Source organism: Phaseolus vulgaris, chromosome 3 (genome assembly GCF_051622355.1).
Source record: "Phaseolus vulgaris cultivar YP4 chromosome 3, ASM5162235v1, whole genome shotgun sequence".
Lineage (NCBI taxonomy): Eukaryota > Viridiplantae > Streptophyta > Magnoliopsida > Fabales > Fabaceae > Phaseolus > Phaseolus vulgaris.
In genome coordinates this window covers 53,971,750-54,043,838 of record NC_143500.1, presented here as the reverse complement: position 1 = coordinate 54,043,838, position 72,089 = coordinate 53,971,750, and the positions used below count along the sequence as shown (strand labels likewise).

The 72,089-nt window shown below is 28.3% G+C and overlaps 7 protein-coding genes across 14 annotated transcripts; all 7 read right to left on the bottom strand.

The window, feature by feature from the left end:
* Positions 1-13,104: 13,104 nt before the first annotated feature.
* Positions 13,105-17,713, bottom strand: LOC137808701 (tRNA/rRNA methyltransferase (SpoU) family protein). 4 transcript variants are annotated; one of them, XM_090299906.1, is made up of 4 exons: positions 17,318-17,713; positions 16,317-16,608; positions 15,616-15,734; positions 13,105-13,620 (listed from the first exon to the last, which is right to left on the bottom strand). In XM_090299906.1, exons 1-4 carry the CDS (start codon positions 17,557-17,559, stop codon positions 13,581-13,583), a joined length of 693 nt encoding a protein of 230 aa, XP_090156032.1. In that variant the 5' UTR covers positions 17,560-17,713; the 3' UTR covers positions 13,105-13,580. The 4 variants fall into 4 exon arrangements, with proteins under 4 accessions (XP_090156032.1, XP_068466060.1, XP_090156033.1 ...); XM_068609959.2 differs by having other exon boundaries at positions 15,684-15,734; XM_090299907.1 differs by having other exon boundaries at positions 16,317-16,596; positions 17,318-17,692.
* A 5,619-nt stretch (positions 17,714-23,332) lies between these two features.
* LOC137808700 (dof zinc finger protein DOF5.7) lies at positions 23,333-24,987 on the bottom strand. Its single transcript, XM_068609958.2, has one exon. The coding sequence runs from the start codon at positions 24,641-24,643 to the stop codon at positions 23,591-23,593; it is 1,053 nt and encodes a 350-aa protein (XP_068466059.2). The 5' UTR covers positions 24,644-24,987; the 3' UTR covers positions 23,333-23,590.
* Positions 24,988-36,063: 11,076 nt separating this feature from the next.
* Positions 36,064-38,409, bottom strand: LOC137808699 (putative mannitol dehydrogenase). The gene is made up of 5 exons (XM_068609957.2): positions 38,077-38,409; positions 37,885-37,998; positions 37,195-37,708; positions 36,552-36,705; positions 36,064-36,449 (listed from the first exon to the last, which is right to left on the bottom strand). Exons 1-5 carry the CDS (start codon positions 38,172-38,174, stop codon positions 36,256-36,258), a joined length of 1,074 nt encoding a protein of 357 aa, XP_068466058.1. The 5' UTR covers positions 38,175-38,409; the 3' UTR covers positions 36,064-36,255.
* A 5,414-nt stretch (positions 38,410-43,823) lies between these two features.
* Positions 43,824-45,883, bottom strand: LOC137808698 (putative mannitol dehydrogenase). Its single transcript, XM_068609956.2, has 5 exons — positions 45,734-45,883; positions 45,542-45,655; positions 44,701-45,214; positions 44,366-44,516; positions 43,824-44,268 (listed from the first exon to the last, which is right to left on the bottom strand). The coding sequence occupies exons 1-5, from the start codon at positions 45,829-45,831 to the stop codon at positions 44,063-44,065; spliced, it is 1,083 nt and encodes a 360-aa protein (XP_068466057.1). The 5' UTR covers positions 45,832-45,883; the 3' UTR covers positions 43,824-44,062.
* Positions 45,884-48,390: 2,507 nt separating this feature from the next.
* On the bottom strand, positions 48,391-53,530 carry LOC137805715 (uncharacterized). The gene is made up of 16 exons (XM_090300171.1): positions 53,445-53,530; positions 52,296-52,371; positions 52,095-52,191; positions 51,542-51,608; positions 51,313-51,426; positions 51,107-51,226; positions 50,892-51,027; positions 50,592-50,774; positions 50,283-50,441; positions 50,086-50,192; positions 49,913-50,006; positions 49,560-49,701; positions 49,318-49,477; positions 49,106-49,222; positions 48,894-49,017; positions 48,391-48,805 (listed from the first exon to the last, which is right to left on the bottom strand). Exons 1-16 carry the CDS (start codon positions 53,528-53,530, stop codon positions 48,569-48,571), a joined length of 2,019 nt encoding a protein of 672 aa, XP_090156297.1. The 3' UTR covers positions 48,391-48,568.
* Positions 53,531-55,725: 2,195 nt separating this feature from the next.
* Positions 55,726-60,904, bottom strand: LOC137808697 (uncharacterized). 4 transcript variants are annotated; one of them, XM_068609953.1, is made up of 17 exons: positions 60,744-60,904; positions 60,459-60,591; positions 59,589-59,703; positions 59,349-59,470; positions 59,215-59,265; positions 59,011-59,130; positions 58,763-58,882; positions 58,421-58,556; positions 57,783-57,959; positions 57,477-57,632; positions 57,267-57,373; positions 57,080-57,173; positions 56,844-56,985; positions 56,593-56,752; positions 56,388-56,504; positions 56,111-56,237; positions 55,726-56,027 (listed from the first exon to the last, which is right to left on the bottom strand). In XM_068609953.1, exons 2-17 carry the CDS (start codon positions 60,572-60,574, stop codon positions 55,782-55,784), a joined length of 2,106 nt encoding a protein of 701 aa, XP_068466054.1. In that variant the 5' UTR covers positions 60,575-60,591; positions 60,744-60,904; the 3' UTR covers positions 55,726-55,781. The 4 variants fall into 4 exon arrangements, with proteins under 4 accessions (XP_068466054.1, XP_068466056.1, XP_068466055.1 ...); XM_068609955.1 differs by having other exon boundaries at positions 59,589-59,667; positions 60,744-60,903; XM_068609954.1 differs by having other exon boundaries at positions 59,589-59,670; positions 60,744-60,900.
* An 8,166-nt stretch (positions 60,905-69,070) lies between these two features.
* LOC137808696 (L-type lectin-domain containing receptor kinase IX.1) lies at positions 69,071-71,602 on the bottom strand. 2 transcript variants are annotated; one of them, XM_090299904.1, is made up of 2 exons: positions 70,884-71,030; positions 69,071-70,779 (listed from the first exon to the last, which is right to left on the bottom strand). In XM_090299904.1, the coding sequence occupies exons 1-2, from the start codon at positions 70,904-70,906 to the stop codon at positions 69,453-69,455; spliced, it is 1,350 nt and encodes a 449-aa protein (XP_090156030.1). In that variant the 5' UTR covers positions 70,907-71,030; the 3' UTR covers positions 69,071-69,452. The 2 variants fall into 2 exon arrangements, with proteins under 2 accessions (XP_090156030.1, XP_068466053.1); XM_068609952.2 differs by having other exon boundaries at positions 69,071-71,602.
* Positions 71,603-72,089: the final 487 nt, after the last annotated feature.

Genomic DNA, 72,089 nt, shown 5'->3' with positions numbered 1-72,089 from the left:
CCGATTTTATGAGATTGAGTTAAGCTTAAAGTCCACTTTGTAATATAATTTTTAAAGAAAACAAAAATCCAAAAAAATTGAAAATTTTGTGATAAAAAATTTGGAAAAGTTGAGATAGAAAAAATTGAGAATGATATCACACAATGTTTAGTTAGTCCACGTGAATTCCAACTCATGATGAACGATTATTGAATCGTTTTAAAAATAGTTGGATTAATATATAATAGATGGAAGAGAAATAGCAGATAAAAGAAATGAAAATGCAGGTTTGTCTCCTTCAAGGAGCATCAAGAAATCGGCACATATCGCTGAGATTCTATATAAACTTTAGCAATGCTCTTTCTTTTGTCTTTTACTTTCTCAGAAATTATAATTAAATCTTGTTTCCACCATAATTGATTCTGAATCCGAAACATCCATTGCAGTCACTACAATGATATATACTTGTTCAGTTTTACTCACATCTTTTCCTTTCAATTTACTATTTTTTTTTTTTTACACTATAAATAATAAATAACTTACATCTGACACTGTTTATAATAATATAATAATATTTTTAAATTAAAAAATAAAATATTAATTTATTAAAGTGTGAAGTGTGAGGTGTTAATATATGAGATTTTTTTATTGTCTATCTTGTTGTTATGTACAAAACCATAAGATGTGAGGTGTTTTGTTAAGAAAAAACTATTCTAGTAGGTCGTGTATAGCTGTAAAAAGTCTGCTAGACAAAAATATATACCAACCTTAACCCACGGAATAATAATGGGAGAAGACATTCATGAAATCTACACATATATATATATAAAAACTACTAATTCATGTGTATCTTTCTTTCTTCAACTAAATTACTATTTTAATTTCAGACCAGGTAAAGTATCGGGGTTAATCTAAACAAAAATCTAAAAAATCTTAGCTTCTAAATCCTAAACCCTAAACTCTAAACCCTAAATCTAACTCAATCTTTTTAAAATAGTTTATAAGATAAGGTTTATATTCATTAATATATTATGAAATATTTTAATTATATGATTTCAATATATCAATAGAGTCGGAATGTCTCATTTTAGATAAATTTCTAATGAACGCACATCTTAACCATCTCCACATCATAATTTCTTTCTTGAAAATACTATGTTTCGATTACATCCCACATGATTCATAGTTCATCTTACTTATTAATGTTGAAGATGGATAAACCCATAAACCCAACGATTAAGATACCATTCAATCATCATAAATTTATACTTTTAAAATAGTTAAAAAATATCTCATTTAAAATCACAATTTGATAGGTAAAAACCAATATTTAACTTTAAAACACATATCACAATCAATTTAAATAGTCAACCACTTATCTGATTTTTTTAAACATCAAACCATTTTTTAATAATTGATTAGATTTTACTATAATTGAATATTGGTTTAATAGTTTAACATTATTTATACTTGTTTGAGCTGATAATAATTAGGTCCTAGCATAATTGATTAGTCCTCATTACTCATTGCGTAACTAATCAATTATATTGTATCATATTTTTCTAGTTATGTTTCTATAAATAAATTAGAACAAAATAATCGATTAATACTTAATATAATCTATTAGGTCATTTAAAAAAAAAAATCTACAAAATTGTTTTAGAGGTTGTCTTGAAAAGATATTAATTGTTTGCATAACTACTACTTACAAACTAACATGAAACTCTCCGATAAGTGTTATAAACATTATAAAACCATATTGCTTGCTAAAAGCTCAAGATTATAAGGTGATTATAAGGTTTCTGGTAGTGTTTTCTCTTTGTTCAAAATCTCTTATAAATTCAATTAGACATACACTACCAGAAAATTATTAAATAGAAACAAATTTTAGTTAAAAAAAAAATTAATTAGTATAGTGACTAAATTAGAGACCATTTTAAAGATTAAAACAATTATTAGTTTCTATTATTGATAAATAGTTTCTAAATGATATCTAATTAGCTACCAAAGTTTTTGCTATCAAATTTAGAATCTAAATAAATGGTAGCTAATTAGATACCAATTTAGAAAATATTTGTCAACAATATAAACTAATTTAGAAATTAATAATTTTTTTAATCTCTAAAACAATATTTAATTTAGTCACTATAGTAACTAATTATTTTTTGTCTCTAAAATTGATTTCTATTTAATGATTTTTTTTAGTGATAATGATAACTTTCCAATTATTTTATGTTGTGTATAATGCATCTTGTTCATATATTTAATTTAATTGTACTATGTTTTTTTTATAATTTTTTTAGGATGCTCAAGAGAGTTTAGATTCATAATTAAATATGATTGCATGTTTCACACGTGCTTTACGGTTATAATGTAAACATTATAAAATAGTATACACAATCACTCTAAGATCTAGTTGATTGATATTGGATCTAATAATTTGATTTGAAGGAATCTTATACAATTTTTCTATCTTCTTATTTCATTTTTAAATATTCTTGATCATCGTTTGATAAGAATCTTGTCTCGAAATTTAATTGCTGTAAGAAATATTTTTCAAAATGTGTAAATAGAAAACAAAATTTTAAAAATATCAATTCACCCCTCTTAACAGTGGAGAGTCCTTTTTGCTAAAAAATCTATCTTACTTCCATTTCTATGTTTTTTTAAATATTTTTCTCTAGTTTATGTATGCTAAATAAAATCAATTGCTGTAAAAAAATTATATATAAAACTAGTTCATTTGAAAACAAAAAAAATTATATATGATCTGATACCGTATTACAAAGTGGACTCAACCCCATAAAATCAGTTCAAGAAGGTGAGGTTTGCACCCAATTATATATCATGAAAGGCTCTAATCTCTAGTCGATGTGAGATCTCCGTCCGTGTGTGTTAATTCTTAAAGAAAACAAAAATCCATTTGAAAAAATTGAGATGGAAAAATTGAAAATTTTGAGATAAAAATTTTGGAAAACTTGAGATAGAAAAATTTGAGAAAGATATCACAGATATGTTTAGTTAGTCCACGTGAATTCCAACTCATGATCAACTATTATTGAATCCTTTTAAAATTAGTTGGATTAATATATAATAGATGGAAGAGAAATAGCAGATAAAAGAAATGAAAAATGCAGCATGCACGAAGTGGAAGTTTGTCGTTTTGTATAAATAATTTATTTATTTATTTATTTTTCTTGCTTTCTAATAAAAAAAATTGTATAAAACCATAAGATGGGAGGTGTTTTGTTAAGAAAACTAATCTAATAGATCGTGTATAGCTGTAAACATAGATTTAGTCATCATCAACCAAACCTAAAAACACATGACCTAAAAAATTTACAATAAATTACAAGTCTATGATGTGATTTCTTTATTATGATTTAGACTAAGTGTGATTAAATATGAATTTATTAACATTTATATGCATTATCTCTGTATATATGCATGTTATGATGATATGTTTTGTGTAATTAATTCAATTTTATATATTTATTGTGTGACAGTGCATGGATCATGTGGTAAGTGACTATATTTTATTCCAAGTGTCAAAATATCAATCTTTACTTTAAAACTTTTATCATATATTATGTTTTGAGAACCTTCTAAGTACAAGGATATACGTTTTTTTAACAGTCACAATAAATTTATTGAATAAAAATCAATAAAAAAATAATTAACTATTATATTAATTAAATTATATATTATTTAAAGATTAAAAAATTATTAATATATAAAATAGTATCTAATTTGTGACTAATTATTTTTTTTCTTTAGAATTGATTTATATTTAGTGATTTTTTTGTGTGTATAGAGATTTTGTATTTGTTAATAGTATTGTATTTGATTTTATAGGTAGTGTGATAGTTTTAAGCACAACGTTTCAATTATTAGTTAAAATTATGCTAATTTACTGAAATATAGGAACTTAGTAAAACTATTTGTTTAGGTATCTATATAAAAGTACATATATATATATATATTTATATATATTATTTTTATTTTATTGATAACATAGTTTTAGGGTATTTATAGTTTTAGTTTTTAATTTTTTTATTCATAAATAAAATGTTTCAAATATATATTTTAGTTTCAACTACTGTTAATCTTTTACTATACTTTTAATCAATTTTAAAATAAAGTGAAAATCAGTTTGTATAATTCTAAAAAAGATACACCTTGTATAAATAGATGGACTGAAGTAGTGATAATAGTTGGTACAATCCTACGTTATCGGAAATTAATAGAGATCTCAATTTTTTTATTTGAAAAATTATTGCACCAATTAAATATTATAAATGACTACTAAAAAATTATTAAATAAAAATTAATTTAAAAATAAAATAATAATAATAATTAATTAAATTAAATATTATTTTAGAAACTAACAAATTATTTTCTAAATTAGTTTTTATCATTGATAATTAATTTTTAAATTAATATTTAATTAATTATCAAGATTTTAGTTATTAATTATTTAAATTTTAAATTGATAGTTAAAATATTTGTAACTAAATAGATATAAATTTAAAAACTATTTATTAATAATAAAAACTAATTTAGATATTAATAATTTTTTAATCTCTAAAATAATATTTAATTTAATTAATAAAATAAATAAATAATTTTTATTTTTAAAATTAACTTTTATTTAATAATTTTTTTAGTTTTGGTATTATAAGACTTTGTAACGGGTCTTCAAGTACTTGTAAGATGCGTTAAGGACCGTCGTCTAACACATGTACTGACTTTTCTTCTTTACATTTCTTTGATAACAATAATACATGTAAAAACGCATACTATAAACAAAACTCATTTCAATGAAATTTTAATGTCACAGATAAAAACAATATGGAAATGTGATTATATAAAAATTAGTAAAATTAAATTATTACTAAAAAATAACTATAGAAATAAATATTTTTCATTAATTTTTACAATAGTATAATAACAAAGTACATACAAATAGCTATTATTATATTTTTATAAATAATAAAATTAATTATATTCATTTCTAATATCTATTGCTGATTAAAAAAATCTAATATCTATTATATTTTTGACATTTCATTTTAACCCTCACATCGTCATCTACAATAAAAAAATATATATACACATTAAAATGACATAAATGATTAGAATACTTTTAAAAACAATATTTAAATAAATCTTAAAATGAAATACATATTAACACTTGTTTTGTACTTTTATTTCTCACACGAAGTCTTGAACTCAGAAAGAAAGAAAAAAACGTAAAATTGTGCGTTTGACTATCACGCATAGACTAATATATCAGGTTATAATAGTCAAAGGTGCAATGTTAATGTTAAGAAGTGTTGGTACAGAAAAATAATTGGACTTCCTTTAATATTTTTTTTTGAGAATTCTAATTGTTATATTATAGTGAGTAATTATAATTCTTAGATATATTATAGAAGTTTCAAATCTTGGTTTATTTTTCTTTCAAACATAGTATTAAATTCATTTAAAGTCTATTTTAATGAAAGTTTGTTAGACTTATCGTGTCACTTATTATCGAATCATCTATAACATATATTTTCACATACGAGTTGGCAATCTCAGTGTAAGTGGATGTGTTGGAAATCCTACGTCGATTAAAAATTATTTTTATAAGTGAGTACAAATCTTATTTTATAAGTCGATTTTTTGAAGTAATGAAAAGTTTAAACTGCAATTCTTAATAGTGAATACGTTACTTCTATTCTCATCTTCAGAAGGTCAGAATAAATAAAAAAATTACAAATTTATTATCTTAAAATTTTGTTGGAAGACATTTGAGGAGTCTTCTTATTTGACTTAGCAGCATGCATTCAATGGTTTTGTTTGATGCTTTATATTATAAAACGTTTATATTCAAACTAGAATAACGAACACGTAAAAAGAAGTGAAGCGAGTCTAAAATTCCATTAGTTTATTAAATGGTGTTTCCAATATTGTGTCTGAATAACTGTAGTGGTCAATTGCTGAATAGAACCGCTCTCTACTTCAAAAGAGTCTGCTACACAAAAATATATCAGACATTCATGAAATCTACATATAAATAAAACTACTAATTCATCTCTATCTTTCTTTCTTCAACTAAATTACTATTTTAATTTCAGACCATGTAAAGTATTCAACTTAATCTATAAAAAAAAAATCTTTATATCATTATTTTAGCTCCTAAACTTAATCAGATATCGAAATATATTAATAATTTAAATTAATTATAACTAAACTTTATAAAATTAGTTTCTAAGATAAAATTTATATTCATTAATATATTATGAAATTTTTTAATTTCTAGTTGACGTTGAATTTTCTTCTGACACCGAAACCTCTGTCAACTCGTACGTGAGATTATATATTATAAGTGGTTTGATAGCCACTGGTTTAGTAAGTCTAATAAACTTTTGTTATAATAGACTCTGATACCATCTTAAGAAGTGAATTTTAAATCTAACTTAATCTTATAAAATTGACTTATAAGATGAGATTTACAGCTACTCATATATTATGAAATGTCATAATTTTCGGTCGACGTGAAATCTCCAATCAACTATTATCATGTTGGATAAAAACACGTGACATGTTATATTTTTATGAGAACTTTTTAAATTTTATTAATTTTTAGGGCTAAACGCATTTTTAGGATCAAAATCAGCTTATAAAATAAAGTTTATACTCATTAATATATTACAAAATGTTTTTATTTCTAGTTGGCATCCCTGTCGTGTAGAAACCTGTGAACTCATGCGTGAGATCACATATCATAAGTGATCCCATAGCGATTGGTATAATAAGTTCAACAAACTTTTGTTAAGATAGACTCTAAATGATTCTGCTATATTAAGACATAGACTTTAAATCTAAATCAACCTTATAAAACTAACTTATAAAGATAAAGTTTGCACCCACTTATATATTATGAAATGTGTCATAATCTCTAGTCGACGTGAAATCTTCAATCAACTATTATGATGTTTGATTAAAACAAGTGACATCTTATATTTTTATATGAGAACTTTTATAATTTTATTAATTTTTAGGGCTAAACGCATTCTTAAGACCAATTTGTTCATGTTTTAGATACTATATAACTTTTGTTTTCTTGCGCTTTTAGCCTCCTACGTGATAACAACACAGACATTGCTGACTGCATCAGCTTATTACAGAACAGCAAGATTTTGTCTTGAATCTGCAAAAGTTCTTGTCTGGTTTGGCTTCATCCATTACGGACTTATATTCGTTTAATCCGATTTAAGAAGAGTTTGATAATTAATAACATGTCTAATCTAACCTAAAAGTAAACTATACATTGGTCCAATTTATTCATCATTAGACCAAAAGAATTTAAGCGTCTGTTCCTTCTTTGACCAGACTTATTGCATGCATATATCTACACTTAGTCCACAACTGTTTTATAATTTTTCATCAAACATTTTCTTCCTTCATCTTCAACCTTCAGCAATATCTTACATTTTTCCACAACAATATTCTTTCAATATTATATATATGTATATGTTCTTCCTTCTTCTTCAACCTTTAGCAATATCTTATATATATGTTCTTCCTTGACCTTCAACCTTTAGCAATTGACAGATATATAATCTAATATATTTTGGTTTTGACAATTAGTCCAATTCAATTATGTACTGAAAACATAGACATTGTTATCACTTCAAACTTCAGCAGCCACTTGGATCAAACATGTCTCATGCGTGGCCTCTAGAATATGTACCAGGAAGGTGAATTTCTACGGAGAGAAGCTTTTTTCATATCAAAAAAATATTTTAATATTGCTGAAATTGTTTTATATCAGTTGAAATTTATGCAATCAGAGACTTAATTTAATATTTTGCTGATTGAAAAAGAATAGCCTGTGAACTGATGTGATCCTCATTAATGTCAAAACTTAAAAGAAAAGTATTACGAAGTTGACTTTAAGCTTAATTCAATCTCATAAAACCAGTTCATGAAGTGAGGTTTGCATCCATTTATATACTATGAAAGACTCTAATCTCCTTCACACCGAGACTGTCAACTCGTGCGTGAGACTATATATTATGGGTGGTCCGATAGCGGCCCGATAGGCCCAACACAAACACTCATTAAGATAGGCTCGAAAGGACTCTGATACTATATTATGAAATTGACTTTAAGTTTAACTCAACCCTATAATACAGGCTCATGGAATGAGGTTTGCACTCACTTATATACTATGAAAGACTCTAATCTCTAGTCGATGTAGGATCTCCAACAAAAAAGAGTCAATTTTCAGACCACTTAATTGAGTTTCTTAGCTTTCATGGAGATAAGTTTTGTGTTTTGAATTAGCAAAAATTGTGTTAAAAATAAAACCATCAATGTAGACCCAAGATCGAGAGATTAATTTAATAATATAAATTTTCATGTAGATAAAATTTAATAGTAATCATGATTGAGTTATTTAATTTTCATTTGGATAAATTTAATTAGATAAGTTTCAGCGTCGAATTACACAAGATAAGTGTCTAATGGCCAACCATGTAGATAAATTTAATAATAGTGATTGACTAAGTTATTTAATATTGAATAGCACAACAATGGACTTTAGTAAAAAGATAAAGACTAAAATGTATTTTAATTTAATTTAACATACGATTGTGAAAGAATAACATATGGTATTCATTTTAAAATTTATATACACAGAAATTAGTCGTCAAAATACACAACATATAAAAACTACACATTTCATTAGCTAATAACATACACTGAAAATTCACATTTTATTTAGGAATTTAATAATTGTACATTTTTATCGGTGTAAAATAAAAAATTACAATTGATATGGTTTTTAGGATAATTAAAGTCAATAAAGATTTTAAAGCTTTACATTATCAATACATCTGTTATTTTTTTTTATCTAATAATCAATCCTCATATAATGACATTTTTTAAATAGAATAACATTTTCTTCGATGAGGCCTTTTAGTAGCATTAGAAATTTTCAATATAATACTATCTTTGAATTTATATATAGGCAAAAATATATATTGTTATCGAGATAAATAATTTTATTTAAATTTATTGAATTTATATTTTTCATATTTGAACATGGTTAAATTGATCCATATAGAACTGAGTATAATAATAGTTCAAAATGTGATTGTCATGATTGTTGATGTTGTTTAAAATCTGGCTTATGATATGATGCATAGGGTGACTCATACTACTGTTTATAGTATAATAATTAATATTTTTCTATCTCTAAAATTATTTTTTATTTAATGATGATTAAATCTTCTTAGAAGAAACATTAACCACGAGAAAACCGTCAAATTACAATACCATATTTTAATTCTTCATAGATTGTTAAAATTCAAGAATCATGAGAACGACATAATCTTTTTCATCTTTTACCAAACACACCTTAAGAAGCTATTTTATAATATTAATTATAATTTTCATTTCTACTATTGTTCTGATAATTTAGAATTTAAAAAAATTGATAGAAATATGAAAATTTAACTAAACACCTTTCAATGTAAAAAAAAAAAATCATTTTTAGTTATAATATTTCTAAAAATGTAATTCTTGAAACCATAATACTATATCTTGAAGTAAATGATAAAAAAAACCAATCATTTGGATTTCGAAACCTCTGTTATTAAAACTTAGAACTGGCCTAATATGAATACAACTTGAACACAAAGTAACTCATGGGCAAAGAAAACTCACCAAATATATGAATATTTGTCACTTTCAAATTATCATGGAAAATGTTTTGTTCATACTATATTGAGATTATTTAAATTAAAATTTTATACGAGTTCTTTGAATTTAAGGGCCAATATCAGAATATGATGGATTCCAAAAGAAACTTGTATTCTCAGTTGTTAAACTATATATTCTGTTATTAACATTGAGAAGTGACCTTATATGAATATAACTAAGCCAAAAAAGTAACTCAAGGCAAAGAAAACTGCCCAAATAATTAATATAAATATTTTGTCTTATTCTGAGATTATTATAAGAAGAATTGTTGGTCATAGTATACCAATCAATTTAAATTTTATACAACTTTCAACTCAAGGGGCAAAGTCAGAATATGATGGATACTAGTGATGTTTACGTAAACTTCAGATGGTGCAGTTCAAAATCCAATGGCTGCTTATTAGTTTATAATTACACGTTAAAAAAAATAATAATTCAAAAATAAAACTAGAAGAATTTGTTTGAACCTGTAGACTGGGGTGAGGTTAGAACAAATTAACAATTGATTTCTAAAATTTAATGTTGTAGATCCACTACAAGAAAATCATGAAATAGAAACCAATTGTTTAGACTAAAATAATTAGTTGCAATAGTAACTAAATTAGAGACCATTTTGAAAACTAAAATAAAAATTGGTTTCTAAATTAGTTTATATTATTTTCTATTATTGTTAAATAGTTTCTAAATTGGTCTCTAATTAGCAACCAAGATTTTAGAGACTAAATTTAGAAACTAAATAATTGGTAGATAAAACCTTGGTTGCTAATTAGATACCAATTTAAAAACTATTTAACAATAATAGAAAATAATATAAACTAATTTAGAAACCAATTTTTGTTTTAGTTTCTAAAATGATCTCTAATTTAGTTACTATTGCAACTAATTATTTTGGTTTCTAAAAATTGGTTTCTATTTGATAATTTTCTTGTAGTGATCTTTCATATATTAAGGATAAAATTAGTTTGTACTATATAAATAAAAGACAATTTTTATCTCATAAAATTGGTTTTATGAAAATAAATTTAATTTAAAATATATTTTTAAATATGATATTATTAAGAATATATTGTATTTGAGTGAGTCACTCGATATCGAGTAATCCTCACTTTAGTATACCAATTTTATGAAAAAAAATAGATTTAAAAATACCTTCATTCTTAATACTTGATTACGTCATGTATAATAATATATCAAAAGAGAAAGGAAAAGTGATCATATGAATCATATCGAAAGCATCTTTCACAAGATCTATGACCAAATCTAATGTTTTACTATGCAAAGGAAAGAATTTCAACCAAGCAACAATAAGGGCTTAAGTATTTAGGCCCAAGATACTAAAATGATATTTTTTGTTGGCAGTTTCTTCCTGCACCTCTACATTTTTCTTCCTGCACCCCCACAAGGTTGTGCAAAGACAAAAGTGTTCCTATATAAATTGTACATTTTCTTTTGTATTCCAGATTATGAAATCTGGTAAATTTTCGGATTGGCACTTCCAGTAAATTTTCGGATTGGCGCATCCGGTAATCTCCTGGATTTATGCTTCCGGTAGTACATGAATGATAGTGTTAATCCAAAATTAAAAAAATGCAAAACATCCAAAAATGAAAAAACCATTCCGGATCCACCAATCCGTAATTCAAAATATGCATTCTGGATTCAGAAATCTATAATTGAAAAAAAATCATTCTGGATCCACCAATCCATAATAGAAATTAGGCTTCCAGATTCAGCAATCCGAAAATCAATAATTTATGCAAACTTTATTTTTGGAACACCCCCTCATCCAAAATGCAACATGATTCACTTCCGGATTGATGAATCCGTAGCACAATACCAGATCCCAAAATTGTGGGGGTCAGTTTCGGAATTTACAAAATTGTGGGGGTGCAGGAAGAAAAATGTGGCGGTGCAGGAAGAAACTGCCTTTTTTGTTTATACAACGCTTTTCAGCAAGCGAAATTCTTTCTACACCCAATTTTTTAAACGTACACCCTATATATTTTTAAAAAATCCTTCATTCCAGAGATGACAATCTGAATTAAGAAAAAAATACATTTCAAATAAGTAAATCTGAAAACATATTCCAAAAAAAAGGTTTGTATCCATTTTTAACTTTATTTGAAAACATTTTTGTGGCGCAAGTTCAAATTTGGTTTAAATTTAATTGGGTGTTGTAAGTAATTGCCTTCCAAAAAAATAAACGACAGAGAAATATTTGAAGATTTTATTCCCTCCCAATCTCTACCTCATCAAAAGGATTGATTCAGAAGGAATTTCAGAAAATTAAAAACTTTTATTGTTATGCGTTGTGACATCATCAAATGTTAAAAAAAATAAAAATTATGAAATGTTAGATATTGTCTAGGGGGAAATAAAACGAACTATTTTTTTTTTTCTTTTTGGTCCTAAAATTTGGTTTTAATTTTTTTTTATGTAGATAATATGAATTCAGTGATTCTGATTTGATGATTATGACACCATTAACTAATATGTTTAATAAACAGTAAAGAGCCCATATTACATATCACTCACTAGAATTGTAATACCAGGTAACAATTTTTAAAAATACATATTATTTATTTACTGTAAATATAATACTAAAAATAATTTTAAAATGAAATAAAACCAAAAAAATGAAATTAATAAAGACCAACATAAAAATTCACCTCTTTTATATAGACTGCATACATATATTTCAAATCTTAAGAAAATGAAAACTAATTTTATTTTAAAATTAAAAATTAAAAATATATTTATGAGAATTAAAACACATAATCAAAACGAAATTACTAATATTAGACTCAAATATATATATATATATATATTTAATTTCTTTAAAATAAACAAGTTTCAATTTTATTTTTCTTTCATGAAAAATACATTTATAAAATGAATCATATTTATCAAGGGTTCATGGGCAACACCACCAATTTTAGCATTGTTTCTTCCTGCACATCCATATGTTCTTCTCGCACCTCCATAAAGTTTTGTATTTCCAAAAATATTCTTATGTAATATTTCAAATTACATAATTCAGAAGTCATTTTTCAAATTCATAATTAACTTATGGATTACATAATCCAGAAGTCTTTAGCTTCCAAATTATCCAAAAACTATTTTTCAAATGCGTATCTGGATTACATAATCCGGAAGCTACTCTCAAATTTAGATTTCCAGATTATATAATCCGGAATACCATTATGGAGTATATAATCCGAAATATATAATCTGAAATATGGGGTGACACAAAAAGAATAAAAAAATATTTTTCATGTTTTGTATGGGATGTCAGAAGAACATATGGAGGTGCAGGAAGAAACAGTCAAATTTTAGATGTTAGAATAAAAGTCATAAAAAGCAGAAAAATTGAAGAACTTACATGATATTTAAGTTCTAATTTTAAAAAGAGATGGGAAAAAGGAGAAATTTGTAATAAGCGTGAGAGATGAAGCTTATGATGAACTTGAATGAGAGCGTAGAAATAGAGAATCATGGATTCTTCGGTTGTAGCATGTACAAGAAAATTCCACCGGCAACTGAAACATTGAGTGACTCATATTCTCCAGCCATTGCAATGCTGACAAGTTCACAAAGCTGCAGGGATTTTTGTGAAAGGCCACTTCCTTCACTTCCTAAAACCAAACACAATGGTGTATCTGATAAGGAATCACAGAAGGTTGGAGAGAGTGAGCACACTGGCTTCACCAACTCTTCAAGCTCTGGATGTCCACCCAGCAACTTCATTTGAAATTCTTCTTTCAGAGACTCCAGATCATTCCAACTGCCACATACAACAGGGATCTGAAAGGAGGCACCTCGGCTAGCCCGAAGAGCTTTCTCATTCAATGGATCACAGCACCCGGGAAGAAGGAAAACTCCATCCTGTCACATTAAACTTTGAATATCAATTAAAATAAAAATTCTAGTTCTAATACTCCAACACACTCCCCTCACGTCGATAGTAACAGCTCGTGCGTAGGATAACATATTATGGATGGTCCAATAACGGTACCTGATAAGTCCAACAAACACTCACTAGGATAGATTCGAAATGGCTCAGATACCATATTAATAAGTGGACTTTAAGCCTAACTTAACCTCATAAAACCGGCTTATGAGGTGAGGTTTACATCCACTTATAAAAAATTAAATATCTTAATCTTTAGTCGATGTACGATCTCTAACAATTACAATTTCTAAAAAAATGAAATATTAACACTTTTTAATACTCTTTTTCAAACATTCTCTTTTAATTTGTTGAATGAAACAAAATATCATGTAACATGCTTAAACTTAAACAAGACAGGAAAGGAAACCTTAAGCAAAATAGAGAGATCAAACATTTGACATACTCGTAGTTGATGGACCTGGGCTATGTTTTAGATGTGCAGGCTTTCGATTTTGGGGGACAACACAACTCTTGTAGTCGAAGGAACCAAGGAGGAGGAGATGATTTAATGAAAAGCCATGGGTCTGTCAAAATATCTAGTGAGGTTGAAGGAGGCAAGAATTATGAGATTGGAAGGGAATCTCACTAGTAGTGTTAGTTGATAGTTGTGCATCACATAACATCATTTCACCACAAGCTGAAGCCTGCTCTCGATTTGTTGATCCTACCTGTTAATTTTGGGAATTCGATTAGGTGATAGATAAATCAATTTTCCTACTAATATTTGACATTGGGTCTTTTCTACAAGAAAACTTTCTTTACATCCAAATGCTTTCTGCCTTATGTTTTACTATGAGCATCCATCTGCATCCTACTACCCTTTTATCTTTTGGTTTGTTAACAATCTCCTAAGTTGAGTTTCTTTTTTAATGCATTCATTTCCTTTCTCTTGGTGTTAGTTCTACTATACATCATATGTGACTTCATCACATAGATCATGGGTGTCCCACAAAGACAAAAACGGTATTGACAAGAAGGGAGACTCCTCTGCTTCAAGTGCTCTCTTCCCCCAAAGTGTAGGGCATGCAAGAAAAAGATTTTATTTCATGAAATGTGACATTCATGGAGATAAAGGCTTGACAACTCTAAGGATGATAACATTCGTATCCATTTTTGTTGGATGGATAACTAAACACATTTTTAGGAACTCTAGGATATGGTTAAGATTATGAAAATGAACTAAAATAGCCCACCTTAAGACCTGACAAGGTAGACTTGACACTAGGGTAGAAGAGAAGAGAGAACAAACGACAGAGACTTAATAAGATTAACATCATTAAGACACGAGAGGGTAACCTATTAATGAAATATGTAGCAATTAATACAACTTTTCCCTACAGATATTTTTATCCTAATGACAACTATTTACAATAAGGCCTATTATCCTTTTCTTCTTTATCCCATGTTTTTGGGTTTGCTGTTTGTTGTATGTTGTGTGTTTGAGTGTATTACTTTCTGTTGACTTATTAAGAGTTATTAGTTATTTTTCTTCTTTATGCTATTATTTATGTATATGGATGCATATGAATATAAATTATGCATTCCAAAAAGGATTTTACGATCCATGTCAATCTTTTTACAGTCCTCGAGTTATAATCTTGAACCCACCCTTCTGGTCCTCAAGTTTGACAACAATGGGAGGATTTCCTATTGAAGAGAAAATTAAGTTGTAAATTTATTCCATGTTTGTTAATGCAAACAAAAGAATATGCCAATTAAAAGAATTATGAATGAGCATAACACTCTACAGGTTTGTTTGAAAAACATCAATTAAAACAAGTAAAACCTCAACACATGATACAGATTGGAAGGTAAGTATATATCAGGAACTTAGATGAGAAGATGTGTTGCCATTCCATGAAACTAGTGAAAGTTTAACATAGGAAACATATACCATAGATATAAAACAGGGTTAGAAAAGCACGCACAGAGGATCGGTAGAATGATATGAAAACATTGTTCCATGACCATATGCCCAGGGGAGATAATTCCTTACCCATCTGAAGGCCACAGCTGATCTGAGCAATGTACCGAGGTTGCCAGGATCCTGCAGAGAACAATTCTAAAATATCACTTACAGCACATGAAGTTTTTCAAACCAACAAGATTCTCACAATGTTTACACTTTGAAGAAACATTGACATACAAGAACGCATGACAAACAGATTATTCAAGCCCTTTCGGTAATTGAAGTCCATGGATATTCTACTTTCCTATGTCCTATATGCAGGATGAGGGGAGCAATGATTATGGAGAACTGGAGATGACTCTGAGCTTCTTTTGAGGAACATAAACTTGAAATTAATTTTATTATTTAGAATATAGACTATAGAGCTGTGGTTAATATTCTACCCAGAGCATGATATTTGATAAATTGTACAACCTAGTGTAATGAAGTAATTGAATTTTTTATGAAAACTTGGTAATTCAATTTAAGTATGTGGGGTTTCCTATAAGTATATAGGGCCTACATTAATCAGAAGTGCAAAAACTGAATGCGTAGAATAAGTGGCAATATTGAAAAAATAGATCAAACCAGGACATTGGTGTCACCTTCCACAAGAAAAATGATCAGGCGATAATTCAGAGACCCAAAATGGTAAAGTCAAGAAGTGACATTATGTATCACCTGAATCCCATCAAGGACTAAAATCCGATGAACAGATGGAAACCATTTCTGGTAGTTCTTTTGATCATTATCAACATTGAAAAAACTGGCAGGAATTTTCATAAGGGCAATTGCATCTAGAGAGTCAGTAGTTTGCAGCCCTGAAAGCTTTCTCATCACTACGGAGCTCACACGCACAATAGAAGCAGTGGATTTATCCAACCCATCAGGAATCTCAGCTTTGTCAGGAAGAATTAAACAATCCATTGAAACACTTTCATCTTGTAATGACTCTTGAAACCTGCGGATTTCTCTGCAAACAATACATATCATCACCCATGTAGTTTTATTCCATAATTTTAGTAAAACATGTCATCCATACTTTAATTGTGGAGAAAAAAATCATATAAAATAAGTTAAGTCCACCCTAACCATCTATAAAGCTAAAAGGGGTGAATCAAGTCATATGCTGTCTGAAATTGTAATTTTGCTCATATTGATGTGATATCCTAAAATGTAGACAAGAACACAAACAAGAAGATTCAGGCAAAAATTTAATTTCAGTACATTGTCTAATCAATGTTACTTTCAGGATTTGAACTCAACCGCATAGGTTTCCACTAATCATATTAATTTACAACTGTTTAAGATTAGTTAGGACAATGTAACTTGAAGCTTAGTAACTGTTACCAGCTGAATAACTAGTGAAAGCACAAGCATAAAATTTTATGTAAAGCTTTTCACAACAAGCTCTCTTTAGCTTATCTTTATTAATGAACAAACTAACACTATCTGAGATAAAATATTCAGCAAGTTGCAGAATGTTTCAACCAAACTCACTAATTTGATTTTTTCAAAGATTGGAATTTGGAAGGCCATGTAGCTTAAAAACCATATGCAACCAATAAAGATTTCTTTTTTTCAGGAAAATCATAAAAGGGTCACTGCCAAAGTACCTCAACCCACCAAAAGGAAACCCAGAAAAAGAGAATTCAGAGAAACGCAGAAGAAAATGATGAAACCTGATAGGGGTAGCGCCGACAACGAGAGCAGAAGCGTGAGCGCGGCGATAGGAAGAGGAGTTGCGGAGCTTGAGGCAGTGCTTCACAAATGGGTTAGAAGGACTAGTTATGAGCTTGGGTTTGTCGTCGTGAGAGGTTCCTTGTTGTTGTGGTGGTTGTTGCGGCGGTGGAGCTGCCGAAAGAGTTGGCTTAAAGCACCATATTTGATGTGTGTGAGGATATAAAATAGAAGCACATTGCATTTCGGTTTGTGACTTCTTCCACTGCTGCAGAAGGCTATGCTTGTGATATTATTATGCTCCTGGCTAAAGCTTCCAACATTTTGGGGAGAAAGTAAAACGATTTTATTGGCTAATGCTCTCTATTGAGTTTAGTTCTAGAGCATGGTTTTAGACCAAATTGGGGGCAATTTTTGTTCCTTTTAAAGTTGTGAAAATCGTATACGATATAATTATTTTAAATTAAAATTGTGAAATGAAATAATTATTTTTAATTAAATCAAAATTTATTTTTAATAAAATCTTGTTACTTTGTTACGATTTTTTTAATTTTAAAAAATAATATTACTTTAGAATCAATGGAGGATGGATTTTTATCGGAAATGAGCACTTTGAGAGTTTTTTTTTTTCTTCTTAACTTTGTAAAGATGGTACATGGTAGTGTAAGTTTTATTTACGTTTGTTTTAGACTAATTTTTATGGGTTATGTATTAGACGCAATAAAGTAAGGTGTAAATAGAAAAAGAGAGTTCAGTTAGAGTTACAATTGAGTATCCTTAAGCCCAATGCAACCCTAGGTTGTCTAGGGTTTCCAAAAAAACAAGCATGGAGTGACTAGGTGGAAGCATAGAACGTCCAAGCATGTCATGGGAATCATGAGGAGTCCACCTAAGCATGAAAGTCCACATGTCATCTTCTCAATGGAGAAAATTTTCTTCCAATGAAGAAATGTCATTTGTCAACTTTTAATTTGAGAAGATTTGTTCCAATAAGAGAAAGTCATTTGTGATCATGAGAGTTATGGAAAGAAGGTAAGTTGAGACAAAAATAAATTTGGTATTTTTATATTAAGCTATGTGAATGAAAAAAATTGTGTTGTTTTTAAGAAAATAACACTGAACAATTATAATATAAATAATGAGTGAACAACACGCTCATAATTATATTAAGCCACGTGTCATTCATTTAATAATATATTTAAAAAAAAGTTAGGTAATTTTATTTTCTAAATTTCTTAGGAAGAAGACATATTTGATGTTTGTATGTAATAAAATTTCATTACTTTGAAGTAACAAAACACTTTAATATATTATAACTAAACAACTAGGTAACACTTAAAGGATGACGTATATCATTCCCTCAATCATATTTTTACAAATAAAAAGTATGTCAGGTAACATTTAGTTCTTAAAGTTTATAATAGAAACATATATAGATAAACAAGAATAAATTTGATTTTCATATATTAATAAATGCATATTGTGCTACTTTGAGAGAGAATAACACAAAACAACTATTGTACATTTTAAAAGTAACACATGTAATTGTTTTATGATACCTTTAAAGCAAACAACAAACTGTGTAACATCAATTTTTTGAAGTTAAGAAAGGAAGGTCAATAGATACAGAAATAAATTTAGTTTAGTACAAAGCATGTATTGGACATTTCAAAAGTAACGTATGTAATTTGCTTTATAATACTTTTCAAGCAAAACAATAATTTGTAAAACAACAACTTTCTAAAGTGAAAGAAGGCAGGTAGAGACAAAAAAATAAATTTGATATTCATACATAAAAAAATTGTGTTGCTTCAAGAGGATAATGTAGAATAATTATAGTACAAATCATGAGTGACGTATGTCATTCATTTAACTATATGTTTTCAAAATGAAAAAATAAGTTAGGTGACATTTACTTTCTAAAATTTATGGGAAGAAGACATATTTAATGTTTATGTAATAAAATTTCATTATTTTGAAGTAACAATACACTTGAGTATATAGTTCATACATTCGAACTAAACAACTACATGTTAGGAGTGACCTATGTGATTCAAACAAAAAAGTACTTATATTCGAACTAAACAACTAAATGTTATAAGTGACGTATGTGATTCAAACAAAAAAACAAGTCATGCAACAATTACTTCCTAAAGTTTATGACAAAAACATATATAAATGAGAATAAATCGATTGTACGTATATTCGATCACATAAATGCATAATTGTCTCAATTTGAAAGAATAATGCAAAGTATTTATTGGACATTTCAAAAATAACATATGTCATTTGTTCCATTTCATGTTACCTTTCAAGCAAACAATAATTTTTTATAACATTTTTTTTTAAGTTATGAAAATAAAATAGATAGAGACAAAAATAAATTTGGTATTCATGTTGGTTACATAAATGCAAAATATTGTGTGTTTTTTTTAGAATAATACATAACTATTATATTAAATTTGACATATATTATTTGTTTCTTAATATGTTTTCAAAAAAAAAAAAAATCATACAACATTTATTTTTCGAAAGTTTATGAAAATAAAATACATATTCGAGTTAGTTCGTATGTTACATCATATAATTGGATTACTATGAAAGGACAACACAATAATAATTGGATATTATTCAACGAATTTTTTTCAAACAAATAGTAAGTCATGTAATATCATTTCCTTCCAAAAGTTTATTAGAAAAAAATAGATAAAATAATATTAAATTTAGTGTTAAATGTAATACTTCACATAAATGTATAAAATTGTGTTGGTGTTGAGAGAATAATCATTGGACATTTTTAAAAAATTATATATTTCATTCAATCCATAATATATATTTCAAATAAATGGCTAGTCATGTTATTAACTTTATGAAGCTGAGAAGTAAAGGTGATAATAAATTTAAATAATTGCATGTTAGGTCACTACATTTATTTACTAATTTCCTTAATTAGATTACTAATTTTAAGAGAATAAAATAATTAGTTGTTATAGTAACTAAATCAGAGACCATTTTAGAGACTAAAATTTTGTTTGATTTCTAAATTAGTCTTTATTATTGTTAAATGGTTTTTAAATTGCTATCTAATTAGCAACCAAGGTTTTTGCTACAAAATTTAGAATCTAAATAAGTGGTAGTTAAAATCTTGGTAGCTAATTAGATACCAATTTAAAAATTATTTATCAATAATAGAAATTAATTTAAAAACCAATAATTTTTTTAGTCTCTAAAATAGTATTTAATTTGGTCATTATGTAATTAATTATTTTTTATCTTTAAAATTGATTTCTATTCAATAATTTTCTTGTAGTGTAATAATAAAAACTAATTTAAATATCAATATTTTTTTAGCCTCTAAAATAATATCTAATTTAATCACTATAGAAAACTAATAATTTTTTATCAATAAAAATTGTTCTTATTTAATGATTTTTTAGTGTATTTTGTAAAAAAACTATTTTATGTTAATGTACTGTAGCTGTAAATTAAAGTCAAGGTTCATGTGAGCGTAAATCAAACCCAAGTTTCATGGTTCATGGACTATATAATTAGAAGGGGTTATATATTACAGGAGAAGGAGAAGAGAGAGAGAAGGAGAGAGAAGTGAACGGAAAATGGAAAGAAGCAGGTGGTGAATTGGTCACAAAGTGAAATGATGAATTTGGCGAGATCGTGGAGATTGTCTTGTCGGGTTTGAATATGCCTTGCTCCAAAACCCAGATCCAGTGGAAGAAGACAAATCTGTGACAGAGACGAAAGAAAGCGATGTTCTCCTTCTTCTTATGTTGTGGAAGGTGAAGGAAAGATAGAGAGATAGATGGGGTTCTTATCCAAGAAAAGAATAAGGGTGCGTTATTTTAGCTTGTTGTGCCCTGATGCATCATGATGATGATGTTTGCATGTCTGAAGCATGTTTCATACGTCTGCAGATGCTTGTCCTTCACGTTCAACACTCATAGTACATACACACACATAGCTTCTACGATGCTTGTGTAGAATCTTGATAAAAACCAAAACAACATAAAATAGAAGAATATATGTAAAATGATTAAGGAAAGAAGAATATGTGTTGTGGTCATACATATGATTGCTTGCAGTTGGGTAGTGGGGGGAAGAATCAAGTGATGAAAGATGGTGGGCCAGAAGTTATGAGAAGTTGAGAACACTGAGTTTATCTGGGACGTAGATAAATGCGTATGTCATGAGTTTCTTGCAGTTTTCTAAGTTGTAAAATGACACCACCAGAGTTCAACAACAAAAAGAAGAGTTTCTATCTGCAACTGTCACGTTAATCACGCACCTTCGTCTCAATGTTTTTAATTTATCTTTCTTGCCGTGACCCATCAGATTCAATCCTCATATGGAAACAAACAATTACACAAAACTTGTATACTTCTCAAGCCACTCATTCTAAAAGTACTTCGTACGTTCATGCACAAATATTTATTTATAAGACATGTTATTACTTTTATATATATATATATATATATATATATATATATATATATATTAGAGTATATTTAACAAATAATGATATATTATAAAAGCAATAAAATAAAATTTATTAATAGGGGAAAAGGGGATTTTATAATCAGAAAGGAAGTGTACGGAGAATTAAGAAATTATAAAAAGTAGGAAAAAGAAAAAGTCACCTATATATGCAGATTCAATTCAGAGAGGGAATATATTTGTTTTGATGGAAACCAAAGTGACCTTTCCTACTGAATCATGAGCAAAGGGAATGTTGCTAGATATAAGATTTATTAAGGCTTCTCGTGTTTTAGTTGTTTTTTTTATTATTTTAATATTGGTAAAATGAGGACACAAATCTCAATAATAGTATGACGTTAAGAACATAGCAAGACTTGCCCAGAAATTATTCAGAGATATGTAAGAGAATCTTAGACTTGTGTTTAGAACCGAAAGGAAAGACTCGTTTTCTTTATATGTGGAAACAATTTTGACTAAACAAGGTTACGCAACAGTTTTGAAAGTGTTGTATTTGCATGCTCACATAATATATAAACTAGATTAATATGATTTATGAAGGGATAAAAAAACAATGTGAATGTAGTGTTTTAAGCATTTGTGGGGTCTGTTTTTTCCGCTCAAATAGTGAAAGTGAGAAATAAAGATGACAGACCGGAAGCAAGGAAAAGCAATTCTTCAATTTGCTTTCTCTTTCCCATTCTATGACATGATGCAGAATTGCAATGAGCGTTGATGCTCAGTGGCATTTAGCACGGATTTGAGGGCTCACTCTCCAAAAATCATAAAGCTACTAAACAAAAAAAAACGAACCTAAGCTTTAGATGACACAGTTTTCTCTCTCTAGCTCGTTCAAACGTTGACAGTGTTTCATTAAACATACTTTCAAACCACCCTTTTTCAGACACCAAATCACACCACAGTGTAACTAATTATTGCAAAAGAGCCAAGTAACATAGAAATATTGAGGAAAATTAATGTGTGTATGTATTTAGAAAGAGAGTGCAGGCTACAAACAGGGCCTTGATATTGCAGAGAAATTAACTATAGCAAAGGCCATGCCAGTCACTGCCACTATGTTGTGTTTTTTGTGTATTTTGCATTGATCAGTAACTGAAGGAACCTGAGACTCAGCTCTCTGATAATGGACACACAGTGACACACTAAGACACTGGTATGAGTTGCTTCTTTTTTATTAACGGAAAAAAAAATAAAAATCATAGCATTAACGTTCCCAGATATTAATCAACAACCGTCCAAAAACCCTTCACGTATCCCACAAAAAATATCGAGGGAAACGGTAATCTTATCACCGACCTCTTGAGAAAATGCCATGTAAAGACAAAACTACAGTTCATCAAATTACTTCAGTTTAGAAACAATTAATTTCATTGTGAGCACATTTCTCGATTCTCTACAGCCCAATTTGTATCTCTTCTGTTGGAGTGCATATATATGTAATAAGCAATTAATGAACGAGATATCTCTAATATTCAATATATGTATGGATTGAAAACTGAGACAATTATATTGAACAAGAACTATTTCAATTGATATGTATATATATGAACACATAGTTATGTTCTTATAGTTCTTAAATTTAACTATTCTTTCTGTTACATATATGATATGAAGGAAACATGAAGAAGAAAACTAACTAAATAAGCAATTAAAAGATGCAACTAAGAGATTTTAGAGAATTATAGATTTGTCCTATGGCCTAATTATAACTTGTTCCTTTTCCTTGCAAGATTAAGAAAAGGTTTCTAAGTCCTCCTTGGTTAAATCTAGGGCAAAGCGGTGTATGGTTGGTGCTGCAAATCTCCCCAGGCAAGGGCACTAGACCAGTTGTTGTTTGGATCGTTGCTAATGTGGTTAACATTGGCAGCACCATTGCTTGTTGAAGGAGACACTGAGGGAAAGGAATTCCCGAAGAACCATTCGGTGGATGCTGCAGTAACTGTCTCCCCACTTGGGCCTCCATTTATGGAACTGACAGCTGGCAAGTTCTCTGGCTTCGAAATCGCAAGGCTCTGAGACGAAACCTTCTGATTCCCAAAACCATTCATCGCAACGCTTCTCTCGCCTTTCTGGCTGTCCCCACCGAACATCATTGTCGCCATGCGCTGCTGCTGCAGCTTCAGGTGCAAATCCTGGTTGATGTTGCTCAGCGACTCGATTGAAGAGGCCAGGCTGCTGTGAACGTTCATGGCTTCCATGGTCTGCAGGGTTTGCATTGCACTGTTCAGTGGATCAGACAGCGAGGCCCTTTCGGACCTACGTGGTGCCCAGAGGTCAGGGCTGGGCGGAACAAGACCCAAGAGAGGGTTCGAAACAGCAGCAGGGGGGTCTTGGAAGGCAGAGAAAGCAGAAAGAGAAGTGGTTGAAGATGACGCAACGTCCCCAAAGGAAGAGAACTGGTTGAAGGGGGGTGCTGGGAGGTGTTGTTGAGTGTTGAAAGTAGTGAGCCTGGAGGGAAAGGGCAACCCTCCGAGGTTAAAGTCAACGGAAGGTGGAACTGTGAGACCATGAAAATTGAAGTCTTTGGAGGAGGATGAAGAAGAGGAGGAAGAAGGTTTCACCTTTTTGTTCTTCCGGCAACCACCTCCAATTGGGACGTTCCGCAAGGCGCCACCGTTGGTCCAGTACCTCCTGCACGTCTTGCAGAAGTGCCTGGGCTGAGTTAGGCTGTAGTTGTTGTAGTAGCAGAACTTGGTGTTGGGTGAGTCACATCTGGGGCACTTGACACCTTGTTCGGGCGCTGGCCTGGTCGTTTTGCGGCCCTCAGTGACCTCATGGTCTTTGGGTGTTGGTGGCGGCATGCCTTCTGGTGGCACCATTGAAGGAAGAGAGAGAAAAAAGAAAGATAGGTATGTATGTAGCTATATAGAGAGGAAGAGGGAGAGGGAAAGGTTGAGCTTCAATTGAATGATTTCATGCAGGGTGGAAGAAGAAGAAGAAGAAGAAGAAGGGGTTGAATGTTGATGGGTGCTTGTGATCCTCATCAAAGAGGGTGATTGAGAATTGGTAGATGATGTGTGTGTGAATGAGGTGGGTGAAGTGGGCTTTTTAAAGGTATCAGGCAATAGAGAAAGGCATAGGTTTAGACAAATGTATATGCAACGGAGGAGACAGATCTCACTAGAAACCGGATATCGTGTATATTGAGGAGAGAGAGAAAGTAGTAAACGAGAGAAACGTAGCAAGATGATGCAAACTGTTATGGCACTATAATGAGATCCACCATTTCTACTATAAACAAAAATTAGGCACAAGTTAAGGTTCATTTTAATGATGTGTATTGGGATTTGTTGAATAATATCAACACCCATAATACTATTACTACTATTACTTCCTCCCACAGTTTTTATATTACCACTCACTACTCTTCTCTTATCTTGTCTTTATTGGGAATATTTGCTGTAAAACTACCACTTAACAAACACTAATTATTGTAGTCAACCAGAACAATCCTCATGAGCTTAATCAAAATATGATAGCAGCTGTTTTATGAACAAGAACATCATTAATTAGGAGATAAGAAAAAATAATTTTACTAATTTAGATCACAATACGACAATACACTTTCATCATCGTCATTTCGACATCATCGTCATTTCCAATTTTGAATATATACTTTAAAGAGAAATGATACTCTTGACAATCATGAAATTTCGAATGTATATTTTAATATAGAGAAATGATACTTTGACAACCATAAAAGTCGTATACAACTTTTGATGTGATAGATTTAGATATAAATATATATAATAAAGAGTAAATTTGTAATTAAATTATATGGAAAAAATTAAAATAATAATATTGAGAGTTGTAATTAGGTTGTATAAAAAATATGGGTTGTTAATATATCATTATCCTTTAATAAAATATTCCATCTATTGATTTTTTTTAATTAACACAGATACCATTTAATAAATACTTGCAAAAAAATATTATTTTTAACCATTTTTATGCATGAAAAGAAATTAAGTTCTATTTCTCAAGGCAAGACATGTTTTATGGCTAAATGGGATATTCATTTATAATTAAAAATACAACAAAATGAAATTAAAAACGCGTGTTTGGATGGTAGGTAAAAAAAAGCTGTCTACGTTTTAATAATCATAACTAAATCTAATACAGCATGTTTTTACGTTTTTTTTTTATGAATTATAACGTAAAAATCAATCAAAACATGCGTTTCTAAATTGAAAACAAATACATATTATAAATCATTCCAAGTTCCAAATTAATAATCATATTTTATTGTATAATTAGTAACGCAGCTTTCTTTCTGAGGACCCAACTAAAGAAAAAAAAAACTTTTTGATCTCACTCCAAAATCTATGTCTAACAAACTTTCTGGTCGTCTTACATGCCCTTACTTTTTCATTTAAGTTACTTATACCTTGATTTTGACCCTTTTTGTTTCAATATATATAATTGGCAATTTTTGAGCCTCATATGTTTTCTGAGGGCCAAAAATATCACTCTTAACCATTTTATATATTGTTCAAAATTAATGTCTATAATTAAATTGAAGTGTACAACTCAACTTGTAGCAACACATAGGAATAGATTTTAGGCACTGTCAAATTTAAGGAATCAGTTTCAGTCTTTCATAAATAGTCTCAAACTCAACATTTGTTCTGTCTGAACCAATTTAGTGACAGATTGAAATAGTTGGTGATGTTTTTATATAAGTCACAAATTTTCTATTTATTATTTTTGTATTTTTTTTTCTTTACAGAGAAAGCTTATACATTCCTTGTAGTAAAATAATTTTCTTTTATTTCCCACCATGTACTGCTTTTTTATATTTAAAGCATTTATTTATCTAACTCATATATTTGTTCTTTTCTAAATTTGTTACTACATGATTCATCTTATTTATTACTTTCTTTTTTCTTCTTTAACCATGTCACTATGAAAAAATTATTAAATAAAAAATAATTTTAGAAATTAAAAATAATTAATTATTATATTGACTAAATTAGAAACTGTTTTAGAAATTAAAAAAAATTGGTTTTAAAATTAATTTTTATTATTGTTAAATAATTTCTAAATTAATATCTAATTAACAATCAAAGTTTTTGCTACCAAATTTAAGATCTAAATAATTGGTAGTTAAAATCTTGGTAGTTAATTAGATACTAATTTATAAACTATTTAACAAGAAATCAAACAAATTTTTAGTTTTTAAAATATTTCTAATTTAGTTAATATAACAACTAATTATTTTAGTTTATAAAATTAATTTATTTAATATTTTTTTTTTAAGTGTGTTATTAATATTTGTTAAACATATGAAATTAATATGAAAATATTTTTTTATGTGAATAAGAAGTGAGCAACAGTGGGTGCTCTGCACACTGCCAGCACCTTGTCTATTTCTTTCCTTGAAACGTCCCTTTTAGAATTGAAGATTACTTTTTAACTTACTTTGAAGAACCCCAAAAAAGCTTACACGTGTTATATATATTACCTCACCCCATTAATCTATATTATTAACTCTTCAGTTAATTGTTGCAATGTGATCTTATTATGCTTCTTTATCAATCAATCATACAAAGTAATACAAGTTTTGTTATGCTAAAAGAAAGTGATTGATTGAACTAAAAGATACACTTAATCATATTTAAAAACTGAATTTATATATCTTTTAATTAATCCAATATCATAAATTAGTTTAGTAAAGTGAATTCCATCTTGTTAATATATTCTTTCATTGATTATTTTAAATATAGGATTAGAGAAAACCTGCATCACATGAAATCTAATAAATGATAGATTTTGAATCACTTATTATATTATCTTAATAACTACAGTTATATCTAATTCGGTATTATAAAACCAACTTATAATTTATATAGTATAATTTCATTTAATTTTTAATTGAGATACAATTTACAGCATCCATAATAATAATACATATAAAAAAAATTATTAAATAACAACTTATTATATTCATAATTAAATAAAAATTAATTTAGATATTAAAAACAATTATTTATTATATTGATTAAACTATATATTATTTTATAAATTAAAAAGTATTGATACATGTTTGATCATCTAAAGTTGGTTTTTATTTTTATTTTTTTATTTCTGATTAAAAAAATGAGAATCTTTGATTTTGGATCTTATAGTTGTTGTTTTGATTCTTTTGTTTCTTTCCTAGTTTCTCTATGTGATACTTTCTTAAAAGATATTAAAAATTTATGTTTTAACTAATATAAATTTGTAATTTTTTTTATATATGGATATTGACTTAGTCTCCATACTTGTTTTTTTTCTTTTTTAATAATATTTTTTCATGTAACAAAAAGATATCTTAATATAAAATTTTATTAAAAAATAAATTAATTTAATTAAATACTAATTTAGAATTTAAAATAATTTATATCTAAAATCTTGATATTATATACCAAATTTAAATATTATTTTATATAAATAATAATAATAAAAACTATTTCAAATATTAATATTTAAGTTTATAAAATAATATATAATTTAATTATTATAATAACTAAAAAAATTTCTTAAAATTAATTATTATTTAATATCTTTTTAATACAATAATACTACTAGTAGTAAAATAAAATAAAAACAACTAAGAAAATACAGTCCATCATCAATGGTAAGTGTTTCATTTTCTTAACGTCTTGAGTGATATTTATCAATATTTTTATAAAACAAATCCTTAATTACTTTTTAATCATACCCTGTTCATGATATTTAAACTTAAAAATATTAATTACATCTAAAGTCTTATCATAATTAATCAGGAAAACTAGTATTTTGTTATCAATAGAAATTTAGTTGTCAAATATTACTACATGAAAATTATTAAATAAAATCATTAAATAGAAAATAATGTAAAGATAAAAAATATTAGTCACTATATTGACTAAATTATAGATTATTTTAGAAAAAAAAATGTTTTCTAAATTAATTTCTATTATTGCTAAATAGTTTCTAAATTATATCTAATTAAGCACAAAGTTTTTCTACCAAATTTATAATCTAAATAATTGATAGTTAAAACTTTGGTAGCTAAATTATTTATCAATAATAGAAACTAATTTTGAAATCATAAATTTTTTTAATCTCTAGAATGGTCAGTAATTTATAGCTACTAATTATTTTTTATCTTTAAAATTGATTTTATTTAATGATTTTCTTGTAGCATATTTTTGGTTCCTGAAATTTAAAATGAATATTTTTATTTTAAATTTTGATTTTTAAAATTTTTAAAATTGGAAAAACACTTTTAATTACTAAATATTAAACTGGAGAAAGTAAAGTAATTAAAAATTGTTTTAAATGACTAGAAAACACATTAAAGAAACTAAAACGTGATTTATTTTGAAATTGAAGAGAAAAAAGGTAAATTGATAATTGAGTGGAAATATTAATATAGAGAAAAAGAAAAAGGTTGAATTGATTTGGAAATCCAGTGTGGTTGATGTTTGTTTCTATATCTGTGTCTGACATAATAGAAGAAAGTACAGATGTGAAGGGTGGTGTAAGTGGAAAGATGCCAAATCTATAACAAGTGTTTAACGGTTGTGATGAAGCATTAATCTGTGTGTCTAAGTTGATAGAACACAGTACCTTTCTGTGAAGCAGAAGCAGGTTGAGATGCATGCATGCATGCATTCTGATGCCACGTTACATACTTTCACTAGCACACAACACATCAACCACCTATATCTTATCTCTACATAACATTAAATATTTCATTAATTAATTTATTGTTTATGCGTTACCAAATTAAATATTTATGTTTCGCTGAATACAAATAAGTAAAATATATCAGGCTATGCTGGGACATTTTCTTTAAATAACAAATTTTTTAAGATAGAAATGACATAATTTTTTTAAAATTTAAAATTATTTTATACATAAATTTATTACTTAAAAAAATATTAAATAGAAACTAATTTTAGAAAGAAAAAATAATAATTATATATTAAATAAATTAGATATTATTTTATAGACTAAAAAAATTATTGATATCTAAATTAGTTTTTATTATTAATAAAATTTATAAATTAATTTTTAAATAGTTATTAAGATTTTATGTACCAACTATTTTATATAGTTTTTAAATAGTTACAAAGATTTTATAGTGATTAACTCTTTTATATTATAAAGCTAATAGCTAAAACATGTATATGTATAGCTAATTAGATACTAATTTAAAAATTATTTATTAATAATATAAATTATTTTAGATATTAATAAATTTTTTAGTTTATGAAATAATATTTAATTTAGTCAATATAGTAATTAATTATATTTAGTCTCTAAAATTGATTTTATTTAATTATTTTTTATAGTCTATCTTTTTTTTAAAATATCTATATAAGTTTTTTTTAATTTATAAAGCAATTTAAAAAGAAATCTAAAAATTTTACAAAAAAAAAAATTATCCCAAAAAATTATTAAATATCAACTAATTAAGAGACAAAATAATTAATCATTATATTGATTAAGTTATATATAGGGTTTTATAGACTAAAAAATTATTAGCTACAAATTATTTTAGATTTTAAATTAGTTTTTAATTAAATTAGTGATTAATTTAGAATGTAAAGTAATTAGTAGTTAAAATCTTAATAGCTAATGTTAGACATCAATTTATAAACTATATTAAATATATTTATTAATAATAAAAACTATTTTAGATACCAATAATTTTTTAATTTATAAAATAGTATTTAACTTAGTGAAATGACTAATTATTATTTTTTAAAATAAATTGATATTTAATAATATTTTTTTGTAATATTCTAACATATTTGTAAAAAAATTGGCATAAAGTAGCAAGAGTTTCATGCCTTTCACTTTAAAGCTAGGTTTTAACATCGAAATCTTTTTTCTAAACTTCAATAGTCATGTTGATATTATATAAAAGGGTTTTAAAATTAGGTTATTATATCTTAAATAAAGTTAAGTCATAAAATAAAATATATATTTTTTATCTCGTGAAAGTCTTAAAAATAACATAACTACAAAATAAAATAAGTTTTTTTTTTATTTGCATGATGAAGTAAGAATGTGTATAAGTTTAAAAAATAATGTCACATAGTGTGATTCATAAAAATAATTTGCATTGGAGATGAAGTAAGAAAAGAGAAGAAACGGAAAAAAAAAATTAACTTAGGATAAATTGTGAGACATATCTATTAACAACTATACTCCTAGAATTGTTTTTCACGAAAAATATTCATGACCCAAACCAAAAATCTAGCGACAACGTGACAAAATTATTTTAGTTGCACGATCAATTATAAATAGTTATAACCATTAGAGTATAAGTATTCTTGTAGCCATATATTTAATTATATATATAATATTTTTTAGAGAGTTTTAATTGTATAATTAAGTTTTGTTTATTTGATATTCTCATTAATGTCGACATTTTATAGGCGAATAAAAAATTATTACTTTGCAACTTTTGTAATTAATATTTTTTTACTCTCATGAAACTTCTATTTGAACCGATTACGAGACTAATTATCAAAGTTTTACCACACTTAAAATTCTTCAATGTATAAATAATTTAAAATATAAATATATTTTTATAAGTATACACATAAGTTTAAAGGAGGAGGCTTATTAATGTCTAATTTGAATGTGATTCTACCTTGATTTGTGTTGCGTTTACTGCTAGGATTAATGTTCCGTGAATATTTTTTAACTGATAAAATATTTTTCTTAATTACTGTGGCAAAATCAGGTTTAGGTTTACTCATATTTTTTGGAAAGAGAATACATGTGTTGATAAGTTAGTTAATTTAGAATGTATTCATAGAAAATCATTTTATTATTATAATAAGTTTTCATCTAGTCTGTTCTTAAAATTCTTTATGAATAGATATAGTATACTTATGTATCGTTTTTGTTAACATATCAGTTTTGTTGTAATCTTACCATTTTAATAATATTTTTTTTTATATGATGACAAATGATTGTTGTTACTTAAAGTGTCAGTCCTAACTGAAATATGAAGTTATATAATAATGTCTAACATAAAAACTTTTATATATTTTTTTTTTTTTACTTATAAATACAATTAGAGATTTAATTATTGACATTGTAAAAAATTGAGGGTCTTGAACTACGAACTCAATACGATCACTCACACCTACCTGGTGAAGGAAACTTTGGTGAAGGAAACTTCAATATGAGAAAACTTAAAGTGTCAGTCCTAATTGAGAAATAAAGTTATATAATGATGTCTAACATTAAAACTTTTATAAAAAAAATATATTTGTTTTCACTTATAAATACAAATAAGGATTTAATTATTGACATTGTAAAAAATTCAGAATCTTGAACTATGAACTGAATACGATCACTCACACCTACCCTCACAGGATCACGCATACGTAAGAGCATCACATACGAACAAGCACTATCGTCTCTCACCAAACATTTATGCTACATATACGTAAGAATTGTATAAATGAAACATTTATGCTACATATACGTAAGAATTGTATAAATGAAATAAGTAGTTATTATAAAAGAACAAAAACATTTAATTGTAGGTATAAATTAAATTAAATTAAATTATTTGAGTATGTATAGGTTTTGTGATTTTGTTCCTTTTCAATTGAAGATGGTTTTAGCGTACATTTGAAATACGAGAATTGAGTGCGCAAGTACAAACAAAAGAAACAATGAAGATATTTGTCTATGGACCACAAAAAAACACAATTAATAGTGTTTCCATTTTGAGTATGAGAAATAGTATTCTCAGTGTCAATCTTAAAGTATTTTTTGTTTTAGAGGTTTCTATCACGAATTTGTCTTTAAAAACACCTTAGTGAATTTGAGAAGAAAAGTGTATTCAAAATTATCATTAACCTGAACTTCAATGGTACCGGAAGAAAGAGATTGGTCTGAGAAGAAGCTAGGTAGAGATGAAATGGAAGCACCGACCAAAGGTTGTGTGGGTTTGAAGAAACGTGCAGCGCCGTAGAAAACAGCTATGAGAGAGAGTGAGAGAGAGAGGAACACGTGAGAGGGGTGGTTGGATTCCCGTGAGAAGAAACGAAAAACCATGCCCATACCATACAGAGATTACATAGGAACAAGGTTAACTAACGTTACATTGTGTCACGAGCCACACTTTTCATCATCTACTTAATTATCTCTTCTCTTCAACCTATTCATCACATCTCAATTCAACCATGTTTAAATCCTCCTTTTTACCACCTATTTTTCTTCATTTTATTCATTCACCTTCACCATTTTCTAACATGCATCATTCATTTTTAAGCTTATTTCATGTAAGTGTTTGATAAAGGAAGTTCCAATTCTTACACAGACCAAGAAAAAGTGGCCTCTCTAAAATTATCATGTTTTTTTTTATGCGTTTTATTTTTTTTTTCTTTCTAGATGACATATTCTCTATTTTTGTGTTAAGAGTTATCTATCTGTATATTCTATCCGTATATTCGAATAATTGATCCAATACTCAAGAGATATATAAGAAATTTCTAAAATAAAAATCAATTTAAAAAAAAAATTTAGCTAAATTAGAGATATTTTAAAAATTAAAAAAATGTTAGTTTCTATTATTGTTAAATAGTTTTTAAATTGATATCTAATTAGCTATCAATGTTTTAATTACCAATTATTTAGATTTTAAATTTATTTTTAACTACCAATAATTTAATATATAATAAAAATATTATTTCTTAAAGTTCAAACTGCTTTGTTTGCTGAGTTTTATGGAGTTATACATGCTATGGAGGAAGTTCAAAAGATGAGGCTTACTAATGTCTGACTGGAATGTGATTCTGCTTTGGTTTGTGCTGCGTTTACTGCTAGGACAAATGTTCCTTGGATGCTTCGTAATCAATGGAATACTTGTCTTAATTAGCGTAGGAAAATTAGGTTTACGGTTACTCATATTTTTCGTGAAGGAAATGCGTGTGATGATAAGTTGGCTAATTTAGGATTTTTTCATAGAGAATCTTTTCTTTGGTATAATAGGCTTCCACCTTATTTGTTCTTAAAAATTCTTTATGAATAGGTATGGTCTACCTATGTATCGTTTTTGTTAACATATGAGTTTTGGTATAGTCCCCCGTATTTTTGTATTTTCTTTCTTTTTTCTTTTGTTTAATAATAATTTTTTCATATGATGGTAAATGATTGTTGTTACTTGAGGTGTCAGCCTAGCTGAGATATTAAGTTGCATAGTGATACCTAACATGAAAACTTTTATTTTTAAAAAAAAATATTATTTGTTTTATAATTTTAATAAATAACAAATAATTATAATTGATCATATAGATATTATTTTATAAATACTGTTTTATAATGATTATTAATTTTATATTCTAAAAATTATTGTTTATATTTATATTATATTTATTGTTGTTATCTTATAAATATTTCTTAGATATTAAGAAATATTGATTAAATAAGTATCTTATGTTAAGAGTTGGATAAAAATATTTTTTAAAATTAGTCACCCCTCAGCTTACTTGTAGTTTGGTTGACTCAAGTTTAAAAAACAACAGACCCAACTTAATCTAATCCAATAAAATTTAAATGGATCAGATTTAAAATTAAATTAAATTCAATCCAATTAAGATCTCAAACTAAATTAGTCTATAGGCTATCTTATGACCAATTCTTCTAAATTCATCACAGAAATTAGAAATTAATTTTAATTTTGGATTAATATCTCATCCCCAATCCAAATGAAAACACATTTCTGTCGTGTCAAGAACATCCCAAATGAGTTTATTAGATATATTGCGGGTGCCACTGAGAAAGACTAGATCCATATTCAGGACAAAAAGTTACGTTTTATTTTTTTGCAATTTTAGTTAATTTGAGTTGAAAAAAGAAAAAGAAAAATATATTTGTGAACAGGTTATTTGATACACAGAATAAAAATAATAAAAGGGCAAACGCTAATAATCAATATTCTTTGATATTAAAAGTAAATTTTCTTTTTAGTATCCACATAACAAACTCTTCTAAAATTTGTAATGCATGCTTATAAACAAATTTTCTTTCAACATTGGGTGAAAAACCGGCCAACTCTATCCTTTTTTACACAATCCAGTAATTCTTTTTATTGTAGAATGAGTTGGGAAATTGTTGGATTTGTTTATTATTTTTTAACTTTTTTATTTTTTTATAATTTTTTAGAATTATTTATTTAATTATAGTGATTGGTATCACTTTTTAACAATAAATATAAAAGAAATAATAATAAAATTGAATTAAATTTTAACATTTTAATAAAACAAAATTTAATGTGTAACAAAATAAAGTAATCAAATGAATATTAAAGTTTTATATTTAGAATCACCAATTTGGATTTTTAAAACATGACAACTCTCTTCAGACAATTGCTTCTTGCACCCAATGAATTTTGACCTGCACCCAAGAAATTTTTAATTTCCAAAATTACCCTTTATTTCGAAATTAAAACATCTAAAATTAAAAAGTACATTCCAATAAAGAAAATGGGAAATTTAAAATAGATTTTTGTGTTCAGAAAATAAAATTTCAGAATAGAGTTGGAAAACTAAATTTCTATTATGGAAAATCAATTGTGGAATACAAAAAACAGTTTAGAAAAAAATTCCAGAAAACAAAATCCAAAAAAATTTAAAAAAGAAATTCCAAAAACAGGATTCCATAATCCAAATTCCAGAAATCCAAAATTTAGAAATACATTTCAGAATACTAAATATGGAATGTATTTTGATAAGCACTTCCCTCTTATTTAAAAACTAAAAAAACATATTTTTTTCATTTCACATAAAACATTGAGTTAGGTTCAATAACATCAGGTGCAAAAAGCAATTGTCCTCTCCTCAAAACCAGCATAAGTAAAGGAGAGTGGGCCGACAGCTTGACCCAAATGCCTCACTTATGAGGCAATTTCTCCCTGCACCATATCAATTCAAGATAAAAAAAAAATACAAAAATACTCCTTCTAAATGACGAAAACAACCTTACATAAAAGAGGGTGTAAATAAAAATTACTTTTAAAACCTTTTATCTGAAAATATTTTGGATTTTTTATTTTCATAACACATTTTTGAATTCTGGAATTTTTTTATCTAAAATGCATTTTTAATTTTGTATTCCAGATTTTTTTTGTCTTACATGTTAAAATTGATATATTGATATAGTGCAGGGAGAAAATGCCCACTTATTATCCAACGAATTAGTAGACTAAGCAGTGAGACTAATATGAGTTAACATGTTCAAAAAATTATTTCGTTTGCCATTGAGACTTGTAATTATCAATTATATAATATTCGTTGAGAAGATATGTTTCTTAATCACCAACAAATGCCAACCTCCTCAGATTACAAACAGAAACAACATAAATACTATGTTTAAGCAATGACTCTATTCTTTGGTGCATGCAACATGGTTGATGAAAATATCAAGAGCTTCATAGTGTGTTGCCAATGTCAATAACAAATCGATATTTCACATCTGCTTTCACCAGACGCTCCATTGCCTTGTTCAAATAATCAATAGGAATAACCTCAATATCAGGCTTTACATCGTGTTTGGCAGCAAAATTAATCATTTCTTGCGTCTCCTTTATTCCTCCAATGCAACTCCCAGCTACCATCTTTCTCGCTGCCAATATATACAATTCATGTTTTCATTGTAACAATATTCATGAAATCATGATTATAAAATTAATACATGCATGTTTGGAAAAGTTATTTGTATACATACCTACAACTAAAGGAAAGGCAGATAGCTCCAAAGGCTTATCAGGTAAACCAACAATGACAAGCTTCCCATGAGTCTTCAACAATTCAAGCAGAGGGAGCAGAGGATGAACTGCAGAAACTGTGTCTATTATACCATCCAAGGTGCCCTTTGCAGCCTAAATCCAAAAATACCCATTAGAACTTTAGCAAACTAAACCATCTTTCAAATTTCAAAATAATACAAAGCAGATTTTAAACCATACTACTTGTTAGGCTTTTGCAATTCACTTCTGATAAGTAGTACTAGACACAGACTTCTGATAAAAAAAATTGTTGAGTATGCACAACTTTAATTAAGATGAAATTTAGTTTTAGTGAAGTACCAACACAAGTTTAATTGTTTTTATTCTACACTGAAATCGGACACCACACACAACTTCTGTTTAAACTAGATTTCATCTTAATTAAAGTTCAACATATTCAACACAATTTCAAGCCCTCTTCCAAATCGTGTTCTGCATCACCACTGCTTATGAGACACAACTCACCCATGATAGTAAATAGTTGTACTAGTTTGGAGCAAATACCCTACTTGTTAATATATGATTTTGGTTTGAAAATAGATTTTGTAAAATAATATAGAAGGGCTAGAAAAGGGTAAGTACCTGCATTTGATCTTGCTCTCGACTGACCACAAATGAGTCAGCTCCAAGATGCTCAATGGCTTCCTTCCTTTTGTTGGGAGATGTGCTGATTACAGTGACCTTAGCCCCAAAAGATTTGGCAAACTTCACAGCCATATGGCCAACACCACCAAGACCAACAACACCCACATGTAGATCTGGCTTTGCAAGTCCAAAATATAAGAGAGGGCTATAGACAGTGATCCCAGCACATAAGAGAGGAGCAGCAGCCTCAAGAGGTAGGCCATCAGGAATGCTGATCACAAAGTGTTCATCTACAACCACCATATCAGAGTACCCTCCTTGTGTGATGCTTCCATCAATATCCTTCGATCCATACGTCAGAACCATTCCTTGACAGTAATTCTCAAGATTCTCACCACAGCTTTTGCATGATCTACATGATTGAACCATGCACCCCACACCCACCTTCTCACCCACTTTGAACTTTCCAACTTTGCTTCCTACCTCTATCACTTCACCTGCAATCTCGTGCCTACGTTTTTGGTACTCAAATTAGAAACAATCTAATTAACATTTCCTTTTCATCTTTTCAAATCATACTATGAACTATTTATGTCAACAAAGTTACAGAACTCTTTCTTGTTTCAGAAATTTGTGTTTGAAGCTTGTTGAAACAGAGTTAAAAAAGTGGAGGAAGCATTAGCATACCCTGGTACGAGTGGATAAAAAGATTGACCCCAATCACTCTTTGCATTATGGAGATCACTGTGGCATACACCGCAGAACAACACTTTGATTGCTACATCTTTGTCTCCTGTTTCCCTACCCCATTAGAAAAGAGAACATGAGAAGCATGAAACATTTTTGAAGTTGGAAAATTGAAGAGGTTGAAATGAGTACCTTCTGGTGAAGTTGAAGGGGGAGAGAACCCCAGATGTGTCTCTAGCTGCCCATCCAATAGCCTTCCTTGCATGCTCCAGTCCTGGTGTAACAGCCATTTGAATGTGTTCTACTCAATTCTGAAGGAACACAATGATCACGGGTGTAACTCTTATAGGCACTCAAAGATGAGATATGTGATTCACAATGCTTCACCTATTCAATTATTAATACGAAAAGTGCTCACTGTGTTTCGCTTTTCATGTCTTTTTTGGAAAATGTTTCTTGGAAACTCTCAAAAGAGATATCATATAATATTACTGTTGCCAGTGAAAATTATACATGTTCCAATATATAAAGAAGAAGAGAAGGGTGACGTTTTGTTGACACTCGAAAAACATATTATAATAATATTTTTAAATTAAAAAATAAAATAAAATAATAATAAAATAATTTATTATAATGTGAAGTGTTGTTTTCATTGTTACTGTTGAGGGTGGAACCTATAAAGAAAGAGACTCTACATTTAAAGTTATACATATTAGCATATTTTGTGATCTAACACTATATTAGAGCATAATTGAAGAAGATTATACAACCAAATTGACAAATTGAAGGTCGTCTATTATAAGAAAATTATTAAATGAAAATTAATTTTAAAGGTTAAAATAATTAGTTATTATTTGATTAAATTAAAAACTATTTTATAAAAAAATTATTAATATTTAAAGTAGTTTATATTTTAATAAAAATTATAAAATAATTTTAAATTGATATTTAACTATTAGTTATTTATTATTTTATATTTTAAATTAATTTTTATTAATATTTTTAAACACTAATTTAAAATTAAAATATTAATTACTAAAAATTAGATAACTAATTTAAATACTAATTAAATATATTTTAAACTTTTTATTGATAATAAAATAATATTAAATTTAATTAATATAGTAATGAATTATTTTTGTTTTTAAATTTATTTATTATTTAATAGTTTATTTTAGTGTTGGTATGCATCACTTAGTGTTTATTTCATAGCAATTGAGAATCTGGTATGTTTGGAAGTGAAGAATTAATTGTTGGTGTTTCTAAGTGACTCATAATAGAGATGTTGGGTAGATGAAACAGTTGTTGGGAGGTAATAATTGTTTCATAGGAATATTGTTTATATAAACTATTTTTTTAATTATACAAATATGTATTTATAAGGGCCATAGAAAAAACATATATGAATCATTATTCTGGTTTTTCTTAAGCATACTTTCCACGTTTTCATTCCCAGCTCATAAAAAGAAAAGAAAAACGTTTTCATTCCCACATATATCAAGGGAAGAGTAACTAAGAAAAACAGGAAAAAAAATCAATTATTTGTATTAGGAAAAAAAGTGTAAATATAATAAAAGTGTATATGAGAAGATTTATATCAAAAAATAAAAATAATGTAATAAAGTATTTTATATTAAAATTTGAATATAACTATATATATTTAAAAAACCTATTTTCTTATCAATTTGGTATCTTTTAAAAATAATTGTGGAATTTTCGATATGAAAATGTGGTTTGATACTTGTGGATACTCCGTTAAAGATTTTTGTGAAATTTTAAATAAAATCATTTCAAAATTTTAAAATATAAATTAAAGTAAAAAGTAATTTTAAAGTACAATAAACAAGGGTGAGACAGAAAAAGAAAGTGTAGATTTCTTTTACTTGGTATTAAATCATGTATCCAAAACAATAGTTTCTATGCCTATTCATCTTTAGTAAAAACAAGTAAATAAGTACCAATAAATAAAATAATAATATTTTAATAACTTTTACTTTATATTTAACTTGGTAGAAATTTTATTCTAATAATATAATATTTAAAACGTAAGTTATGAATTTAAATATTTATAGTATTATATTATTATAATTAGTTCTGGAGCAATGATATTAAAAAATAACTTTATTGAAAGAAACAAAGTATTACAGTTCATCCTCGAAAATTTAAAAGTTTTATGTAGGTTAGAATTTTGTGAGGTGCGTGGTCCACACTTGCTCAGAAAAATGTTATTCTCTGCTGCAATGCATGCACGTGTTTTTCGAGGCTAGATAATCAGTTGATTCAAAGACGCAACTATAACGAGTGGATCAAAATTAATAATCTTATTATCTAATTTATTTATTGTATAATATTAAACAAAAACTCAGTTAGGCATGTAAGGGGAGATGAATGTTTTTAGATGCTTTGCATGAAAGAAGAAAAAGTTACATAAGCATTTATAAATTTACATTTTTATCTTTTATATATAATAAAAAATAATTTAAATTACTTAATTTTATTTGATTTTATTTCATGTAAACTATAAATATTCAAAAAATATTTAATATATTCATAATGAAAATAAAAAATACTTATATACCTTAAAATATAAATATATTTATAATAAAAAAATATTAGTATAATAACAAAAGTAATTATCATTTATTTCTTATTTTTATACACAAAGTTAAATTTATAATCTTATAATTTACACAATTAAAAATAATTTAAAATATTTTTACAACCATTAAATTACTCACATATTTCAATAAACTTTCTTCACACATTTACTCTAACATATCTCAATCCAAACACCCTCAACTTTCTTCACACTTTCTTCTCAAATCTTCACATTTTCACTTCCCCACACCCTCAATTTTTTACTTCCTAATCCAAAGCATTAAGGGTGAGAATACTTTTCACTTATTTTTTTTAAATAAAAGTTTTTGTGTTAGACATCACTATGCAACTTAAGATCTCGGTTAAGCTAACACTTCAAGTAACAAAAAAATTATTTGTCATCACATGAAAAAAATATTATTAAAGAAAGAAAAAAGAAAGAAAATACAAAAAATACGGGAATAGACCAAAAATCATATGTTAATAAAAACGATATATAGGTAGACTATACCTATTCATAAAGAATTTTAAGAACAAACAAGATGGAAGCATATAATATCAATGAAAAGATTCTCTATGAATAAATCCTAAATTAGTCAACTTATCAGCACACACACTTCCTTCACGAAAAGTATGAGTAACCCTAAACCTAATTTTCTTACAGTAATTAAGACAAGTATTTCATCGATTACGAAACATCCAGTGAACATTTGTCATAGCAGTAAACGCACAAAAAGTTCCAATAAATTCTCTCATACTCCCACGAAAAATACCTCCACAAGTAACAAGACCAGGATATCCCTAGCAGTCTCATCAATGTTAACTTTAACCCAGCCTGATGAAGAAAACTTCCATATGAGGACGTAGAACTTATTCATAGATTAATAATTTAAGAATTGTTCTTGTTAAAAGTAATATGTTTATTTTTTAATCTAATCAAAATGCAATGATAGTATTTTTTTTTTCACTATTTAAGAGATGATTAATTATTTGTTTTTGTTAGGGTATTTTCTAAAGTTTAGATAATCGTATCAATATATCAATTATTAGTATAATGGTATAATGTAAGACTTCCAATGATTCATAAGTACTTAATATTTTGTAAAAGGATATATTTGATTCAGACGAAAAAAAGAAAAAGATGAAAATTGACAAAAATGAAAAAATAAATAAAAATCAAATTATTACTTGTTTAATAAATTAATAAAACTATTTTAAAACTTTAATTTAATTGATTTAGGGGATAAATTATTTGAATTGTATTATAACTATTATATCCTTCACTTTATATAATAAAAACAAAAATTCCTAGGAGTAAAAAGTAACTTTCTATATTTTAAAATTTTGTATTTGTTGTCCTTCATCCTTTTTTTTCTAAAATATTTTATTCTTCTTATGACCTTTATTTTTATTGATGTTTTTATCAATAAAGTATGAGTTTTTGTTTGAATTAACATTTTACTCGATTGGGTGAAGATTAAAAAAATAAAGAAAGGAAAAACTAATAAAAAGACAGACTATTTAAATTGAGAGTAATGAGTAAAAATAAGTAAAATAAAATTTATAATATATATATAATTAATGTGTAAGGATTAAAAAATAGTTTTATATTAAATTATATAATTAAAATAGTATCTTAATATTTTATTATTAATATCAAAAAATTAGTTATTTATGTTTTATTTTAAAAGAACAAATTTTTTAAAGAACTTCTTTTCTATGTTTTTTTTCTAGATTTTTTATCAGGTCTTTAGGTCACTTTTGGATTTCAATGATTAGAGTAAAGTTATTTTTATCAAAATTTTGTTTAGAATAAGTTCTTTTATGGTCCGTTAGACGAGAATTTCCTTCATCAGGTTGGGTTAAAATTAACATTGATGGGGCTGCTAGAAGATATCCTGATCTTGTTACTTGTGGAGTTATTTTTCGTGGGAGTATATTGGAGCTTTTTCTGCGTTTCTTGAAGTTCATATTGTTCTGGTTGCTGAGTTTTATGAGATTATACATGCTTTGGAGGAAGCTAAAAAAATGCAACTTACTAATGCCTAGCTGGAATGTGATTCTGCTTTGGGTTGAGCTGTGTTTCCTGTTAGGACCAATGTACCTTGGATTCTTCATAATCGATGATTGTCTTAATTACTGTGGAAAAATCAGGTTTAGGGTTACTCATATTTTTTCGTGAAGGGAATGCGTGTGCTGATTTAGGGTTTTAGTAATATATTCAGATCATTGATGAAGATCATTTATCCTTATTTTTTTTAGGAGTTAAAAATATTTATGAGTACTCATACTTTTAATGAGGTAAGAGAAACTAGTTTTAAAGAATAGTTGATGGGTTAGTTAGAAGGGAATAGGAATACTCATATGCATTACACAAAGATGACTACAAACCAAAAAAATACTCATTTATATCTTGCAATGTTGGCCTATTTAATATAACACAGACATTATTTACATGTATTGTCGTTGTGTATCCACTTTTTTAAATATTATCTATAATAATATATATTATAAGTTTATAATAATGATATTTTTTTCAATTAATATATAGTAAATTTATAAATATTAGACATATAATAAGTGTCCAAAATTATAAATTTTTTAATTAATTTTAATTTACTTATCACAAAAAAACTGTTGGTAGTTGTCAATATAAAAAATGGGTAGCAAATAGTATAAATATTGGACCAAACATGTGGGCTAATATTGTTTAAGAAAGCTGATGGTGGAAATATGAAAAAGGAAGTGCCGAATAACAAAAATGCAGGACAAAATAAGTTGGCCCGGATTTTAAGAAACTGATGAATGCATAACAAACTCGAGTGGCAAATAGCAGAAAGGCTGGGCTAGTCTAATGGGCCCAGGCTCTTTGGGAAAAAAGCAAAAGGGGTACGTATATAAGAAATTTGGGCCACAAAGCAAAATGGGCCTGATTGTAAAACAAACAACCATGACTTTCTAAATCCTACGTATTCTCCCAAATCAATGGCAAACGACACTGTACCATGTATATCCCAAACCTTTTGCGCATGACAACATACTTCATTAACATGAAAAGCAAATAAAAGCCATAAAGCATCAAAGAAATTACTGCAAATAAATCAACATAAAAAAACATTCCATAATATATAAATTAAGTATAAATTTAAATTTTATTTTTACACATTACTTGACTAAATATAAAAACATTTCATAATATAATACTTAATTAAAACTAAAGAAATTTTATAATATAATACTTAATTAAATATCAAGACATTTTTATAATATATTGAATGTAAACCTAGGTTTTACAAAATTATTTGTAAAGAAAATGAAAGAATTAAAAAGAAACCAGGAAATAAGAATTGTATCATAATCTCGATAAGCATTAACCTTTAAATATTTAAATTTGCAACAAAGTCTAAATACATCCCTAAATATAATTATTAATGACGTAATATATATTAAGATAGCAACTACATCAATCCCATTCACTGGCTAAATCCAAAAGCACACAGTAAAACTTCCAATGAAACTAAATATGGAGTGGACAACATAGGCAAGATCCTTATTTAAAGCAAAAGGGATGATGAAAATATTAAGAACTTGACTTGAGTGTGTTGCCAATGTCAATAACAAATCGATATTTGACATCTGATTTGAGGAGACGCTCCATTGCTGTGTTTACATAATCAATAGGAATAATCTCAATATCAGGCTTTATATCGTATTTGGCAGCATAATTAATCATTTCTTGAGTCTCCTTAATTCCTCCAATGCAACTCCCAGCTACACTCTTTCTATCTGCAACCCAAATGCAATATTTACTTCTTTTCATTGCAACAATGTTCACAATCATTATCAAAATTAGTAGTTAATTTGAATTCAGTTGCATGCATACCTAGTAAAGGAAAGATGGGTAGTTCCAAAGGCTTATCAGGTAGACCAACTATCACAATTTTCCCTTGACTCTTCAGCAAATTAATCAGAGGGAGCAGAGGATGCACTGCAGAAACTGTGTCTATGATACCATCCAGGGTGCCCTTTGCAGCCTAAGTAGAAAAATGACCATTAGAAAGAAACTGTTCCTCACAGATACAAAAATTAAAGTAATGCAAAACAGAATTTAAACCATACTATTTATTGATACATAATCTATGTAACATAAATGATTATGATTTGGGTTTGATAACAGTTTTATACAAGAATTATGGAAAGGTTCGAAAGGGTAAATACCTCCATCTCATCTTGATTACGACTGATGAGAAATGAGTCAGCTCCAAGATGCTCAATGGCTTCCTTCTTTTTGTTGGGAGATGTGCTGATTACAGTGACCTTAGCCCCAAAAGCTTTGGCAAACTTCACAGCCATATGGCCAACACCACCAAGACCAACAACACCCACATGCAGATCTGGCTTTGCAAGTCCAAAATATAAGAGAGGGCTATAGACAGTGATCCCAGCACATAAGAGAGGAGCAGCAGCCTCAAGAGGTAAGCCATCAGGAATGCTGATCACAAAGTGTTCATCTACAACCACCATATCAGAATACCCTCCTTGTGTGATGCTTCCATCGATATCCTTCGATCCATACGTCAGAACCAATTTTGAACAGAAATTCTCAAGATTATCACTACAGTTGCCGCATGACCTACAGGATTGAACCATGCACCCCACACCCACCTTCTCTCCCACCTTGAACTTCTCTACCTTGCTTCCTACCTCTATCACCTCACCTGCAATCTCGTGCCTACGTTTTGGTGCACAAATTATAATACAATTTATCATTAACACTAGTAGACTTGTATAATTTGTCATCCATAAACAATAACATTATCTAATGACTATCAAAAAGTGACTATAAGAAATCTTGTTTCTTCTGGGGACCATCCAATGACTCTCATTTTCAGTCTTTGCACCCATTTGAGTTGTAGCTTAGCCATTTTCTTTCACATTTTGAAATCATACTAAAATTTGTTTACATAAATAATTTACAGAACTCTTTCTTGTTTCAGAAGGCAGAAAATTTGGCGCTTGAAGTTGGTGGAAAAATAGTAAAAAAGCTGAGGAACCATACCCGGGTACGAGTGGATAAAAGGATTGGCCCCATTCACTCTTTGCATTATGGAGGTCTGTGTGACATATACCGCAGAATAACACTTTGATTGCTACATCTTTGTCTCCTGTTTCCCTACCCCATTAGAAAAGAGAAGATGAGAAGCATGAAAGATTTTTGAAGTTGAGGAATTGAAGAGGTTGAAATGAGTACCTTCTGGTGAAGTTGAAGGGGGAGAGAACCCCAGATGTGTCTCTAGCTGCCCAGCCAAAAGCCTTCCTTGAATGCTCGAGTCCTGGTGTAACAGCCATTTGAATGAGTTACCCTGAAAAATTGTGAAGAAAGTGAAGCAGCATGGTGCAACTTAAAGGCACCAGAGACCCAATCATTAATTATGAAGCACGTGCGTGGGGGACACACCTTTCTTTTCTTTCTCTTTTACTACGTGTTTGTTGAGAGGGTGAAGATTATAATTTTACATATATCTCTTTTATAAAATTATATAAAAATGAATGCAAATCTAATTTCGTCAATAATTTTATGAACATTGAATTAGACTTACTTTATTTATACAAACTTATTCTAGTGAATATTTATTTAACTTATAAAATAATTCGTATAATATGTTATCTCACTTATAAACTGTTAAAAGATGTGTTAAAAGAAGATTTCGCATTAAAATTTGGAATAAATAATACAAAGATGGAAGAACATCAACATCAAAAGATTTTTTTTTATGAGCATTAAATTTGGTCTCAATTCCAACGAGTTGGACTTTACTGTTAACTACATCATCATTGAGAAGTGTGTGGAAGTGAAGAAGTATTGTGTTTATTCCACAAGTTTCTAAAGATGGTGATGTTAGGTATAGACATTATTAAAAGGTCTTATCTTTAAAATTATAGAATTTTAATTTAAAAATATATATTTTTAAGATTTACAAAAAATATCAATAAATAGAAACTCGTATAGACAATTCTCGTGTGTTTTTAGTTAGGCACGTGATTCATTGAGACGCGAAGATGATAAACTTGTTCAAAATGATAAATTTTAGGTAGTAGAAAAGAAAACAACGACATTATTCTTCATATAAAGAGAAAAGAGCAAAAGAGTGAAAAGTAGAAAAAAATTGTAATTAGTTTAATATATAGAAAAGTTACAAAAAAAATATTTATAAAATAACAAACTTATTGTTATTATAATAACTAATTTTAATTAAATAATAATTATAATTTTATTTTATTAATATCTTATTATTATTGTATTATTTATAAATTATTATTTATATGTTATTATAATCTTGAAAATTATCTTTATGTACTCGTGATGAGACTCGAATACTCCTCTTAAATGACGAATCCGTGTCGAACATATGACACTGATACTCGTAGAACATGTTTCGGTGAATTATCAATTCTAAAAATATTTGTTTAACACAATTTTTAAAAATATATATATATATATTTTTCTAAAAACTCAAATTTATTTTATAAATATTTAATAAAATTATAAAAATAAGGAACAAATCATTTTGAATCAGCAATAAAAACATCTTTTTATAAAAAAATTAAAAAATACTTATACACATAAATTTTTATTATTAATTTATATAATTAATAATTATATAATATATATAGATTCGTATTTTCATATTTTAAATTTTAGAGATTATACATATTTTTATATTCATATACTATATACTATCATTGATAATCTATCGTACCCAAGTTTTCTTCTTTTGTAGTCAAATCATTGTATTATCCACAATAATTTTAATTAAATGAATAAAAAAATATAAAGAATAGTGTTAGAGTGTTTGTTTCTAGTTCCTTCTCCGGATTTCCATGAGTTGCTTTGACCTGAGGGTAGGGATGTGATTATGAATGTTGTGAGGTGAGTACACTAAGATTGCTCATAACTTCTTACTGGTGCATTCATATTTGTCATTGACCGGTAAGTTGATTTACCAAACACCTACAATTTCTACCTGCTACATCACAAAATAACTTCTTGTAAAATATTACAGAAAATAACTTTTTGTGGAAGGGTGGAAATATTTTTCATTTATTCGTAAACTAATATTTAAAATTAAATGCTTGGTTAAAAATAGATGTTTGCTTTTTAATTTAATCAAAATACAATGATAATATTTTTTACACTTTTAACTACTTTCAGCAAATTAATTATTCATTTTTTGTTTAATTACTTTCTAAATTTTACATAATCATATCAAATTATTAATACAACTTCGTAGGAAGTACTTCCACTTGTTTCTGTAACAGTATAAAATTATATATCATACCAGTGGATAATATATGTAAAATTAATCAATATATATATGTATTAAGTATATATATATGTTTTATAATCATTATTACATTTTTTACATATATATACACCTTACTTCTTCACTTTTTAACACTTTTTAATGTTTTTAATGTTCTGTAAAATTATATTTACTTACGCATATATAGTGTCTTACTTGATAAATCCTAACCTTACATATTATTACTTTTCATATATTTATAAATCTTATGTTTTGCATTTAATTTTTTACAAAAATTACTTCGGAGATAATTATATACTTTTACAATTAAATAAAATATTATTTTTATTTAAAAATATTAGTTTTCAAATTTTAATCTTTTTGTAATTTTTATTATTTCAATATTTTTAAAACACTAGTTTTTTTTCTTTTTTTTATAGTTTTCAAAATTTAAAATATTACTTTTGACATTCATTATATTTTTTAAAACTTTATTTATTTATTGAAAACATTTTCCCCCTCCCTCTGTTGTCACTCTAACTTTATTGATCCCTCTGTCATCACACTGTGTCAATGTAAAATTACCTTTATACAAACACACAAAAAAAAAAAAAAATTCATTAAACTAACACTTTTAAAGTTTTTACAAACTCATAGTATACTACACTGTATTTTCCCTAGTCTAATGTCTTGTTGATCTAAGGTACAAGAAAAGACACTTTGTGTGTGTAAATCAAACATTCAATTGAATCTAAGTAGGTCTTTTGCTCCATTAAGTCCTTCTATGCTTCAGGTCTTTCCAAACGGATGTAATCATACATAATGGCTTGGAAAGGACTTGTAACTTTTGGTTGCCTCAGATAAATGGTGTTCACTCCTTCCACTAATACATTGCTTCTTACTTCAACACTGTAAGGCCAATACAATCCATGGATGCCATGTCTTGCTACGGCATTATCTTGACCTATTGATCCAGTAGAAAAGTGTGGAGGACGAGCCAAAGGGTTATTGAACCTAATCTAATAACACATATAACATAATGTTAGTCAAATAGCTTCATACCAAACTCAACAACTATGAACACACACTCATGATATCTCAACTTACCACCAGCTTAGAACGTGTAGCTGAGGCCAAGGCCAGTCGCAATGTGTAGCTGCCTCTCATAACAAATGGGAGATGGAATTTAATCTCCCATGCTGTTGGCTGAAATGTGTTGTTTCCTATTTTCCTACATTTTGAGTCAAAGTGTAAATTAAATCTCAACAATCAATAGCTATGCATAGTTATTTGATCAATAAAATTATTACATTGGTTACCTGGGAACCTGAGCATAAAACCAATCTCTGCTATAATCATTCACATCAACATTGTAAGTGAGGTCCTCATTTGGATATAACTCATTGTAGCGGTTCCATAATCCATATTGTCTGAAACTGTTTGTGGGAAAATTAATGTTAAGAGAAACTGAAGATGGTATGCAGATCAAAATCAAAAGCTTAAGCAGTTGTTCATTGAGTTTTGGACTAACTTGTGTAATGGTTTCCCAATGTATAATCGGTTTATGAGGTTAGGATAAGGATTTGGAACGTGGAACTCTGCAGCAGAGCGATCTGGGATGCCAATTTCCCACACAGTTGGTCCATTTCTTGGAGGATTGTATATGAGTGAACCTAATTGGATAATGCATCCTATGATACAGAGTACAAATATGTTAGTGAGAATAATCTGGTACCTAACAATCTTATGTGAAATTGGTGAAAAGTTATGTACCTGGTGTTATGGTTATGATAGTGCTATATTTATAGTCTCCAAAAATACCAGGAATCCATGCATATAAATTGTAGTCTCCTGGTACAATATTTTCAATTGTGAAGTTGCCAACTTTATCAGCTCGAGACCAGAATTGGTAACCCTGTAAGAAGTGGGAAGAGCACATGTTTTTAGTGTCTCATTTGTTAGCTTTTGTTTTCTTACATTTTAGATAGATTTTGTTTTCTTACATTTTAGATAGATTATACATATGTTCGTGAATAGATTATACGTATATTCGTGTTTATGTCTGTGTTGTATCAGAATCAGAGTGTCTGTGTTATATATTGGAACATGATAGAAAATAGAAATACCTTGCTTTGTCTTTCCCATGATCCCACATCTCCGGGCAGAGCCAAACCAATATAAGCATTGTGGCCATATACAAATTTCCCTCCTTTAATGTGTCTGGTGGTAAAGGCAAGCAACATTAATCTTTGATATCAGAAAAGATTACAAAATGAAATATAATTTCATGAACATGTACCTGTCTTGAACAAGTAATCGTCCTTCCACTCTTCCCCGTTTATTGGCTGGGACAAAATCCTCTGACTTAGGAAAATCATAAGGCCATCTATTGACTTCCTCAGATAGCTACGTGAATAAAAAGAAATCATCAATCACATTAACCTCTAATATAAGCACATCTTTAATGTGATATTTAAGTGTTGTTAGTTGTAGTACCTGTAGTACAGCATCACTCCAGAGGACTTGCTCTGAGCCATGAACTCCAGAAACTGAATTGAGATAAGCAAAAACAGGACCATAAACTTTCTTGAAGGGTTCCCCTTCGTGTAATCTCATGGTCACTTCCTTCCCAGCGTAGTGAGTGGTATGAAGTATCTAGACATAAATAAAATCATCAAATTATATATGAAGCTGCAATAAGCACAAAAGGATAATGATAGAAATCATCAAGTAGTTCATGCATACGAATAACTATTATTCTTTGTTGTGGATTTGAGTTAAACAAGATATGAGTTTTGAACTTACATTAAGGGTGACAGGGCCAACATGAGAAGTGAGGCCTTGCCTAATTGGACCACCACTACGAAACTCATTACTTGGTGTGATCATCCAAAAGCCAACTGAGTTATTAGTCTTGGAGTCCAAGTTAATCCACCCATGAACTTTATTGTCTTTGTTAGCACAAGAGTATTGATATTTGTCATCAACCTGATCATAGCCGAATCAAAAACAACATAATAATAAAAAAAATATCACTTTTAAGATCAAAATTAACTTTTTTATAAAAAATATGAAAAGGGTTTTTGAAAAAAGTAGAAAGGGTACCTCTCCTTGAAGTTCAGGGTTACTGGGATGGGTGATTAGAACAGCTTCAGGATAAGCAAGGGGTTGCCCTGTAGATCTATCTTCTGCTGTTGGCATGAGTCGCTGCCTATCATCTGCTATAGCCATGTAGTGGAACCTGTGCAGGTGAGATTTTAAGATTATGATTATAAAGAATATGTTCATATGTATATTCATGGCACTGCTTTTCTACTTACCTGTCCCTTTGCAGCTTGAAAACAATCCTAATGTGATCAATCTCCGTTGCAGGAAAATCTTCAGGATGCTCAAATATACCATATATGTATAATCCTGAACTACCTCTTCGTAAAATATATCTGCAAAATTGGACCATTTCATACCTCGTACATTCACACAAATTAAACTATTTTTAAATAGTTCAGAAAAACCTAAACAAAATTACCTTTTGTCTATGTTTAAAGGGAGAGTTGAGCTGTCCCTGTTCCACGTTCTGGAAAAAGAAAGTTCTACTTCATTCCCATTTGCCTCTATAACTGAAAATCTACTCCCTTCAATTCTGCAGATCCAACACATATATACTTAAATACTCATCATTCATTATGTTATTATCAAATCTATGATGACATCATGAACTCATAAATTTATATATATGAATGTAGAGAAAGGCTTACCCCAAAAGTTTTGAAGGGGTTCCTGGTGCATTCCACACAATGTCAAAATACCTGCAAAGATGAAGGACTTTAATTATTTGTGTAAGTTAAATAAAAGCTTAATTTGATTCTTGCTTTGGATTTTGAAAAACACATATTAAAAAATTGACTTTAAGCTTAATTCAACTTTATAAAACCGGTTTAGCAGGTGAGGTTTGTATCCTCAAATATACTATGTGGATGTCCTAATCTGTTAATGTGAGATCTCCAACACACCTCATTGAGACTGTCAACTCATGCGCGATATTACATATTGTGAGTGGTTGATAAGACCAACAAACAATTGCCAAGATAAATTCAAAATGACTATAATATCATATTAAGAAGTGGACTTTAAGTCTAATTCAACCTCTTAAAACTGATTTATGAGATGAGATTTACACCGATTTATATACTATAAAATGCTCTAATATCTAATCGAAGTAGAATCTCGGATAGCTAAACTTAGTAATTAGTAACTGAATATAGTTAAAGACGCCATAGACATGCCCTCTGTTATTAAATTTGTTGCGACCTTCAAGCACATTGCTTATTCCATTGTATGAAATTCCAAGGATAATGCCCTCAGGATTTGAGAAAGTTACACGAACGATGCCATTCTGCACTGTGATCTAAGAACAACGCAATCCAAAATAAATTGATTAAAGTTGCCGAATTTCGTTACAGTTCAAGTAATTGAAGGAATTTTAACACTTCAAATTGGAAATTTTAATACCTGCTTGTTATCTATATGCAGTTTAACTTCAGGATCATTAAATTTTACTTCAGAACTTTTGAACTCTCTTAAACTCCTGCAATTGCAAAGATAAAGTTGAGTGAACAAATCAGCAAAATAAAACCATCAATGTCATCTCATTATCTGAGAACACTTATAGCACTCATAAAATCATTAAATAAGAACTTATGATTATTTTGTATGTCCAAGGTTATTTTAAAAGAAGAATCAATTGCATAATTGATAATTTTGTAACAAAATTATAAAAACTAAAAGTAATTTCTTTTATAATTTAGTCTGTTCTTCAAACTTATATAAATTAAATAACTTTTTATTGATATAAAATTATATATAAAATTCTATTTAATATATATTGAGACCCCTTTTCTCTCAAAATTGGTATTAAAAAAACAAATATTATGGAAGAGATGGCAAGTTTTTATTGAAAAACATGTTAATAGTTAGTGTTTTAATTTGTGTTTTTTTTAAGGTATTGAGTTTAAAGCTTCATATATTTTTAGAGAGGTAATAACAATGTTTGCCTTCTAGTTTTTGTTTAGATTTTTTTCTATAATAAATATAAACTCTCATTGTATTGTTTTGGAAGGTTCTTTTTTGTTAGATCTTTATATTTATTTGCATGAGACTGATGAAATCTCCTATTTTTATTTCTTTTCTTCCTTTCTTAGATTTATGGATATTTTTCTATGTGATGCTTGAAATATGTGTGTCAATCTAACTGAAATGTCATATTTTATCTTAAATGTCTATCATGAGTTTTATAAAAAAATGGATAAAATATTTTTTTTATCTTTTGTATTCTTATCCTAAATTGACTTTCGTCTCTAATTCAAATTTTATACCTCCTTGATATTTGTAGTTAAGAAACTATTAAAATGTGTTATTATTAGCTTTTCTTGTTACATTATAAACAAATTTTCAGTATGAACTAAGGATTCATTTAATAGTTTTCTTTTTACAAATAAAATAAATCAAAAGTCTAAATTTTAGATTGAAAAAAAAAAAATTTGTGTTATGGTAAAAACACATGTAACCCAAAAAAAATTGTATGCACCAAAAGAAAACACAAAATGAAATATAGAGACTATTAGGTTAAAAAAATATAAAATATTATAGTAAGAGAAAAACCTTGAGGCACAGGCATTGAGTAAGAAGCAGAAATGTATTATTCCCCATAATAGGAGAAAACCACTTTTCTTTGTGAAAACCATCATTTTTATCTTAATCTCAAACCTACAAATCCAACCAGATGCTCCAATTTAATAAAGAAAGAACCTTGCAAAAAGTTGTACTAGGGTTGGATATATATATATACACTGTAGTAGAGATCAGTTAAGATTTTCTTTCTCTCAAAAAAGATATTATTTTATATATCTAAATATATCAATCTTTTTAAGATAATAACTAAACAACCATCGTTATCAGTAATGTATTATCATCAATAATAACTAATAGATTAGTTAGTAATTTATTAAAAAGATATAGTTTCATAATAATTAGATAATCATATAATTGAATTCAAGATGTGTTGCATCAATCTGGATACGAATAATAACTAATACGGTTGGTTAGTAATTTTTATTTTATTTTATAGAAATTAGATAATCATATAATTGAATTCAAATTGTGTTGAATTCATATGAATTTATTTATTCAATTAATAAAAGTATATTTTTTTAAAGTATAAATTATATATATTAAAAGGTAAAAAATATTACATATATAATCGTTATTTCTAAAATTCAATTTTTTTAAAATTCAAAATTTCAATTTTAAATAAATAATTATTATATTTATTATATTTTAATATTATAAAGGATAAAATTGAAAAATGAAATCTGTAAAAAAAATCTTCTTTACATATATTGTTATAGATAATAATTTTAATTTTACTAAATTAATGTATGACATAAATTAATAAATATTATTATAAATTTTACTATATATAAATTTATTTGTTAAATTATTACCATAACTGAGTATATTCTATATATTAATTATTATATATATATTATCGTTATTTCTAAAACTGGTAAGAAATTGAGTTTTTTTGTTTTCTTTTTCAAAATCAAAATTTTATAAATTTTTAAAAATTCAAATATTATTAAATTATAAAATTATTTTTATTAAATAATTATATAAGTAAATCATTTTTTTTTAAAAATTGTATGTAATTTCTTTATTGTGTACGTGGTTTTTTTTTATTAGAAATACTTATTTGAATTTGATTTTTTTTATTTAAAATGGTATGAAATTGGGTTTTTGTGATTTTTTTTTTAAATTTAAAATTTTCTAATTTTTTTAAAATTCATTTTTAATTTAAAATAAATTCATTAAATTTGTTATATTTTAATAATATAAAGAATAAATTTTGAAGACTATTTGTACACCAAAAAGGATTTTTTTTATATATATTGTCATAGATTAGGTAATATATTCTATATTTTTCATTTTCGCTCCAAAATTTATTAATTATTAACAATCATGCGCTCGACATCTCTTTTAACTTATATTTTTAAAAAACTATAATAATTTAATTATATGAGTGAAAGGTTAATTTATTTTATTTTAAAATGAATCAAATTTCTCTTGCATTATATATTTGAATTCTCATGAGAATATTATGAAGAGTTTTTCCTAAATACAGATATTTTAGTTATTATCACTTCCGTTAGGTCCTAGTCTGACATTGGACATTTAATTTTTTTTTTCAAATATATTTTTTAATTTGATCAGCTATTAACAAAGTAAATCATTTTAAATATTTTTTTTATCTTTATATATATATAAATTTTATTTACTTATAAGATTATTATTTATTATCTTAAAAGTAGTTACTTTTTTATATTTGAAATACATAGTTTTGATATTTAAAAAGTTGTTATCACGTGGTCGCGTTTTTAGCACGACCCTTTCTTTTTTCTTTTTTACATTCTTAAAAAGAAGAAATACCAATTTTATAACTTATCTTAATAATATATACTAGTATTTTGAATTAAAATCTAAAAAAAATTATTAAAATATTGATTTATTGATTGTTAAGAAATAGATTTTGTTATTGTCTCTCTTCTCATACAAATTGATGGTTGCTTTTTTCTTTTGCTCTCTCACCTACCTCTTCCTTTTCTCCTTTTTCTTTCCTTTCTCCAATTAAAGGATTCTCTGTGTTGCATTGCATAGTAGTTTCTTTGTTGCATAAAAGAAAACACCTTTTTAATTATTGGTTGTTTTAAATTAAAATGAACAATTTATTCTTATATTAGTTACTTCTTTTTAGCTACGCACTCTTCTTACTAACTCTAAAGCCTTATTTTACTTTTGGTATTTTTGGTTTTGGTATCTTTTATAGTTGTGGGTGTACGTGGAGGAGGAAATCTTAAATCCAAAGACAGTGTAAAAGATCAAAGAATTCAAGAAAATGGCTAAAGTCTATGTATGTACGTGGGTGAGAGATAATCATGATAATCATATCAATGTCAATGGAGGTCGTTCTAGACGGATATAATCATACATTACTCCTTGAAAAGGATTCCTTGCTCTTGATTGCTTCAGATAGATGGTGTTTGTTCCTTTCAAAATTCGATCACTTGGTACATTAATGCTGAACAACCTATGCAATCCATGCAAACCATGCCTTGCTATGGCACTATCTCCTCCTATTTTCCCACTTGCAAAGTCTGGAGGATCAGCTCCAGGGTCATTGAAACGAACCTAATATCATTCAAAATCATTATCAACCCATGCTCTTACCACAAAATTGCTTAATCATGTCAAATTGCACACTATGTATGTACCTGCAGGTCAGCATCATTGGTACATGCCAATGCCAGTTGCAATGTGTAGTTTCCTCTTACTATTTGATCTGGATGTTCAAATATAATCTGCCATGTCGTTGGCTGGTATGTCTTATTTCCTGCGTTTCTGCATAAATTTGATGTAAGTGAGATCGTCAAATTTCATGATATCTAATAATTTTGTGCGAGCAAGTTTTTCATTTACTATTTAAGGATGATTTCTAAGTGATCAAGTGTCATTTTTCAACGCTACACAGACATAATACACTAAAGTTACCTTGTAACGTGAGCATAAAACCAATCCTTGTTATAATTGCTAACACCAACAGTGTAAACAAGATCATCATTTGGATATAAATCAGTGTAACGTTCCCACAACCCGTATTGCCTAAACCTGTCAAAAGTGGAGAAGGTGAAAAATTAGAAGAGTGGGAGACAGAAGAAGCAACTGTTAATTAATAAAGTAATGAGTTTTGGATTACTTGTCACTGTGCTGTTCGTTGTATAATTTGTTCATGAGCGTAGGGTAAGGGTCTGGTACATAGAATTCTGCAGCCGTGCGATCTGGGAACCCAATTTCCCATATGGTTGGTCCACTTCTTGGTGGAACATACACAAGTGAATCCAATGTGATCACTCCTCCTAGAGGTTCAAACAAGTAATTGTTCAGTTGGGCAAGTCATAACTAATTTTGGTCTGAACCCCACAAGAAAATCGGGGAAGAAAATTCTACCCTTTGAGACGGTGATTGTAACATTGTATCTGTAATCACCAATGAAGCCAGGAACCCATGCATACAAATTGTAGTCACCGGGAACAATATTATTAATCAGGAAAAAACCCTTTGTATCGGCTTGAGTCCAGAACTGATAGCCCTGTCAACACCATAAAATTAAAATCAAGTCCATTTTTAGAGCCTAACTAAAACAATTAAAGAAACTACATCAGTGACACCAGGTCCAAATATACCTTGCTTTCTGTTTGCCATGACCCTGTATCTCCAGGCAAAGCTAGACCAACGTAAGCATTGTTAGCATACAGAAGTCTACCTCCTCTGAAGTAACTGGTGAAGCAAGAAATAAAAAGAACATTAGCCTCTTTTATAGGTAGTAAGAAACTAAAGAAATAAAATGTGGTACAAAGCATTGGCAAATACCTATCTTTCACTAGTAATCTTCCCAAAACTATTCCCCTCTGACTGGGTGGAACGAAATCTTCTGATTTAGGAAATTCATAAGGCCAATTTCTGACTTCTTTGGCTTGCTGATTGGCAACAGAAGAAAATGAAATCATGTGTCATGAGACAAGAGCTTTAGTAACCTTTGATAAATAAGCAGAGATGGGTGGTGTTAGGGGTAGCTGGTACCTGCTGCACAGCGTCTGACCAGAGGGATAGTGTTCCATCCTCGCGTGAAGCAGAGTTAACGTAGGCGAACACAGGGCCGAAAACCTTTTTATAAGCCTCCCCTTCTTGAAAGGCCATGGTTACCTCCTTCCCAGCATAATGAGTGCTCACAAACATCTACACACATTTCTATTCTAATTACAGACATATGTTTGATACTCATATATTAGTTGTGTTTTTACATTTTAAATATGAAAAATGTTTTACAGAAAAATCATGTAGCACTAACTAATATTTATCTTAAAAATAATCTTTAGTAGGACATACCTGGAGGGTAATGGGGCCAACATGTGAAGTAAGGTCTTGCTTGATGGGCCCAGCATTGCGGAACTCGTTACTTGGGGTTATCATCCAGAAACCCACGGGTGCATTGCCATCATCACTCACCCATCCATGAACAGTGTTGTCCTTGTTTTCACATGAGTACTGGTATTTGTCATCCACCTGAACCCAACACAAAAACCAGCATTTCTTCAATCACGGGCATTTTAACTTTTAACCAACAGAGGAAAAACGCCAAACAAATATTGGCATATACAAGCATAAAAAATGAGTTTTTGATAAAAGGGAGACAAATTTTGTCCTTTATCGCAAAATGAGATAGCTTTTTTAAAGGGAAAATTATGTTTTGACTACTCATAGAATTATATACAATTTTAATCTAATAAATTTATAAATAAATATATATAATAAAGAATAAGTTTAAAATTAAATAATATAAAAAATATTTAAATAATAATATTAGAACTTATAATGTATATAAAAAAATGTAAATTATTAATATATCATTAATATTCAGCGTGTTAGTTTAAAGTGTACGACTTTTACAACTTTAAAAACACAACCTAGTTTGGTAACAAGGAACCAGTTTGGTAAAAAACCTCATTAAAAAATGTGCTGCATACCTCTCCTCTGAATTCAGGGTTGACTGGTCTGGTTAATAGAACTGCTTCAGGGTATGCCAAGATTTGACCAGTTTCTCTATCTCTCTTCGTTGGCATCTTTCTTTGCCTATCATCCGCCATTGCCATATAGTTGAACCTGTGCCGTTCATTTTTCCATTAGTACACCAGTTGCATTGCATCTTCTGTCCCTTTCAGAATGTTTAGTTACCCAAATTTACTATTTTACTCCACTCTAATTTTAACCATATTTTCATCTTACATGCAGAAAGAGTCCACAGGAGGATTAAATTAAAATAAATGGAGAGATTTAAGAAGCAAGAGAAAGTAAAGTGCGTGTATTACCTGGATTTCTTGAGTTTGAAAACGATCCTAATTTGGTCAATCTCCACCGCAGGCCATCCTTCAGGGCGATCAAATATTGCATATGAATAAAATCCAGAATCACCACTTCGCAAAATGTATCTGCGTATAAGAGTTTGTTCGGTGTAACGCTAATTAGCTTATATAAACATACACATAGCTGTTATTAACATGTTCTGTTCTAACATGGTACCACCAGAGACTATGTATGACTATAACTTATAATCCACCTAATGTCAATGTTCATGGGGACACTTGAGCCATTCATGGATGATGTCCATGTTCTTGAAAATGAAAGCTCAACCATATTCTCGTCAGCTGCTATAACAGAAAAATTTGTCCCGACGATTCTGCAGAATGGTTCCAATTATAAATTAGTCTCGTGAATCAATAATTTCATACATGATAATAATGAAGAAGACGCAGAATTATACCTTTGAAAATTACTAGACTTTCCTGGCGTATTCCAAACCACGTCCAGGTACCTAGAAACAAGTATGATGCATTAGTTCCTTTGACTTTATGCCAAACTTGATAAAGTTGAATTTGTTGAGAAGTAGGTAAATACCCTCTATCTTGTTCTTCGTTTTCATCTGCGAGTATATTGTTAATTCCTTTATATGACATTTGAAGAATGTAACCCTCCGGTCTTGAAAATTTGACAGAAACAATACCATTGTCAACCACCAACTGAAAAAGTGAAAGTCCAAGGTCAAAAACGATGCACACGTTTCGGACCAAACCCACAAAATCTAATTAACCTGTGAAGGAGTTAAATTAACTCTTGGAAAAAGCCAGCTGGCATCACCTGTTGACGCTTCTTTGTATTCAGAATCACCGTAGAATTAGAAGATGTCCATTGCGAGGGGTTGCTCTCCCTCAGCGTTCTTCTGGAGATGAAGGGCATGCACGCAAATAAAAATCTTATAAACACAAAGCGAAACAAACCATTGTTATGGACTATTGTTTGGGTTTGAAACAGGGCAACGTTAAAAAAAACAAGGAACAAATGTATTAATGCCTGCAATTAAGTTAAATTCCTTAATATCTATTCCTATGCTTTGAACAGAACACGGAATATTTCATTACTGTTGTTGATGCAGAATAAAAGTACAAATATTGGAGTTGAAGAGAATCAATTTTTTTATTGAAGTGGCTACCTTTTCATTACCATAAACCTTAAAGTAATGCACTGATCTCATAAGGGGAAAAAAAGTGAACATAAGAATAACAAATAGATTTAACTTAAAAAACCTATTGAGGACATAAAATTCTAAAAGGATGCATGTGATAAGAAAGGGGACACACAAGACAAAGAAACCGTGACTCTTTCTGCTCATACCACATTCTCTCTCCTCATTTGTTTATTTTAACTTGTAATGCTATTTTTTTAACAATAAAAAGTATGAGGTATCTGAATATCCTTATTGTGAGAAAATATGAGTAAATATTTATAGAAGTGTGATGTTGAATATGGTTACCCTTTTTAAATTACTTTTCATAGAAAGAATGAAAACAACTACATCAAACTTAGAATGTTTTCTTTTCCTTTCCTTTGAATACTTTCATCTGGTTTGGTTGCTTTCTCTCTGACACAAACGTAAGAGGGAAGGAGATAAAATGCAGAATTGGCATAGACCAAAATGAGAAGCAAAAGAAGAGTAGATTAGAACAGAACCTAAATGATGTCTTCTCAGAAGAGGCACCGAGTAAGAAAACCAACCGAAGAGTCAATCCTAACCAGCAAAGCAAGAAAAATCGTTTGCTCCTCTTTCTCACCACCCTCCCCTTCATCTCTTAACAATTTGAACCTGCAAAAACAAACATTACCTTCAGTTCTAAACAGCTTCATGCAAGGCCTCGTATAAACAAATGAAAAACAATGCCAAAACGAACTTGTTAAAATTGCAAAAAACTAAGCTCTCATGAGAAAGAGAAATTTGAAAGAAATGGAGGCACGAACCTTCAGAATGAGAAATGTATTAAAACAATGGGAGATGGCCAACAGAGCAATATTCCGAGCGTTTTTTTTCCTCGGAATAGTTTCTCTAATGCTGTTATCTCCGTTTTGTTATTCTCCTTGGAAGCTTTAAAAAATGTGCTATCATTTGCACAATGACAACTGAATGGCCTTATATATATCTATATATATAATCAATGGCCAACTCTAACTTCTCTTTCATGTTAAAAAAAAATCCTTTTTTTTATTATAGTTTTTATTGCTAAAATGGGTTTGGTAAACCCCAGCCCCTCAGTTTCCACAATTTCACATTAAGGAAGTCTTCACTTTGGGGTACAACAGTCTTTCAAAAACCTATCATAGGTTAAATTATTTAAATATTTTTTTTATAAAAAAAATAATAAATAAATATAAATAACTTAATAAAAGAACCAGAATAAAAAAAAGAGAAGATGTTATTCCACATTCTATTCTAACCTTCCAACAGAAATTATCAATAAATTTTTACTCTAAAAAAGTAATTAAAAAGTTTATCATTAACAACAGAATCAATCAGAGTATATCGTCACAACAAACTTCAATATACATATAAATATATATACATATAAATATAAATGGCTTACCAAATAAACTTAACATGATACCATTGAAATTATGTATATATGCCTACATTAGACTGAATAATATCTATTTTTTCATTTTTTTATAATTATAAAAATTTATTTTTGGATATCTGTATTGTCCTTAGAAGCAAGTTGTGAAGTGATTGTTTAAAGGTAAAAACATAATTTCCAATAAGAATCCCAGCAGAGATGTAATCATGTTCCATGAAACAAAAACATTGACGATGAATGACTAGCCAAAATTGACCAAAGATGTTCAGTTATTGTAAATAAAATATGTTTGGGTTAATGAAGTTGTTTGTGCAGTTATACCAAATTGTTGACAAAAACAGAAACTTGATTGATATTAGACATGCCCAGAAGAACGTTTACTGTGATCATAATCCTTCTGGTAAATGGGGGGTGTTTGGTGTGTACCTAATCCTTAATGTCAGAAATTCATTTCAGGATAATGGAAGAGGGTTCAAAGTTTCAGAAAATGCTAAAAAGGTAAGCAAAAGTCATTCTGAAGCTGAGAAAAATGGTTATTTAGAAGGCCTTCTGAACAAAGTTGGCAACCAAATCCACCTTCAAGTGATGGTGCCCTTTTACATGTGTGAATGGCACCCACTATTCCCTGTTGGGCACGGTTTACCAACAAAAGCTCATCCCGTGATGCCTTTTTCTTCATGCCACTGTTCAATTCTCAACACTATCTTTCTTCTTTCTGGGGGGATTCCTAGGACTAGCAGGTTCTATAAGTAAAATACATCATTTCAAAAGTGGACCTTTATTTAGTTTTTCATATATTCCATCCTAAATTCCATTCAAAAGATTAATGTTTCCAAATAATTCAAAAAAATCAAAACATTGTCCATATCAATTCATATGTGCTCATGAATTGAAAGTTAAGTGTATTAATGTTTGAAGCTTTAGTATAAATTGTTCAAAACTCTTCTGAACATTGTTAGAACTCATGTATTGTTTAGAAGAAATAAATAAAAAATGTTTTAATATAGTCTCACATCTCGTTTAGGAGTTGAGGTTAAGAGTAATTTATATACTCCTTCAATCTACTGAGACATTTTTTAAAGACAAAACATAGAACACAAAACTTCAAAACGAATAATACTCAAATGTATTTTATTAAGAAGTAAACTTTAAGTCTAACTTAACCTCTTAAAACCAGTTTATGAGGTGAGGTTTGCACCCACATAAGATAACATATTATGGATGGTCCGATAAAGATCACATATACAAATGTATCTTATTAAGAAATAAATTTTAAACTTAAGTGAACTTCATAAAACAACTTATGAGATAAGATTTGCAATCATTTATAATATAAAATTTCTTAAAACTAATCAACATAGATCTTATTTATTTATTTATTTATTTATTTATTTATTTATATATATAATGGAGTAATTAACAGAGTTGGAATGGAGTAATTAACAAGAACACCAACTACAAAATAAATATATTAAGGGACCAGATGGCATTTTTTGGTGTGCTCTAGGATGCTGAGCCACTTAGCAGTTAGCACACGACATGAAACTTTTGTCTCTAAAGAAATTAATATTGAGCGATAGATTTGTGTTTGGTGGATTAAAGGTTCAGTTTTTGGACTATGCACGAAGCCATTCCTATAATGGAAGGAAATGATGGTTTCATACTTCGAGAGAGCTGTATATAATTTTTTATATAATTAATTTATATATAAATATATATAATAAAAAGTAATTTTATAATTAAATAATATAAACAAATATTAAAATAATAATATTAAGAATTGTAATGTGTTTAGTTAGTATATCATTATAAAAAAATATGAATGAAAGAGTCATTAGTTTAAAAAGTTTGCTTCTTACATAAAAAAATAGATTAGGCAATTTTTTTTCAAATTTAACAAAATTGATAGATTTATTTTTTAATTTATAAAATAGATAGTTTATATTTAAGTCAAAATAAAATAATTGCGTTTTCAAAACACGATTTTTACAACTAAAATAAAATTATATTTTAAGAACAACTTTTATTTATTTATTTATTATTAAAGAAGTAGTATATTATATATGATTTTTATTTTATTCTTAAAAGTGATATTTTTTAAAAATTATATAAAGGCCATATATAACACATTTTTAAAAAAAATAGAAAATAAACGAAATTGTATTTTCAAAATAAATTTTTTATTTTAATGTAAAAATTATATTTTGAGAATAAGACTTCTTATTTTTAAAATCGTAATTTTTAAATATGATTTAACTACTTTTTAAAATTTATCGATTTTAATAAATTTAAAAAAGAATTGCCGCTAATGTAAAGACCGAAAATGTTTATCATTTGTATTTCTTTCGTACTTATATTTATTATATAGTCTTTGCTGTTCAGGACATTTTTTGAAAACAAATATTCCGTTAAGTTGAAAATTTTACATAAATTATAGTTGAGATAAATAATAATTTATATATATTATTAGGACATTTTTTTCTGATAAAAAAAAGAAGGTAAGTGTAATTTTACAAATTATCCAAAATAGAGGTAAGTTTTTTATTTAAAAAAGAAATTCAAAACTGTAACTTGGTGCAATTAAATTTTTAAAAGTTTAGATCAGTTCAATTTTTAAAAAATTCAATTTAACTTTTTTAAATTGTAAAAACAGTTTAGTTCAATTCAAATGAAATATATTTCAAGTTTGAGAAAAATATTTATAGTTTAGATCAATTCAGATTTTTTTTCAGTCCTAATTAACACATTCACTTATTCATATTACCAAAAATTTTAGTTGATTCAAATAAAAATAGAATACAATTAACCATCAAGGAACTCACCTAAATTAAGATTCTATTAAACTTATCTTAGTTTATTTTCTGTCTTCTCCTCCTCAAAGATATGATCTTATTGTAAAAAAAAATACACCATCAGTCCACAAGTGTAGAAAATATAAAAAATTTAAGATTTTAGAGAGACAAAATTTATAATAATAAAAATTATTTTAAGCATATTTATTATTTTAAAAAAAAAACATTTTCTTTCTCAACGGTGTTTTATACAATTTGTTTTGTCACAATTTTGTTTTGAGGCATCAAGTGTAATCTGTTCCACCTTTTTGTGACTTTTGTTAATTTTAGCAACTAACAACTTTGACATTCTCTTCTTTGTCGTAGTCTCCCCGTAATATGAATATTTACTACTTTATCATCATCATCATAATACATCCAAATTTGAATACTCTATCTCGATACCAGTCATCTTAGAAAAAATGAATAATGTCTTTGGTGTAGATATAAAATAGGTACTTGCGGAAGCAATTAACACAGCAAATAGAATAATGACACTGAAAATTTTTAACGTAAGAAACCTTATTCAACTTTGAGAAATAAAAATTTACGAGACCTAGTATTGCCCTGGGTTGCGGTGGCTTTCATAAGCTTCATTAAATACCATAGGTTAATAACATAGGTCACATCAACCAAGATTTGAACCCAAGTCCTTCCAATAAGGAGGGAAGGGTTAACCACTAAACCAGAGAAGTTCTTTGGTCATATTATCATTTTTTTTTTACTTATTATTAACATAATTTATACATATTAATATTATATTAACATTATTATTAATATTATTATTATAATTAATATTATATTCATATTATTAATATTATTCATATTATTAATATTTATTAATATTATTCATATTATTAATATTTATTAATATTATTCATATTATTAATATTTATTAATATTATTCATATTATTAATATTATTACTATTATTATTATTAATATTATTATAAATATTATTATTAATATTATTATAAATATTATTATTAATATTATTATAAATATTATTATTAATATTATTATAAATATTATTATTAATATTATTATAAATATTATTATAAATATTATTATTAATATTATTATAATGAATAGTTTCCTTCAAAATTTGATACTGCAAATGTAACCAAAAAATAAATTATGATGATGTATATATGTGATAAGTTAATGTCACTTCACACACAACTTATTTTTACTTATTGAAATTCATAAAAACAATCTTTAAGAATTGAATAATAATTTCAATTAATGAAGTGCCTTCTAACTTCAATTAATGAATCAACCTCTAAGACCTAAGTTCAAAGCATATTTAAATATGTATACCAGTTTAGGCTAAACTCACTAAAAAATTTAATTATATCTATTTATTAAGAATTGAGAAAATATATTTTATTGATGTTTTACAATAAATTTTTGACACTTAAAAAAAATTAAAAAACTCTATTATTTTGATGAGATTTTAAAATAAATATTTAGAATTTAATGAAGGTTTTAAAATAAACCTTTGGAAATTAACGAAGGTTAAAAAAATCTTTGTTATTTTATGGAGGTTTTAAAATAAACCTTTGTAAATTAACAAAGGTTAAAAAAACCTTCGTTATTTTGTGGAGGTTTTAAAATAAACCTTTGGAAATTAACGAAAGTTAAAAAAACCTTCGTTATTTTGCGGAGGTTTTAAAATAAACCTTTGAAAATTAATAAAGGTTAAAATAACCTCTGTTATTTTACTGAGGTTTTAGAATAAACCTTTGGAATTTAGCTAAGGTTAAAAAACCTCCGTTATTTTGTTGAGGTTTTAGAAAAAACCTCCATTAATTAAATCAATTCCTAAGGTTATATTAACCTCCACTAAATAACCTCTATTAAAACCTTTTTTTCTTGTAGTGTAAATTAAGGATTTTTCAGAAAAAAACTAAGTTTAATTAATTATTGGAGACTTTTTACAAATCTCTTTCAAGATGGTGAATTTGCTATAAATTTTGCGCTTTCGTTCTGACATCTAAGTTTAATTAATTAAAGACAGTGATTTTGTAATATTTATTTTATAAACAATGAAAAAATAAAAATAAATTAAAACATTTGAGGGATGCTCGAAACTCTTATGAAAAATCTAACCTAAAGTTAGTGTTTTTTTATAAACATAAATAACAATAAGAAAAAAGAAATTCTACAAAATTTGAGAAAAACCAATATAAAAAACATTATCCTCCCGATAGTGATGTACTACAACCTGCCAAACAATATGAGAAAATTCAAACCATCCCTTTAAAATCAAACCCAAAAAAACTCCTATAAACCCAACCTTCACTTACCTCACTACAAAATCCAAAACTATACTATTAAAATATGCATCACATCACCTACGTTTTGGGCTTTCATTACTTTCTCTTTAAGGGGGTGGTGTTTCATAAAAGATATTAACGATAATGTAAGATTTTAAGACTTATGTTATCTATCTATTATTTATTACATCTTATAAAGTTCTTATTAGATAGTATTGTTTATAATTCCTTTCAAAAATACTAAAAAACAGAGTAATTATGTAGGCCTAATAGTATTTGTACCCCAAATATTTAAATTCAACATATACTATTTGAATTTCAAAATATATTTCTAGGAAAAAAATTAAAAATATATTTCTCCATTACAAAATATCCCGAATATATCAGCTGGAAATTTTCATAAAACATTGACACGTTTTTAAGTTTTTAAGTATATTTTCTTTGACCAGATATATGAGATGAATAATGAAGTGCAAATTCTTTGACCATAAAAAGCCATTTTGACAATAAACTATTTGGTCTTTCCTGATTCGTAATAATTAGCTGCTTGTATTAAGGTGATCTAATGATATTTCAAAGAATAGAACTCAGAATAAATTGTACAAAAAGAAGGATTGAAATAGAGTTGATTAATTGTATGAAAAGAATCTGTTTTTAGCTAATTTAAGTAGAAAATAAAGTAAAGTGAATACATTCTATAATTAAATAAAACAAAAAAAATGATACATTTTAAACCAGAAAAATTAAGGGTTTGATTCTTAAAAAATGTAAACAAGTTTTGAAAATAAATGTTTTGAACATTTTTTTTTAAATATAAAAAATAGGTTGGGTTTGTTTTGATTCCAACAGTATTAATCAGATATCCGTTGAATTTAAAAAAAAATATTGGATGAATCATTTATCATCCAATAAAATTAAAATGGATAGATCTACTTGTTAATTAATTGAATGGATCAAGGAGAAAATATACTATTAGATTTTACACACCAAGTAAAAATAATATGAAGCTGAAGTCAAAAATCATGATATGTTGAAGGAATAAATCATGAATATACTTTGAACTGTTGAAAGATGGATAGCTAATAAATAAAGGAAAGTTAGGATAATCTAGAGCCTTAAGAACAAAGACCTAGCAATTCATTGGTCAGGATTAAGATCTTAAACAACCATTACTATAAAAAATGAGATTTTGTAGAAATAGTTAATGGGAAGAGAATAATTGGGTTGAAAATGTTATCGGTTTGAAAAATCTTGGAATACATTTATTTCTCTAACCTATTATTACTTATGGAGAAAAGGTAGCTATGATCGTTATGAATTATTAGGTTTTGATATTCAAGGACAAATTGCTTTTGGGAAGGAAGAAGTGCAACATAATAAAATTATAAATATCAAATAAGGTTATGATAATTGGTTAAGGATGTGTTTGATTTTATTAATTATAGTTTTTCATTGCAATATAATTAATTGTAAATGATATGTTACTAGGTGATTTTTACAACAATTTAGACACATATCCATAATATTGAAGGAAAAAAAATACATAACACACAATCACGAATCAACTTCATAAAATAAACAACACATGATTTAACGTGATTCGATCGTCCATCTGCAACTTACAGACAACTAATTAAGTTTTTATTTTATTTCTTACAATTTTATTACAAACACAAAGATCTCTTAAACAGAGAATATAGATAAACACAATAATTAAGCACACTTACCTGAGGTCTAGTCAATCCAGTCCGATTGGTCATGTTTTCACCTTCAACAAATATAAGTGGAAATGAAAAAGAAAGAATTATAATATAAATTAGAAGAAAAGAAAAAGGGAGAAAGAAAAAAAAAAGGAATATATTAAGAAGAAAAAAAAGGATATGAGAAATTAGAGTTACAGTGTCTTCAAAGGTCAACTCCATAGCATTGTTGATGTGAGTGTTTCTTCTTTTTTAGGGGTGTTTTAATGTTTCTGTTTATGTATCAAAGGATAAGCTTACAAGAAAAATACTAAGAGAAAAGACACACATTGTTTTAATGTGAAAAATAAAAATGTCAGTTGTTTGGGAAAGTGACAAATTTGTTATGCATAGGCAACATAACATAACATGTGGCCCTTAATAAGCGATCCAAACGGAGAAAAATTAGGAAAAAGAGAGGAATTTGCGACTAAGTCATAACGGTAGTGCGTCCAAATGAAACATTGTTGAGTGTAGCCAACGAAAATATCAAAAGCTTATTCAAAAACACTTTAAAAACAACTTTTTGTTAAGTGTCTAGACAAAGTCTTACAAAGATATACGTTCTCATGCGATTAACAACACATAAAAGTTGTTTATTTTTTTAAAAAATAATCTTTTAATAGAAATCAAATTAATTATGGTAAATCAACTACTTGTTATGAATGAAAAAACGTGATTACAAAAAGAAACCTACTAAAGATGATTAATCATATGGTATGACAAAAATGAGTTATCTGTAAAACATATACACATTTTATAAACAAAAAAGTATGATACAAGTTAAGTTTATCACAAAAATTACATAACATAACAAATTTCTATCGCGCTAAGTGTTTGCAATAAATATTAAAACAGAGGAAACAAATTTTCATCAAAAACTTATATTTGGAAAAGTGAGGTGAACTTAACAAGAACAAGAGCAACTTTAATACAGATTTAGTGCTTCATGTTAGGCCCAAAAGATTGGTGCTTTTGTCCCAGAAAATACTGTGGTCCATTGTGAGTCATAAGAAGCAGAGTATGTGTTTGAGATAATGACACTGCAAACTGGTATATGACCCTATGGCAAGTAAACGAAAAAGTCAGCCACCAAACACCAACTACTTGCTTAATCTTCTGCTGCTGTGACTCAGTTTTGCTTATGACGCAATATACATGGTTTGAAATTTTCATAACACAACTAAAGGAACCAAGTTATGCCATTGCACAATTGAAATACATGATATCTACCTAAAAGCTAAATAATTTCATTGCAATAGTGGAGAGTTTCCAGACCCTGTAGACATTGACGAGTATGTGGACGATTCTTTGGTTGTGCCTGTGACGAGAGATGAAGTGTAGGAGAATTGGCTTATATCAATGGGAGGTGCAAAGTACATTGGCACTGGCAACTTGGATGGAAGACTTGGCAAAGGGGCTTCAAAGTTAAGCACACTTATTACTTGCCTAATGGAGGGCCTCATGGTATGATCAGGGTGACAACACCACAACCCCACAACCATCAAGCATTCCATTTGCTGCTCTTCAAATTCCAAGTTCAATTTCTCATCAGCTGCTTCTAGTAGTTTCCCTTTTCCATAGAGGTTCCACACCCACTCCACAAGCCTAACTTTACCAGGCTCTTCTCTCACCTCAACTGGTTTTCTACCACATGTGATCTCAAGTGCCACAACACCAAAGCTGTACACATCAGATTCCTTGCTTGATTTCCCTGTGGTCACACACTCAGGGGCTAGGTACCCCATGGTGCCTGCCAAAACAGTGGTTTGTGAACCTACCTCATGGTCTACCAGCCTTGCAAGACCAAAGTCACCAAGTTTGGCATTGAAATTAGCATCCAACATTATATTACTTGACTTAATATCTCTATGGACCACACACTGTTCCCACTCTTCATGAAGATAAAGAAGGGCAGATGCCAAACCTAAGGCCACCTTGTATCTCACCACCCAAGAAAGCATGACTCTATTTCCAAAAAGATGAGAATCAAGGCTTCCATTAGGCATGAATTCATAAACAAGAAGGAGCTCACTCTGTTCATGGCACCACCCTAAGAGTTGAACCAGGTTTCTGTGTCTCAGACGGCTGATAACTCTCACTTCTGATATGTACTCCTTTTTCCCTTGCTTTGACCCTTTGGAAACCCTCTTCACTGCCACTTCAAGGTTGGAATTCACTATCAAACCTTTGTAAACTCCTCCAAACCCTCCTTGTCCTAGTTTCCCTTCTTCAGCAAAGTTGTTGGTTGCGTTGCTTAGTTCCCGGTAGCTGAACCTCTTTGGACCAGTCCCTCTCTCAAACTCATCATCTATAGAAGCATCAACATCAATGATGTCCTCGCTTACACCCCTTAGTCTATTTCTCCTTCTCCAGAAGGTAAACCATAATAGACCCACAAGACCAACTAAACAACCCAAACCAACACTGATACCAACCACTAAGCCAACCTTGGATTTTTTCCTACCATCCCCATCCAAGGTTGAACTGAATGACCAAAGCAAAATGTTGTGTATCTCAACCCATGTACCCGTTGCAGCAGAAAACCCTATTCTAACAAACTCTGGCAATACGTCCCTGAAATCAATAACGTAAGAAACACTAGAACTGCCATTGAAGGTTGGATTCTCAGCATATGTAAGAAAAACAGAGAGATTTTTGGATGTGGAGTTGTACCATACCCAAGCATTAGCAACAGACCCATTCTTAATGCTGCTCCTCCAACTCACGTTTGCAACTGATTGAATGGAATTTACATTGATCCCTACGTGATCTGAGCTCGGATCCCATTCGTTCTTGAAACTGTCGAACTCAACTGCCACCAACTGATTTTTCTTAGTGTCGAATGCAGAATCCGGGCTGAACAGGCCAAGGAACCCACCAGCAGAGTTGTTGGGAATGGAAGAATCAAACGGTGCAAGGAAGAAGGCCAAGCCATCACCAACAATTGACTCGTTCACAGCTTTTATGACAAAAGAGAAATGGGTTGTGAAATCGGTGAGCTTCTTTGTTTTTTGATCCCAAAGCCTCACTGGTTGTGAATACGAGGCTCGACCAACGCTGTCTGTGACGGGGCCATCGAGTTGGTTCTTCGTGAGCTGAAGAACACCGTTTGAGGGAAAAGCATCACCCGCGAAGTCTATTTGGTTGTTCAAGTTTGACTGCTGGAAGCTGGAAAAGTTGAAGGAAACGGACTCAACAGTGTTATGGAACAGAGTGAAGAAGATGAAGATACATATGAAGAAAGGTGTTTGTTTTTGGGTTTGATTACTGCATGAAGAAGAGGTGAAGAAAGCCATGGCAAAGAACAAGAGTTTGATGGTGTTGAAACCAAGAATATAGCGAGCTATATGCATCAACGAATTCAAAGTTTATTGATTAAGTTAGTAGAATAATAACGATGACAAGAACATGTTTTGAACTATTCCTAAGTAGGTATTTGATTGATTAAAAATACGTTGCTTTCACTAATTAATTACTAATACAAGAACATACATACTCTTAGACTTTTTCTGGAGGAATCGTTCTGGAAAACATCTTGTGAGAAATTTCACTCTTTGTCTCTTCCCCGATCTAGGGATAACCAACCATAAACATTTATATCATCCTTTTACATATAAATTAAAATAATGATAAATAAAAGGGTTTTAAGAATTATTTTATTTTTTTTAATTTTTTTTCAATTGAGGATTGATTTAGTGATTAGTAAAGTATGAAAATTGTAAGTAAGTAGTTCAGGTGTTGAGCAGATTGACCTTGATCTCTTTCGGTGTAAGGGTTGGGAGACTCCTGAAGTATATGTATAAGGGTTGAAACACCCTTGAAGTGTCTATAAGAGTTGGGAGAGAATGTCTCATTTTATTTTATTTATTAAAAAAATAATTACT

Coding starts and splice junctions, on each gene's coding strand:
- LOC137808701 (XM_068609959.2), bottom strand. CDS start 17,559: ATGCAATGTGCTTCTATTTTATATCCTCACACACATCAAATATGGTGC. Junction 16,609..17,317: donor GTCGGCGCTACCCCTATCAG/GTTTCATCATTT, acceptor TATTGTTTGCAG/AGAAATCCGCAGGTTTCAAG. Junction 13,621..15,683: donor CAGCTGTGGCCTTCAGATGG/GTAAGGAATTAT, acceptor TTAATGTGACAG/GATGGAGTTTTCCTTCTTCC.
- LOC137808700 (XM_068609958.2), bottom strand. CDS start 24,643: ATGGTGCCACCAGAAGGCATGCCGCCACCAACACCCAAAGACCATGAG.
- LOC137808699 (XM_068609957.2), bottom strand. CDS start 38,174: ATGGCTGTTACACCAGGACTGGAGCATGCAAGGAAGGCTATTGGATGG. Junction 37,999..38,076: donor CCCTTCAACTTCACCAGAAG/GTACTCATTTCA, acceptor CTAATGGGGTAG/GGAAACAGGAGACAAAGATG. Junction 36,450..36,551: donor TGCCTTTCCTTTAGTTGTAG/GTATGTATACAA, acceptor ATATATTGGCAG/CGAGAAAGATGGTAGCTGGG.
- LOC137808698 (XM_068609956.2), bottom strand. CDS start 45,831: ATGGCTGTTACACCAGGACTCGAGCATTCAAGGAAGGCTTTTGGCTGG. Junction 45,656..45,733: donor CCCTTCAACTTCACCAGAAG/GTACTCATTTCA, acceptor CTAATGGGGTAG/GGAAACAGGAGACAAAGATG. Junction 45,215..45,541: donor TTTTATCCACTCGTACCCGG/GTATGGTTCCTC, acceptor ACCAAAACGTAG/GCACGAGATTGCAGGTGAGG.
- LOC137805715 (XM_090300171.1), bottom strand. CDS start 53,530: ATGATGGTTTTCACAAAGAAAAGTGGTTTTCTCCTATTATGGGGAATA. Junction 50,775..50,891: donor ACCCTGAACTTCAAGGAGAG/GTACCCTTTCTA, acceptor GGCTATGATCAG/GTTGATGACAAATATCAATA. Junction 49,018..49,105: donor TTTTATGCTCAGGTTCCCAG/GTAACCAATGTA, acceptor CTCAAAATGTAG/GAAAATAGGAAACAACACAT.
- LOC137808697 (XM_068609953.1), bottom strand. CDS start 60,574: ATGAAGGGGAGGGTGGTGAGAAAGAGGAGCAAACGATTTTTCTTGCTT. Junction 59,266..59,348: donor AACGAAGAACAAGATAGAGG/GTATTTACCTAC, acceptor ACTTGTTTCTAG/GTACCTGGACGTGGTTTGGA. Junction 56,238..56,387: donor TTTTATGCTCACGTTACAAG/GTAACTTTAGTG, acceptor AAATTTATGCAG/AAACGCAGGAAATAAGACAT.
- LOC137808696 (XM_068609952.2), bottom strand. CDS start 71,558: ATGCATATAGCTCGCTATATTCTTGGTTTCAACACCATCAAACTCTTG.